This window comes from Gastrolobium bilobum, unplaced genomic scaffold (assembly GCF_033153095.1).
Source record: "Gastrolobium bilobum isolate Gb01-03AN ecotype WA unplaced genomic scaffold, APGP_CSIRO_Gbil_v1 utg6012, whole genome shotgun sequence".
Taxonomy (NCBI): domain Eukaryota; kingdom Viridiplantae; phylum Streptophyta; class Magnoliopsida; order Fabales; family Fabaceae; genus Gastrolobium; species Gastrolobium bilobum.
Window position 1 is genome coordinate 294,812 of NW_026898430.1, and position 56,003 is coordinate 350,814.

Consider the following 56,003-nt stretch of genomic DNA (forward strand, 5'->3'; position numbering starts at 1 on the left):
TTGATACTCTTATTAAATTGCTTTATTTTAATATATAGAATGGTTTCAAACTCATTATACTATCACACGTTTTGATAACAATATTTGTATTTAAAAAAACATTCATTTACAAAAATTTAAGTAACTTACAATTTTATTTTATTTTGAACGACAAGTAACTTACAATTTGACTTCTGAGTGGTTAATATTTTTGTACCTTTTTTCATTTAATGGTGGAGTCAAAAGATTAAGGGACGAGAAATTCAAGATTCATACCAATTTATATAGGATAATATAGTAGTGGGTTGGTTCTTCGACGAGTTCTCTTAGGTAGTGTTTGGTAGGTGAATATATTTTATTTTTGTAGGAAAGTGGTAGTGGCAATATAATATTCTCATGTTTGATACATAGATATCTAAAATTATCTTGGAAAAGTTTTATTTCCAAAATGTCACGTAACACATAAAAATGTTAACAAAGATGGCCATCGAAAATGTGGTATTTTAGGAATCCTTGTTGGTGGAAAAATGTTCACTAGAATTTCAGACAAATCAATATCGTGACCTAGCTGGTCGACTGAAATATAACCCATTTGTTTCAACAGGAAGCCTTCGCTTAATATCTAAGACACAAAATCGATTGACTGAATATGTTATTATATTTGTTGGTTGGCATTGTTCTCATTAAGATAGTTGCATGGTGGGGCATAGGAGAAACAAAAATATGAAAATAAAAATAAAAATTAGAACTCACAGAGAGAAAGACAGATCACAGTACAGAGAGCATTTTTTTGCTTTAGAGATATATATATACATACATATATATATATATATATATATATATATATAGAGAGAGAGAGAGAGAGAGAGAGAGGGTGTTTGAGTTTGAACTTTGAAGTTGAAGTGAGAGAGAGAACTCAGAGAAAATGCAGATGTTGAATATCAGATACAGAGAGAGAGAGAGGAGACAGAGGTGAGGGGGAAATGAACATTGCAATAAGAGAGAAAGAGCCTGGATATTTCAAATCGAGGGTAGTTTTGTAAATTTCGTCTATATTCCCAGCAATATTTTACAATCAACCAAACATAGCATTAGGAAAATTCACCTAATATTCCCGATAATATTTTTGCCTACCAAACAGCATTTTGGTAACATTCCTGGAATAGTTAATTTCCCATGATATTCCTGAAAATCATGATTCCCGGAAAAACAAAATTTCTCTTCTACCAAACGTCCCCTTGTTTATTTTGAGGGGGTAACCTGTGTTGCACCGACACTGAACACCGAACGAGACACGAGACAAGACACTAAACTCTCATACGTTAATTTAAAAAAATGTTAGATTTTGACATGTTATGACATATTTTGATATTAAATATTATTTTTAATTTATGTAGTGTATATTATATTTAATAATTTATAAAAAAAAAAGAATGAAGCTACAATTTTGCAAAGAAACGTAAGATATCACAAATATTTATATCAAACTCAATAAAATGGTAATCGTAATCCAACGAATCTAATAGTTGAAACTAAAAACGCAGCACAATCCCTGCAACGCGTATTGGAGTGTCGGAATGTCAGAAAATGTCGGACACAACACGTCAGATTTTTTGAAGTGTCGGTGCATCATTGGGGATAACCGCCTCTACCTAGCTCGATCACTGCTTGCATTGATTTGGCCAAACTTGAACAATTTGCTTAGCTGGACCCGCCCCGAATCGGACTAATCGCGAAGCGATGAACCGATGGAATATTTCCAAAAAAAAAGAAATCTATTAGAGAGCAAGAGATCCCTCTTGCTAAGGGAATGAATATGTGTATGATTGGATTGTAGTTACTCACTTTTTTTATGACTAATGCTCAATAAAATTAACAAAGTTTGATGAACGGTCCAATGCTCTCCCGTTCTTTTTAGTCAATTTTTAATAATACTCTATTGACCAAGGTATCATATTCAACCCTTTAAGAATCTGTAAATATTTATCGTCGCACTTAGTTATATGAATGAGTAATGTGCTTCATGGGCAGTTTTGGAAATGTTCTATGAATTTTTGTGTACATGATTGGAGCTCATCAATCCATTGGGCAAATTAATTTTAGTAATCTAAAAAATAATTAATTAATAATCACTTTTTTGATAAATAAAAAAGTTTTTGAAAAATGAAATATAATTTTTTAAAATTATTATTAATTTACATTATTAGCTTACGATAATAATTTGAAAACGAAAATATTAAGAGTATTGTAAAGTTTAGGTCTTATTTTAGTATTATTAAGAACAATTTTTTTTAAAGTAGAAAACTGAAGGGGAAGATCATTGGGAGAGAAGAGGAGAGGAGAAAGGAATGGAGAAAAGAGAGAGAATTTGTGAATTATTTTACCTAATAATTGTTGGGACGTCGGTCCCTCAAATTAGCATGGAAGTGATTCACATGTCGACACGTCGAGCGTGAAGCTCGGTACTTAGAGGTCGATCGACACACATTGAAATTAAAAATGCATAAGTGAGAGAGACAGAGAGACACGATCAAATTTTTAATGTGGAAAACCTTATCTAATGTAGAGAAGTAAAAACCACGGAAAACTAGTCCAGAAAATATTTCACTATGAAAAGAAAAATTACAAAATTACACTAGAAATACACTCAAACTTCACCAATGATGATTGTATTCTCAAACTTCTCTAAAGAGGTCACTCTTCAAACTTCTCTCTAAGGTACTCTCAAATTGTTCTTAAGCTAAAAACATCATCCTCATATTACAAATGATTTCATGTATATAGAGGTGAGGAGAATCCTCTACCTTCTTCCAGAATCTTCTACAATGATTAATGGGTAGCATTTATTGGTTGGACAGTCATTGAGCCATGCACCCATTAATGAGGTGCATGCCAGCATAAAGGAAAGAGTCACCCCAACAAGGCAACAATAACAAAATAATGCGCAAATGATTGCTAACTAACAAATGATAACAGAATGATAAATCTAACTAACATAAAGATAAATTGCAATTGAAATTAAACTAAAGAATCTTATCCTAGTATGTAGAAATATCCTAATAAAGCATCATAAAACAAATTTAACCATTGGGCTAGTTATGTCTCATAATCCTTGAAATGGGCTGGTAGCTTTGTAGTTCTTTTGGGCCTACTTGTAATTGGGCTTGTTATATTCCCCTTCCCATCAGGACAGACCTTGTCGTCAAGTTCCAGAACTGCTGGAGTGGATTACAAAAAAGGTTATGCTTCAACGGTTTGGATGGCATCATCAACATGCCGATGGAATGTTGAATTTACAACCAATGAGTTATTAAGAGGACGCTAACATGGTGAGTTCTCGCTGGATTGAAATTCGAAAACTGTAAGCTGATTGGGCAATACGCTATCATCCTTATCACTTGGTAGCAGCATCGTAAAAGACTTCTCAAGCAGTACATATTGAAAATATGTGTCTTGTGCAATGTGTATAATGTTGCCATTAATGAACCTTGAGATAACAAAAGTTCCTTTGAAGTAGCCTTGAATGTATTCCGCTTATTTCCTTTATTTGTAATTGCCATTTTGCATCCTCCTCACTAGAAACCATACTCTCATTCCCCTTGTCACTCATGATGTTTCTATTGCCCATCAATGATTCATGCATGTACCATTTTTTTACAATGTCTTTGCTTATAGTGTCTTATTATGTGCATTCCAAGAGAACAGTTTTGCGCACTATCTGCAGACTTTAAGTCGTATTATCATGGACCCTTGCATATTCTTCTTCACCTGACTGTGCATCGATGTTGACCAAAACGGGTATCTTGCCTTGTAGACTGTCATTTGGTGTGGGTAAAAAATTCGGACACAATGTGTGACCTTTAGGTTGTAGTGATGTAGCTTCTGTGAGGGGTTCATCATTATTTCAGTTTTCTAAATCCACCTCGTCTTCCCATGTAGCCGCTTTCGAATGGAGGTTGGACCATTGGATTAGCAATTATCTGAGTAAGAGACCTTGACGCCAAATGTTTATGGTTGCAAGGATTACGTTTGGTGTATGTTCGAGGTCTGACTGCGCTATTAAGGAGGGGTAGTTGGGTGGTGGTCTGTCAGCATGGTTATGAAATAGTCACAATAAGGAAATGTGAAAGACGTGGTGGAGCTAGGCCTCCGGTGGTAGCTGAAGATGGTAAGAAACAACACCAACCTTAGCTATTACTTGGTATGGCCCAAAGAATTTGGGTGAAAGTTTCTGCAAGGACATACGATGAAGAGAAAACTGATGATATGGTTATAAAAGAAGAAGGACCAAGTCTCCGGCTTTAAAGGTAAAATCACATATTTTTTCGTCAACTTGTGTCTTTATTATATGTTGTGCCTTTTTCAAGTGCTCACGAAGATTTTTCATGACCGAGAGGCGGTGGCTAAGGGTGGAGACAATGGCTTTTAGTTACGAAAGTATAGGCCCTGAGGTACTGTTCTAATGTCTTGTTCATTTGTTCTGTTTGGCCATCGGTCTGTGGATGACCGTTGGACATCCAAGGAAGAGTGTTATAAATAATATTGATTGTTGGCTGTTCATGATCATTATGACCGTTGAATGTTCTGTAACCACTAAATAAGTAATTAGGGTCATTTATCATATTATAACCGTCCTTGTCTTATGAGCCTATAAATAGAGACATCAAAGGACATGATAATGCAATAAGAATAGATTTTTCCCAAAAAAATTAAAAAATAAAAATATTTTCTCCCAATTATCTATATTTATTTTACAACAAGAATACTTTGTAATTTTTTTATATTATATATTTTATTAAAAAAGAATTTCCTAAATTTCTTTATGAAAGATATGGTTTTGATATTATAAGAAGAAGAAACGTAACTCCCAAAAAATTATTAATAAAAAAAGTAAACAATGGAGGAAGTGATTCGGAACAGTGACCATTGTGCCACTGTTCCAAGACTTTTTTACTTAAATTCCACGCCTGCGGACTTTTTTCCCAAACTGCCACGCAGGCAAGTTCGCTGGGAGTTGTAGCGAACTAGGCATGCTAATGTGTCAGCTTTTTGATGGTCCTGAAGTTCGCTACTGACACAGGCGAATTCTGCAGCATTTAATGCTCTACACCTTCCCACCAGTCAAGCTACGTGTCATGCACGCAACAGAGGTTGCTGGCCACATCAGCGAACTCTGGCTAACGACATAATGACATCATAAATTTTACATTTTTTTCGCAACACGGAGTGATCGCATCAAGATTGTTGTTCATATGGCATCAGACGAGGCGCAGGGAGCATTCACTTACCGCCAGAAATATGACGAGGCCCTTCAGGCTATGTCTGCATTTGCTGAGTTTGGTAGACTGACAGACCCTAGAGAGCCTGCATCTCCGCCGACAGTGGAGCCGCTTCGTCCTGAGCGTCGTAGGCAGCGTGCATGCCACGAGGGATTGCCACTAAATCATCAGACTCCCGCAGCGGCTGATCGGCCTGTGCTTGTGCAGTCTCTTCCACCGCGTCCAGTCGGGCAGTTTTACGCACCTTCAGGTGGTCTGTCGCAGCCGTACTGGTGGCCTCCGCAGTTTTTCCCTCCCACGGGCGGTTCTGGGCAGCCTAGTGTCCCATCGTCGCAGTACGAGTACCCATGGTTTTCAGCACCGTCGCAATCGTATCCGAGATATCAGCAACATTTCAGTCAGTCGTTCCCAGGTCAGACCAGTGGACCATCCTATTCGCATGTTGAGCCTCATGCGCATGAGCATAACCACTTTCTAGGGTAGTCTAGTTCGCAGCCTGAGCCCGGTCTGGATGAGTTTACAGAGGATTACAGACCGACATTCGATTCACCTGCCGTCATGGCCACACCGCAGGCATATTCGACTGACTATCTTCAGTCACCTTTATCTGGTCCTACAGGTGTGGTTTCACAGGAGGATATTGCGGGGGTTTTGGACGATGTTGATGGGGACGAAGGATCCGAAGCAGCCATTGCAGTCGGAGGAGACGGTGGAGACGGCATCAAGCGTAACCCTGATAGACAGGCCAGGGAACGGTGTTTCTTGTCACCGTATGAGCATGACCAGGCACGTTGTGCCAAGTATCATGTGAGGAGGCGACAACAGTGACTTGCTGATTTATCATATGACTTTATATGTATTTACTGTTTTTATTTGGGTACTCATTCTATGTTTATGCATGTCAAATGTTTTTCCATTTATTACTGTTTCCTGGCTTTGATGTTATTCAAGCATCATGTGGCGGTATATGCAATGCAAGGGTCAATACGAAACAAGGATTAATTACCAACACGCACACGATAATATTCTTACTAAACAAGTTACAATCACTAAATTGGATAACAATGTACGATAATGAAATCAAATAAAAACATGCATAATTAAATACATTACAAAAAACACGTGACAACACGCAGGATGACAAGGTAACAACATTTCAACAAGTTTGTATCACACGATCACCTGACATTTATGTGCCTTGCAGGCGAGATGGACAACGACGTCTGTCATGGCCAACAACCCTACAATAACCACATCTTGCCTGCGTAGTCGCACCTTCGCGCTGATCCATTTCATTACGGATGCGGGTACTTTGCGGCCTACCTTTTTGACGTCTAAGTGAAACATCCGGGAGAATGGTTGGGCCTTGGCCGGGTGGGATGAAGTCTTCATTACCAATTGGGTACCATTGCTCGGAATATACCTGGCATTGATATGATGCACTATATGCATGATCAATGTATTGTAAGGGGTCATGGTTTCCTGATTTGCATGTTGCAATCACATGACTACATGGGTACCAAAAAGCAGTAAACTCACCACACTGACATACTCGATCAGCTAATGAAACCCACCATTTATTTCTGCCTCTATGAGTTCTTTGATTGTAAGACTCTTGAACTTCAAATCGTGTTTTATGTCTGTCATATGATGTAACAAAGTGTGCTGCAACATTTTGTTGGTTTTTAACGTATGAAACCCAGAACACTTTGGCGTAACGATTACCTTTGTCCATCTCTTCCCGAGCCTCCTGCCCGTGTGCCAAAAAGTATTGATTTAGCCTAGCGTATGTGATGCGCATCAAAGACGTGATTGGTAAGTTTCTGGCACCTTTAAGAATCTTGTTAACACACTCGGGCAAGTTTGTAGTCATGTGGCCAAATCGTCTTCCTTCAGCATCGTACAATATACTCCATTTTTCCTTCGAAATTCGATTAATCCATGTTGCAATTTGTGGGCTTGATTCTTTAAATTTTTCCAAACCAGCGTCAAAATCCAATCGCGATGTAGTGTAACCTGTGCATGACAACACATATTTGAAAATCAATTACATTAGTAATATACATACAATTGCTAACGATACAGGAAACATAGAGCAAGAACCATACCTAACTTCTCTAACTGCTTCTTCAACATGATATTTTTGAACTTATGATTGAAATTACTTGCCAAATGTCTTAGGCAAAAAACATGGTACACTTTGGGTGGTTGCCACCCTAAGTCAACATTATTGACGGCCATCAATATACCGATATGTCGATAAAAAAACAAGACATATTCCATCTTTCTGAGTCACATGGATCCGTAACATAGCCAAAATCTAGGACCAATTTTCAATATTCTCACAATTAACAACAACAAAAGCAACAGGCAGGACATAATTGTTACCGTCAATAGCTGTAGCAATCAATAACATTCTGCGGTATTTTCCATACAAATGTGTCCCATCGATCTGGAGCATAGGCTTGCAATAATTAAATGCATCACAATATTGTTTGAATGTCCAAAAAACCCTTTTGAACACCTTGTGCGATCCATCGAGACGACCATCAATCCTATGTTCACGTCCAGTTTATAAGAAGACCCTGGAGAAAACAATAACATATAATCCAACCATCTCGGCAGAAACGCGTACGACTTATCCCAATCCCCAAAGACCCTCACAATTGCCTTTTGCTTTGCTTTCCAGGCCTTTCTGTATGATATATGAAATCCTAAATTAGATGCAATCCTCTCCTGGATTAAGCCAATTTTTACGCTAGGCTCCTCACGTATCATTTATGCGATTTGACAAACAACAGCATATTAGCGTTACAAATACAATATTTATTTAAACATAGAGTTGTTGGTTGACTTACCGATGATCAATGAACAAATGGAACTAAAGTTAAGTTGTTTGTGATCATGTGAAAGTGTTTGACTAACACATGTATGGATGTTGTTCCGTATGCCTATTTCCATTCATGACCGCCTTTTTTAAGATATGCCCGCATCCTCCATGGACAACCATCATTGTGATTTTGACAAATCATGATCAGCCTTTTCGTATCACTTTTTAGCACGACAGTTGTGCGATTATTTGCCATACAATATTGTTTGATGGCCATTTGTACATCCTGCTTGCTTTCAAACTGCTGGTCCTTATAGAGCTCTTGACCCATTTGCTAGTTTGGTACTTAAGCCCCTTGCATGTCATCACACTCTTGATCGGGGTGTGCCCAGTTAATGTTCGTATAATGTGGTATTTGCGACCAAAATGGTACATTATCCTCTCCTGTTTGACACAAGTTCGCATGTCATTAGTAATACCATTTTAAAATAAAATAAAACTCAAACGGTAAATTACCTTACCTGCAGTAGGTGGTGGGTCATGCGTACCAACAATGCCCGGTGATGGAATCAGTTCAACTAATGCAGTAGACGGCTCCATTTCAAAATCACCATCAACGTCTGTATTCGACGAGTCACTGTCAGGGACTAGACCTTCATCAACCTCTTCCTCGGAACTATCAGTACACCACGACGGATCATACATGTCATTGGCAGGAATCACATCTAAAGGTTGTGTTATTGGGGGTGATGGTGGTGGAGGTGACACATGCATATCATCCAGATTTACTTGCGGCTCCCTGTTAATGTCTATGGAGTAACTGGTAGGGATGGAACTTTGAGTGGTTGCCTTTACACCGGTGTTTAGTTTCGCATACAACTCAATGTATTAGGACTATCCATGCTGTCGAAATGCATCAACTACTAGTGACACATCTTCATCCTCAACCACCTCCACAACAACCCATTGCACCGGGTTACCAGAAGCACATCTAGCAATCAGTCGGGACAGGGATTGACCTCATTGTAATCTCAACTTCTTGTATATGATTTTTTTCAGCTCGGTATATTTGCAACGCGGACTCATGCGGAACATCTTCGTATCTCCCTCAAACACTTTACCGTTCGGTCCAAAATATCTCCTCCCATTGTAATATAAAATACATATTACATCATTGTTACTCTCACTCATTTTATGTACTGAAATAGCAAAAAATAACAAACAAGTATGGATCCTTTAAAGGAAAACGCACGAGGATGACAAAGTGGGTTTGGAAGGGGATGGGGTGGGGTTTAAATAGCACTGAGTTCGTTACCTAGGCCAGCGAACTGTAACTGTCGGCAGATAGTTCACTTACCCATGCAGCGAACTTCTGGGGAGCTGCCACGTGGCACAGAGTTCGCTGCTGGGTCCAGCGAACTGTGTCAGTTGCTGCCACTTGGCACCTAGTTCGCTGGCCCAGTCAGCGAACTGTGTGCCAATTGACACATGACAATGAGTTCGCCTTGACCCCCAGCGAACTAGGTTCATGTCAGACACGTGGTACACTTAATTCGCTTTGGGTGACAACGAACTTGACATACGTTTCAGCATTTATTGCACCCAAGTTTGCCTGTGTTAGTAGCGAACTCATGAACCATCAGAGGCTGACACATCAGCATATATAGTTCGCTACAATGCCTAACGAACTTGCCTGTATGACAATTTGAAAAAAATGACTATTGACATGATATTTAGATAAATAAAATTGTGAAAAGTGACAAAATGGTCACTCTTTCAAGTGATTCAACGTATAATAGGATGGGCTGCAACATGTAGCATATCATGATTATGGATAATAATCTTCCGTCATGCCATGTGGCATTTTTCAGGGCCTAAAAATGCGGACACTTGAAACTTGTTTCGTGACAGAAGCTATTGGGCGACGGCCCACGAAGAATTCAAGCGTGTTTAATTATGGTTTGGCGTCCGCTTCTCCAGAAACTTCTCATAGAGGAATCACAACCTCACACTTCCTCTTCTATATAAACCACTTCTACCTTGGCACGTTCTTGCTTTCGAAACGCTACCCATTACGTGTCGTTTACCGAAACAGTTGTTGCTGATTCTCCATCTTCAAAGAAGGCGAGCCCTCGTGGTTTAACTGCTGCTATGGTAAGCTCGAATCTCATCCTCTCTTGGATATATGGAGAACCATCTCGTTGATTGCTTTTTCTGTTTCGTGAAATTTGTTTTAGAAATTGAAATTGTTCTTCGCACGGTTTTGAATTTTGCTGTTGTATCAGGGATTTCAATTTTTCTCAGAATCTCTTGAAATTGTTTTGCCTCAGTATTGGAGAGGATATATATATATATATATATATATATATATATATATATATATATATATATATATATATATATATATATACTACTTTTAGACAACTACGGTTGATGTTGATAATTCGTGTTTATGTATATATTATTGTTATGGTTAAATTGTAGAAGTTTAGATTACAAATCAATTATTGGAGATGTTATTTTTGATTTTATACACATGCAGGCTCAGCTATTTATGTGGATTGACATTGTCTGTTTATTAATAATTCATCAATGTTTATTATAGATAACTGATTTTTATTTTATTTTTTATTTTTGGGTGTTCGCTGAATTGATGCAGATGTCGTCGTATTCAAGAAGATCAAGGTTAGATGTTTGTTAAATGGTTAAATTTGCTATTCTGTTTGAAGTGGCATGCATTAATACTTATAGATGTTCTTTTTTCATCTGATAGGTATTCTCCTTCTCCTTCTCCATTCAAGCGGTATAGCAGGTCCGTGTCCAGGTCTCTTTCAAGGTCGAGGTCAAGAAGCCGTTCAAGGTAGGAGACTTTTCTTTTTCCCTGAATCTTTATTCTACATTTGTGAAATCTTGCTTCTTTGATATCATTTTTCATTATCTGAAATGCTTTAATGAACACGATTTGTTTTCTTCTCGTGATTTAGGAGCCCATCAAGAGATGTAGAAAATCCAGGAAACAATTTGTATGTGACAGGATTGTCTCCTAGGATCACCAAGAAAGAACTGGAGAGGCATTTTGCTGCTGAGGGAAAGGTATGCCCTTCGACCCATTATATACTTGTTGGTATTTCTAATTTAATAGTTGAAGTAGCTTAATGTTCGATAGAGATTTAAATATGTTGCCTCTCAACTTTTTCTTACTTGTGAGTTGCTTGTCTTAGGTGAAGGATGTACATCTGGTAGTTGATCCATGGACAAGGGAATCCCGTGGGTTTGGGTTTGTGACAATGGAGACACTTGAGGAAGCTGAACGATGCTTAAAGTATCTGAATCGGTCTGTACTTGAAGGGCGTGTCATCACTGTAGAGAAGGTATACTTTATGAGCAATATCTTATTTTTGGGCTCGGATAATGAAATGCTTTGGTTTTAGTTCAACTCCAATGCGTGGAAGATATATGATTAATTTACTCTTTAAGTTCTTCATAAGTTTTGAAAGTGTTGTGCTTCTTTCCATTTGAAGTTTCTGTGGCAGCCAGCAGGTTAGCTGTGTGAAGCAGCTCTTCATCAAACTCTCAAATCACAACTAAACAAACAAATCAAATACATCAACAAGTATCAGATCATTGGGGTTGTATGCCCTGCATTTCTCTCTCTCTCCTTGCATTTATATCTTGTTATTTCATCTTCACCTAATTTTTATGGTTCGTAATAGCCTTCTCTGACAATTGCATTGTTTTGATTTACTTTTTTGGGGTAAATATGTAATATTTTGATTTTATGTTACTTGTCATTACTTGCCTCATCCCGCATAGTACTACTGCCTTGTCCTCATGCTGTTTTTTTTTCCATTTACTGCAGGCTAGAAGACGACGTGGTCGAACCCCAACACCTGGGAAGTATCTAGGGCTGAGGACTATTCGCGGTGTGTATTGTTCTTTCCTGTGATATTATTATTTGTTGTTGACAAATATTCTCTATACTTATGTTTAATCCCTATTATCCTATTTCATATAGCACGTAGACGCTCCCCAAGCTACTCTCCTCGTCGGTCTCCCGGTTATTCTCCATACAGAAGAAGCTATAGTCGTTCACCATATTCTTCAGATCGTAGTAGGAGTCGTTCTTATTCTCCTGACTACCGACGGAGGAGGTCTTATTCTCCTGAATACCGGCGAAGGAGCTCATACTCTCCATACCACAGCCAGCACAGGTCATATTACGAGAGACGCAGGTCATATTACGATAGACGCAGGTCATATTCTAGGTCTCGCTCCCCTTATAGCAGGTCACCTGTAAGCATGCGTGACAGATCATACTCTCCCTATGACTCGAGATATGACTCACCTGATGATCACTACTACAGAAGGCACCGTTACAGGTCAGTCTCTCAAAGTGTCTCACCCAGGCCAAGGAGAAGGTCAAGAAGGAGCTATTCAAGAAGTGCCTCTCCTGTTCGAAGGAGGAGCTATTCACCTAGTGTTTCCCCCATGCCAAGGAAGAGTTATTCGAGAAGCTCTAAAAGAAGTGCTGGTTATTCGAAACGTAGGCATTCAAGAAGCCCAAGTGTGAGTGTGAGTGCAAGTTCAAGATCAGTATCAAGATCGAATACTCCTAGATCTGCCTCTCCTTCAACTTGAAATTTGTTGGACCGAGATCCGGCTTGACATCTTAGGGTTATAGTTGGTATTGGTGTGAAGAGGATATATGTAGTTATAGATTAGATGTGAGTATTTCGTTTTAGTTTTGTTCAGGACTAGTATCGAGAGGCCTTAATGCATGCTATTTCGTTGTTAGCTTTAGCGCTCAGGACTTGCATCAAGACACCTAATGCATGCTACTTTATTTTACTATCATCTCTATAATATCATGGGTGCTGTGTTGCGCTGTTGCTGTTAGTATAGATGATACGATCATGCGTTTCTATTGGTTTGGTTGCATTTTACTTTATTTTTGCTTGTGCTTTTTACAATCATCTCGTTTTTTTCTTTCTTTCCTGATTTCAGATTTTAATAAAAATATAGTGGATTACTTCATAATGTTGGTATGGTCACTCAAATATTTTTCCTGGTTTTAAGAGCTTAAATCCTTTATTCTAGATCGCTAATCGGACTATGTCCACTGAGTGGTGGGTTGAGTGTCCCTTCACGATATATTCTAACAAAAATTTCATACTGTTTGCTCTTATTCAAACGAATTGGAGGACTGAGAACGTTTTAAATTTGGGAATTGTTTTTCTTATTTTATATAAGATAAAACAATTTTCTTACAAAGTCAAATTTTATGTGGGATTCATTTTAATTTTTTTAATTTTTCCTATTCTCTCTTTTTTCTCTTCTTTTTGTGAGTGTAGGAATATTGTTCTTATTTTTGTAAAATAAAAAAATATCCCTCTAAATTTTCAGCATCAAAATGTCGGTTGCAATTACACTGTTTTGAATTGTGAATTGATGAGTTTATTTTATTATTTGAATATTTTATATTAAGAGAAAGTAAATTTTTTTTATCTATTATTTAGGATGTGGAAAGAACAATAAGACAAATTAATGAACGAGAAATTAGTTTTATTTTTATGCTTTTCAATTAAAAAGGATGAAAGATAATACTGGGTAGAAAAGAGAATGAATTTTGCTAAATTTTATTTCATATTATCTTGTTTTGAACAATACGAGGGGTAACTAATATTGAGCTGCTGCTGCTTTTTTTTTTTTTTTTTTTATCGATATGAATATGCCCCAAACCATCGGATTTTTAACTAATTTTAATCCATTTTGGTTACAAAAATTAATGAACAAGGAAAGGAATAAATAAGAAATTATTTTTATTTTATTTTTTCCGAATTAAAAAGAAAAATAATAGTAGATAGAAAAGAGAATAAATTTCATTAAATCTTATTTCATTATATCTTATCTTGAACAATATAAAGCGTAAGTGATATTAAGCTTTGATTTTTCTTTTTAAAAAATATATGCCCTAAAGCAACGAATTTTTAATTTAGCATAAACGTTCAAAAAAATGAGTTCGGTTTTGTTATCACAGACCAAAGCTAATGGTTGGGCTTAGATTTTAATAAAATTATTTTTAAAAGAATTTATGCTAAAAGAACTAATTTTTATTGTAGCTTAAATTTAATGAAGTATTTTTAAAATATTTAATTTGTATTTTGAAAGTTAGTTTAAAAGAATTTTTTATTTAGATAAGACAAAACAATTACTTTTAAAGATAAAATTAAATAAAAAGGTCTTCCACAACTCCATGAACTGATAAAATGATATTAAAATCAAAGTCAGTTTAATGATTAAATACTCGCTCTCGCCACTAATGAGATAAGTCCCGTCCAAATTGGTGAGCAAGATCTTGGCAACTTGGTTCCCTCAAATTCGGTTAAGCAGTCTTTGTGCGGGAGTCAATCAACAAGATCCTGATCTCGGATCTCGGCAATACCTCGGCCTGAACATCACCAGGTCGGGCAGCGCAGCGGAAAAATCAAAACAAAAACAGGAGAGAGAGAGAAGAAGAACACAACCAGATTTAACGTGGGAAAACCTTCTCCAATGAAGAAGTAAAAACCCACGGGACCTAGTCCAGATCAAAAAATCCACTATGAAAATAATGGTTACAAATAATCAAATACACCAATGTGGTGGTTAACTCAACCTCTCCAACAATGGTGATAATCAAACTACTCTAGAGATGTTTCACTCAAACTCTCTCTAGAGATCTCTCAAATGCAAAGCATAAAACTTTGCTCAAACAATCAAATAATTTTTCTCTCAAATCTGACCTATCCTCCACCCACAACTAATGAGTATATATAGAGGAGGTGGAAATTAGGGTTAGGGTTTTTAGGGAACCCCTCAAATGGGCTTGGCTTAGCATTGAAGAAGGAAGCCCAACAAATCTCCCCCTCCGACTTCAATGCGTCGGCTTCAGTATCAACCCGGCTCCTTCACAGCAGTCTTCAAATTTTCTTGCTGGAACTGGCTTTGTCATCATGTCGGACCAATTTTGGTCAGTGAGAACCTTGACGAGTTCGAGCTCACCACCTTCCACCACATCCCGGATCCAGTGATACCTCACATGAATATGCTTAGTGCGGGAGTGATAGGTTGAATTCTTCGCAAGATGGATTGTGCTTTGATTGTCACAACCCAGCTCGTACTTGTCTTGATCATGGCCGAGTTCCATGAGGAACTTCTTCATCCACAACATCTCTTTGCTTGCCTCAGTAGCGTCAATGTACTCAGCCTCAGTTGTAGATAGTGCAACACATTTCTGAAGTCTTTATTGCCAAGAGACAGCACCTCCGGCAAATCTCATCAAATATCCCGTCGTCGATTTTCTCGAGTCAGCGTCTCTCCCTAAATCAGAATTCGAGTAGCCTTGCAACTCGGCTTTGCCTTCTCCAAATCGGAGACATAAGTCGGTTGTACCTCGGAGGTACTTGAAGATCCACTTCACTGCTTCCCAGTGTTCTTTGCCGGGGTTTGACAAATACCGGCTTACCATTCCAACAGCATACGCCAAGTCGGGTCTAGTGCAAACCATTGCATACATCAAGCTTCCGACAGCGGATTGGTACGAGACTCATCATTTCATCTTTGTCTTCATCAGATCTCGGACATTGCTTCTGGTTCAGCTTTATGTGTCCGGCTAGGGGGGTGCTCACTGTTTTGGCTTTGTCCATGCTAAATCTCTTCAAAATCTTCTCAATATATTTCTCTTGACTCAGCCACAGTAGCTTCTTCTGTCTATCTCGGATGATCTTGATTCCGAGAATCTGCTTTGCAGGGCTGAGGTCCTTCATTGCGAAGGACGAGCTCAACGCCTTTTTCAGAGCGGCTATCCTCGATTTATCTTTCCCTACAATAAGCATGTCGTCAACATATAACAACAAAATCAGAAAATCTCCAGCCTCATACCTCTTCACAAATACGCAGTGGTCAGCTTCAGTCTTCTCAAACTTATGATCAATCATGAATTATTCAAATTTCTTGTACCACTGCCGATGTGCTTGCTTCAAGCCATAGAGGCTCTTCTTCAACCGACATACCAAATCTTCTTGGTCTGGAGCTTGGAATCCTTCAGGTTGCTCCATATATATTTCTTCTTCTAAGTCACCGTAAAGAAATACCGTCTTCACGTACATTTGTTCTACCTCGAGGTCCATCGAAGCCGCCATGGCTAACACGGTTCGGACCGAGGTCATTTTCACAACAGGAGAAAAATTCTCCTCAAAATCAACTCCTTTCTTCTGATTGCAGCCTTTCACTACAATCCCACGGGACCTATTTGTTCTTCAGAGCTCGTCTTCCTTCTGGCAACTCGGTCAGCTCATAAGCCTGATTCTCGTGCAGAGACTTCATCTCGTCTTGCATTTCCTTTTTCCATTCTTCTTTCTCTGAGCTCGTCACAGCCTCATCATAACTCTGAGGCTCACCGTCTTCAGCAACAACGGTGTATTCATCAGATGGGTATCTTGTAGAGGGTCTTCTTTCTCGAGTTGGATATCTCGGCTGTTCTTCAGCTTGAGAACCCGGTTCATCATTCACATCCCGGATCTCATCATCAACACGGACCTCAGTGTCTTGGTCATCTTCAGCTTGTTGCTGATCATCAATTTCTTCATTCTCTTGATTTTCTCCCCCTGCTTCAGCTCAGACAGGAGGGATGGGTTCTTCACGTCTGACAGTAACCCGGACTTTGGGCTTCGAGATGTCATGAATGTTCTCATGCTCATGAAAGATCACATCTCGGCTTCTCACGATCTTCTTATTGATTGGATCCCAAAGTTGGAACCCGAACTCACATCTCGGCGAACCAAGATAGATGCATTCTTTTGTCTTTGCATCAAGTTTGGCCCTTTCATCTTTAAGGATATGCACGAAAGCTCGGCATCCAAACACTTTCAGTTGATTATAGGCCGCTTTCCGACCTGTCCAGACTTCTTCTGGAATTTCTCCTTCAAGTGGCCGTGATGGTGAGAGGTTGATCAAGTCAACAACAGTTTTGACGGCTTCTCCCCAGAATGATTTCGGTAACCCGGCATTGGATAACATGCTTCGTACCTTCTCTTTAATAGTTCTATTCATCCGCTCAGCCAGTCCATTCAGCTGAGGTGTCTTGGGGGGCGTCTTCTCAAGTCGAATCCCGGCCGCTCTTGCAGTATGCATCAAATGGGCCGCAATACTCACCACCATTATCAGATCGGACCACCTTCAATTTCTTGCGAGTCTCCCTTTCAACCATTGCATGAAATTCTTCAAAGGATTGGAGTACCTGGTCTTTAGACTTCAACAAATATACCCACACTTTGCGGGAATGGTCATCAATAAATGAAACAAAGTACTGAGCTCCTCCAAGGGATCTTTCCGACATGGAGCAGACATCAGTATGGATGAGGTCAAGAATATACCTGCGTCGTCTAGGTTGATCCGGTCTCACAAAAGAAACCTGGTGCTGCTTTCCAGCTAGGCAGTGCGTGCAACTCTCCAACGCTTGGCCTTTCAACCCGGTCAGTAATCCCTTTTTGTTCAGGATCTATAGCCCTTTCTCGCTCATGTGGCCGAGGTGCTTGTGCCATAGCTCCAAGCTAGGTTCATCTCGGACAGAATTGGCTTCTCCGCCATTGATCTTTCCTTGCATCACGTACAAGGAGCCTTCCTTCTTACCTCGAGCCACGACCAAGTTTCCCTTGGCCAGCTTCCATCTCACACTACCGAAGTAGTTCACTAACCCGACATCATCAAGTTTTCCTACCGAGATTAGGTTCAAACGCATGTCAGGAACATGCCTTACATCTTTCAACACAAGTCGACATCCGACATCCATGGTCAGAGTTACATCACCGACACCAACAATCTTGCTGGTCACTTGATTTCCCATCTTCACGACTCCAAAATCACCACCTCGGTAAGAGGAGAAAAAACCTTTGTGTGGAGTAATGCGGAAGGAGGCACCAGAGTCAACAATCCAAGTGCAGTCATTATATGCAACATTCAAATAATTATCCTCACCAAGGAGGAATATCTCGGCATCAGGGTTGGCAGCCACCGCAGTGGTGCTCTTGTCTTCCCTCTTTTTGGGAATAATCTGATCCGGCTTCACAGAGCCGTTCTTCTCATCATTCTGCAGGGTCCAGCAGTCTGGCTTCTTGTGACTTGTCTTTCCACAGTAAAAGCACTTCAACTCATATTTCGGCTTTAACCGACCTCTGGACTTGTCTCGTCTGTCACGACCTCTACCTCGGCTTTTGCTTCTACCGCGGGAGTCGGATTTCCCTTTGTTCTCAGCAACGTTGGCCTCAGACGTACTCGAAGTACCTCGTTCTCTTCTCCTGGATTCTTCGCCCAGGAGGCTGTCTGTCATGACATCCATCTTCAATTTTCCATCCGGAGTCGAGTTATTCAGGGTCACCACCAGAGTATCCCAGCTTTCTGGCAGCGAGCTCAACAGCAGCAATGCCTGCAATTCTTCATCAATTTTCATATCAGCCTTTGACAGCTGATTCACAATACCTTTGTAGGTGTTCAGGTGTTCAATCATGCTCATGCCGTCTTTGTATTCAAGCTTAACAAGTCGGCGAACCAGGTGTTCTTTATTCCTGGGAGTCTTCTTCTGAATCATGGACTCTAGCTTCGTCCACAACTCATACGCGTTCGTGAATTCGGACACGTGCTCAAAGAGGCTTTTATCAATATATTTCCTGATCGTGGCTACCTCCTTCCGACTCAGGATCTCCCACTCCTTATCAGTTTTGCCTGCCGGTCTCTCATCAAGGATAATGGGCTCATGCAGATCTTTGTAGTAGAGATGATCTTCCATCATCGGTCTCCAATAAGTGAAGTTGTCTGCGGTCAACTTGAACATATCTCCATAATGAGTTATGCCACTGGTCTCCATCTCGTCTCCCTCATAACCCGTCGAACTCGGGCTCTGATACCACTGTTGGCAACTCGGTTCCCTCAAACTCGGTTAAGCAGTCTTTGTGCGGAAGTCAATCAACAAGATCCTGATCTCGGATCTCGGCAATACCTCGGCCTGAACTTCACCAGGTCGGGCAGCGCAGTGGAAAAATCAAAACAAAAACAGGGGAGAGAGAGAAGAAGAACACAACCAGATTTAACGTGGGAAAACCTTCTCCAATGAAGAAGTAAAAACCCACGGGACCTAGTCCAGATCAAAAAATCCACTATGAAAATAATGGTTACAAATAATCAAATACACCAATGTGGTGATTAACTCAACCTCTCCAACAATGGTGATAATCAAACTACCCTAGAGATGTTTCACTCAAACTCTTTCTAGAGATCTCTCAAATGCAAAGCATAAAGCTTTGCTCAAACAATCAAATAATTTTTCTCCCAAATTTGTTCTCTCAAATCTGACCTAGCCTCCACCCACAACTAATGAGTATATATAGAGGAGGTGGAAATTAGGGTTAGGATTTTTAGGGAACCCCTCAAATGGGCTTGGGCTTAGCATTGAAGGAGGAAGCCCAACACAAGAAACCCAAAAAAAAAAAAAAAATTGCTAGAAAAAGAACGGCGCCATGTGAAGGATGTTCACTTTCAGTAGGTGAGTAACCAAACTCGTTCAATTATGGTACATTAATTCTTGCAGAAGCAAACAAACACATCAAAGGGTCAAAATCTAAAACATGTTTTGTATAGACAGATATAAAGTGAAGAGAGAAATTCCTGTTAGGCAGTTTTACCTAAAAATTTATTTAGTATAAAAATTCTTTTTACTTTGTATAGATTTCTATCACTTCTAAAAGTTACATTTGTCACCATTTCATGAATTGATTAGAAGCATTTGGAAAGTTATTTTTCTATATATTAGGTTAAGACTAATAATTAACTAAGTCCGCTAATATGTTTACTTTATTAGTTTATTAACAACTTGATGATTTGATTTAAATTTGAGTATTTATTAAAATTTTCTCCTTAGGCTAAACTAAAAAACAATAGCATTTAAACTTTCAAGGACAGGATATCATTCAAGAGAACCAGAGCAGTCCATTATAAAGATGAACAATAATACTCAATTTGGAAGGCTAAGCAAATTTCAGACATTAATTGAAAAATAAAATATTAAACTATAGATTTGCATATAGAAAGCTCTAGCTGTCAGAAGCAGATGGGTTGAGGGCACTTACTATAAGAACAAGGTTGAAACCAGATATGGCATACTTAACAGGAAGCTAAAAATCTTTCTCATTCACTCTTTATACAGTGAATTCTTTTTATTCATTTCTTTTTACTTATCATTATTTGTGCTATACAGAGACTTGAATGCAAGGGATATCCCAGCTGAAATTTATGGTACACGGCACTCTTGTATATTCCAAATTTCCTTGGCATACTGAGCAATTGTCCTGTCACTGCTGAACTTTCCACTCCCAGCAGTGCTTAAGATAGACATTTTTAGCCACCTTTTCCTATCACTGCATGCAAAACACACACATAAAAGATATAAAAATCAAACCACTCCCCATTAAATTAAACCCTGACTAGCGAGGACAGGAGTGACGACAATCCTTGTACGCAACTTTATTCTCGCATATTTACAAAGAGGTTGTTTCCAGAATTCAAACCCACGATTTATACTTAGAACAACTTAAAAGTTTTAGGGCTACCAATCCATTCATGACTACACAATACTTTTTTTTTTCCTATAACTATCCTGGCAGGGGTAGCAACCTATTAATATTGGGCTATGTGGTTCTGTCACCATTAAAACCTCATAATTAATGGATGAAAATTGTCAAAGTCAACTTTAAAGTAAGCTTCCCCTATGAAAATTTGCGGATAAGGCTAACCTAGTAGGGATGAATGAGGTTAAGATCAAGCACTAACAGTTTGACTAAACCACTTTATAAGCATGCTGTAAGTTCAAACATTAATTTTTGAAATGTTGTTTAGAAATTTTGCTTTAACAAAGTAACATGTTGAATTATGCAACTTTGCAAAAAAGGTTTTATTTCAACCACAAAGGTAGAGGAAACTAAGACGTGAAATGTAGAGAAATTGGATCTTACCGATATGCTTCGTCTACTCTTGCCTGAGCATCCATGTAGCTTGGGAAGTCATAACCAACAAGAAAGTAATCACCACGGCCGTAACCAGAATTTCCTTCCAAAGACTCAAGCATGGTGCTATAGTCATAGCTTCCGAACACCCCACTTCGAATAAACTTTTTTGCCTCTTCAAACCGAGGATCAGGTTTGAACTATAAATCAAAAAAGTGGTAATGTTAGGAAACCTTTTTGTGGAAAATTTGAAAATTTAAAGTTCACAACTTAGAATGAATGTATCTGCATACCAGTCCCTTCTCCCTTTCCTTCCTCAGTCTAGGGACATCTTCTGCTGTTGCACCAAAGAGGAAAAAATTCTCCTCACCAATCTCCTCCCTGATTTCTACATTAGCTCCATCCAAGGTACCTATTATAAGGCACCCATTCAAAGCAAATTTCATGTTGCTTGTGCCACTTGCTTCCATGCCTGCAGTGCTAATATGCTGGGATAGCTCACTCCCTGGAATCAGCACCTCTGCAACAGACACATTGTAATTTGGGACAAACACAACCTGAAAAAAGTGTTAAGTAAGAAGATATTAGATTTTGTTCTTCAATAAGCATAATATTCAGTAATTTATCTCTATTACACATTACTATACAATGTAAGTATTCCCATAGACATGTATGTATGTGCCCATGATTAGTCAAGTAATCAAGCATAAATAATATTAAGAATCCAGGTCTAGTTCCACAGACCCCAAGGTTTCCCTCATTCGATTCCTCTTCTACCAAATAACTTATCAGATTGTAGGAAACTAATGAAAAACGTTCCTACTGTGGCCTATAAATTGCTTCCAGTAGCAAGCAAGTTAAAAAAAATAAGATAATCATAAACATTTATTGCAATTGATTGTGAAAATATACATATATGTCTTCCCCAAGCACTGGGACAGAAAAGTGGAGCTTTGGCGAATTATGCCGCTGCTAAATAAAGGAATCATAAACTGACAGGAGATATGGTATAACATTAAATTTCTTTTGCTTTTGGTACACATAATCAATTTTAAGGGCCTGACATGAAACCATTAGCAATAACTTTAATGCTCTCCATCATTATAAGCAGATAGGTACGATACTTTATGAACAAAGCACTTGGTATCTTAAGTTTTTCAACTTTTAAAAACAAAGGCACTAATGTTATCTAGAAAGTTAATACAAAATTTAAGTTACCTTCAAGTAGCTATTGATCTCAGGATCACTGTTGACAACAGCACCAACATCATTCACCAGCCTGACTATTATTTTAGCATTTGTGTATGTTGCAAATGCCTTTCCTCCAAACATCACAGTGCGCGGAGTTGTATTTTTTCGCTCTTCAGGGCTCATCTCCTATTACAGATTAGTTATAAGGGCTATATTCAGTACAGACCATATCTTTTGTATAATCCTATGATCTTTTAGAAAATACAGTGACAGTATCTCCTAGATGAAAGCAGATGAAATATCATTAGAGACAGTGTTGAGATGAATTAGCATGAGACATCAAGCCAGACTAAGCATAGTGTCTAAATATTAATGTATAGAAAAAAAGAAAGAAAAAGAAAGAAAGAAGAAGCTAAAATAGCTGCTTAGGTGCAAGATACAGACATAGTTAACCATGACTCACTATGAACACAGGTTAAAAGTGTTAACAAAAAATATTCGTAAATTGGAACAATGAGCATTTCACAAATTTACTTTGTCAAACAGTGGGCTGAGTTTATACCTTTAACTTCTTGTATCTATAAATCACACCAAGAATATTTAGTAGCTGCCTCTTGTATTCATGGATACGCTTGACTTGAATGTCAAATAGACTATCTGGGTCAATGCTCTCCCCTGTCACCTGCAGAACATACTGTGCTAAGCGCTGCTTATTAGCCATCTTTGCAGACAGCCATTCTTCTTGTAGATCTTCATTGTCAGCAAACTATAGGGGAAAAACACCAAGAATTGAATGTGAGAATGCTGCAATAATTGGAATCAGTTAGTTACAGAGAAGAAGCATCCAGGCACTCACCTTTCGAAGACCCGTTAATAAGTCAAGATTGGTTACCCATTGATCAGTTTTTAACCACTTAGTGATTATGCTGCTTAGCTCGGGACTGCAAAAACGGAGCCATCTTCGAGGTGTAATGCCATTGGTTTTATTTTGGAACTTTGTTGGCCATATTGAAACATAATTTGCAAATAATTCTGACTTCAATATATCACTATGTAACTGGGCAACACCATTCACCTACAAAGAGATATAAACTTCAATTGAACTCAATTGCACAAATATAAAAAAAAACAGGGTTACAGAAAAAAATAATAATAATAAAAATATAGGATATCAAGGAAATGGTCATCTAGACCCATAAATGACTGTTTTTTTATATTCCTTATTTTAGACAACATAATTTATTTATAATTTTTAGACAACTGCACTGACAATCATTAATTCTTGGATTACAACTTTTACCTTGCAAGAGCTTTTCTGTTAGATGAATGGTTGGAAGAGATAATAGAGGATAAACAAGTCACATTTTAACATATCTTTTTCTATAAAACATAACATTTGAATAGAGCATTACGGTATTCATTTAACCGAGATTCTTTGCTTCCAAGAACAAAGATGCCTTCATAAGATTAATATACATTAACATAATGTGCTTGCCAGAGTAAAACCTTAATAAGATTCTGATTTATATTGGTTTCAAATGTTCAGTTTAACCTTTATTCCAATACCACTATTGGAATACAAAGTGAGTTTGGAGAAACAAGTGAACTGGAAAGGTATAACATTCGATTTAACCTAGCAGAGGTTCTTGCCTGTCAAGAAATTTTTAAGAAATTATATAACATGCGGTAAACGTAGTTGCTATAGTAACACTGTAACTGGAATTTGATTTACAGTTGTTCAAAAACATTCAGTTGGATGTTTTTCCTAAAACAGTATTGGAACAAGAATATGGTAAGATGGATGAGACCGTTCTTTTGTTGAGTTCAAATCAGTGCACCACTTACCGCATGAGAAGCAACCACGCACAAATTTGCCATCCGAACTACTGGCTTTTGGGGATTATTATCCAAGATACATATGGTGGAAAGCTCACTCTCAAGGTCCAATCGGGTTGTATTTATCATTGCAGTGAACTGCAAGAATTTTATTATTTCCACATTGAAATATATCAGTACACCTTTCATGGAGTTTATCGAAGAGAAACAAGGAAGGTGAACAACTTACTCTCTTGTCTATTTCTTCTATGATTTCCATATGGCGAGGAAGCAATTTCCACATAACAGATTGAGACCATTTCTCCAGCGCTTCAGGGAGGACAGTATGATTAGTGTAAGCAATTGTCCTGGACGAGATATAGATCGCATTTTAGCAGGAAGATAACAGTAATTCACTATAAACATTGATGGGCCATGGAAGAACGAAAAATGGAAAATAACCATTTATTGCAACAATTTCTACAATTTACCGACCTTGTTGTCACATCCCATGCTTCATCCCATCCAAGCCCTTCATCATCCATAAGTAAACGCATTAACTCTGGTATTGCAAGGGTTGGGTGAGTATCATTCAATTGTACAGCAACTTTTGTCGGGAACTCAGACCAGTTCCAAGGTCCCTTCCCTTGTCTCCTCTCCTTAAATCGGGCAATTATGTCCTGTAATTTTTATCCGAGATAGGAGTGGACAATAGCAAGAATAACATGTCAAAAAAAGGAGGTAACGAAATTTCTCATTGGTATTTGGCAACAACAAATGATGTAACTATGGTCCCGATCGATTATCATGTTAAAATTATCCATAGCATTGAAACCAGAATACATTCTTTTTTACATAAAAAAAATATGGGTTGTCAGCTAAGGCATTCATTAAGAGAAGTTCCAATAGAAACTAAAACATGTTTATTACATCAATTGACTTAGGGAGGATAGAGAATTGGTGATAATATCTCTCAAACTTAAAAATGAAGGTGACCTAGACTTTGAATTAAGAAGACAACACCAAACCAGCATAATATGATCATTTACCTTCCACTACTGCTAAATGTTTCAATCCAAACTTCCTATTAGGAAGGAGCACAAACAACTATAACATAAAGAACACTTAAAATGAAAAGGAAATTTATGAGGTGGGTTTAACTTACTTGGAGTGATGCACTGCAGAGAAAGAATTGCTGCTTCAGCCGTAGAAGTTTTCCACCTTCTGTAGCATCCCCAGGGTATAAAACTGCACAAATCTAAACATACAAAATTAATATATAACTGCTTCACAAAATGTTTGATTTATTTTTACAAGGACCAAGGGCAATGGGGAGGGGATAATGGGGGTCGGAGAGATAAAAATAAAAATTCAGTGATACCAACCTGTTGAGATCGTGCATGAAGCACTGAAGCAGATTCATGTTGGCCATCATTAAACAAAAACAAATCAAAATCCACAGCACAGGCCTTTGCTTCCCAGAGGCGAAGACTGATGGTGTTCTTGGTTTGGTATCCTGGAATTGGCACATCATAAGCCAGCGCATGCACAACCTCTCCTCCAACCCATTTTCGGCTGGCATACACAACAAACCATAAGTACTTTTATATCATTGTATCTGAATAAAGTAAAGCTTGTTTTACATTTCAATTAAGGTCAAAGGGAAAAAGACATTGACTCTAACTATCATAGATAGTCATATATCAAAGCAGCCTAAAACTGATTTTATAAAGGTAACTCAGCAGATTTACACTTACCTTCCATTAGGATTAACTTCAACTTGACCAAAGAATCTGATGGGGTACAAAATGTCATGCCTCACAACTTCCCAGGGGCTAAACTTCTGTTTAGTTTTCATTTGATTTTATAAATTAGTATCCCATAAAATACGTGATAAAGTGCCCAAGATCTAAAAGAAAGGAAATAAGTCAAACCTCAAGCCAGTCCTCCGCAACTTCCCCCTGCCCTTCTCTGGTGATTCTCTGCTTAAATAGCCCATATCTATACCTCAAACCATACCCCCAAGCAGGCAAATTTAGTGTTGCCATGGAATCCAGAAAGCAAGAAGCAAGCCTACCAAGACCACCATTTCCTAGTGCTGCATCTTTCTCCTGCAAAGGTTCAAGTTGAAGGGTCCAGCAATTTTTATATACTAGATATCAAAATCAATCATAGAGATAAAGCAATGTAGACTTTTTAGGAGAAGCTTTCTTTCTGAAAAATGAAAGTTGAATTTATTACAATTATTCCATGGTGATTAAAACACAAATAGAAATCATTTGAATCATGTAAAATATTTGGAAGAATTCCCTCACAGTTTATATATGAGTTACATAATTTGACAACACAAAAATAGCATAAGGTAACTGATTACTTATATTAGACTATTTACCCATCTATATATATATTTTTTCTTTTCGAACTTTTCAACACGTAATGTTTGCTTCAAATTTGCATGATTTTACATTGTTGAGACATTTCCTGAAAAAAAAAGCACAAACAAACCACTCTTTCCCATAAATCATGTTTTATTTCTTTTGATTAATAAATGCTTGTTGTTGGAGATATATGTGCCACCAGCTAATAACTTAAGATATTAGGTGACTTGGCATGGTATTGAAGTCTCTATGTGTGATGAAGTTGTTAAGAGTACAACGCTTGTTGCCCCATTCTTCATAATAAAATAGAACTATAGCACAAGGTAAAGTGAGCCTGTGTGCTTTCAGGAGAGTTGACCCTTGACATTTGGTTTGAAATTCAATGATTTTATATGGATTGGGGTAATTTCATGACAATAGGCTCTAGAGAAAAATGTATTTCACATAAAGGTTGCAATTTTTTAATTACCTGCTCCGCTATTTCTTCAAGTTCAAGCCCAAATTTGCGTAAAGCATCGGCATATGCATCTTGGATATTCAAATTTCCAATAGCATTAGTCAAAGCACGACCTTGAAGGAACTCCATTGATAAGTAGTAAGTTTGCTTCGGATCAACTTTGTGAAAATGAAGGTATGTTTCATTCCATTGCTGAAATAGTTATTGTCAATGTACAATAACAGCATTAGTCCTATCCAAACAAACAATACAAGTATACTAACTAGGACTTGAATCAGTAGTGAGGAAAGAACAAACTCTTTATGAAATTTCAAAAACATTTAATTTATGTAACACAATTTAAATCCCCTTTATTTATGTAGGTTTTATCTTAAATAAATTCCGAAGAAATGATTCACTACTTGCTCCTTATTAATAACAAATAGCAACCAACATTCATTAATGTGTCTGAAATCCAGGTCAACTCAAGTTACTGAATTGAGCTGTCCCATGAAGAAGTATAAAAAAGGTTCACAACTTCACACACACACACACACACACACACACACTACCATACACTGAAACACTGGAATTGGTAGCATGGCCAATTTGTTGTCCTAGATCTATCTGTCACAAAAGACGCTTATTTTGATGAAAGTTGACCCTCAATTGCTATTAAGATATAAACATCAACAATTACCATAATACCTATAACAATACCATGAAAGTTAAATGCATGCATATTGCTATAGGAAGAGTAAAGCTAACTGTATATGAATTAAACACTATTAACTCAAAAATGATTATTCAAAACTAAATCACGGGCATAGACATCCCAATTCCAAGAAGCATATCATCAAACCTTAATGAGACGATCACGAACACTCTCTGCAGTAGCATAGTAAGCTTGTTCCAGCTCAAACTTGAAAGGGGAAAAATGAGGACTGAACTGAGCATGATAACTGATATTGGACGCAATCTCATCAGGCTTTTCAGCCAATGGATGTGCCACTGCTGGAACTTTGGCAGAAACACCACCATCTCCTCCATTAGCCTCTAATGTAGCAGCCATTTCCAACTCCTTATCTTACTCCTGTTAGGAAAAAAGAAGAAGAAAAAAAAACAAATTTTTCCACCACCCACTTAATCAAATTGTCACAAAAATAGAAACTTTATGGAGTAACAATCAAAATAATAAAAAACAAAAGCACCCCAAGTGAGAGAAAACTACCACTTCCAACTTCAAAATGTAATCTCTCTATGAAGCTCAGGAATTTAAGAAATGGGCAAGTGGGAAAAATAAGATATTAATAAGCAGAAAGAAAAAAAATCTGGGTGGGGAAGCAATGGTGAAGATATTTGAAGGAATGCTATTGCTAAGCCACAAAAGAGAATAAGATGATATGATGCCAAATGATGCCTCAAGGGAGAGCCATAAAGTGCAAAGAGACAGAGAGATAGAAAAAGAGAGGGTTTTTTTTGGAGTGAGTGAATGGTAAGTGAACGATGGAAAGAAAAGAAGAAAAATATCAATGAAGATGGGATTTTTTTGTCTTTGCAACTTGGGAAGTTGACATAAAGAGAGTGAAGGAAGCAAGAGTCACATGAATGAATATGGGTTAGATTTAACGTTGGGATGGCAAAGCATTGGGAACAGATAGTTTTGGAACGGTGAGAAGAATGACACGTGCTCGCTTTCATTGGAAGCGGTAACAACATGCACATGTTGCTGATTTGCTCTTTAATAATAAGCTACCAATCTTAGGTTAAAATATAATTTTAATCATAAACTAATATTATTTTTAATTTGATTTTTTCATATGTTTTGATTATAATATTCAGGAGCAGGTTATATTTACAAATTTTTTTATTTACTATCTTCTCCCGAGAGAACACTAGGTTTCACTATGTTCTCACATGAGAAGATAGTATAATTTGTAAAAATTTGTCAAAAAAATTTGTATACGTATCCTTCCTCTAATAATTATTATTTTTACAATATTCTGTATCAAAGTTATAATATAATAAAATATAAAAATTAAATTGAAAATAAATATAATATATCAGAAATAAAAATATTGTATTTTTTAATTTCTATAGGAAAAAATATTTATCATTTTTTTGGTAAAAAAATATTTATCATTTTAAAGACACAAAATTATGTAATTTTAAATGAAATAACTGTATTTTTACGCATATTTATTAAATTTTTACATTCTCTTACCTTCATACTACTTTCTCTTTTTATCTTCTTCTTAATTTTGTATACAAGAGAGAATGTAAAATCAATAAATATATATCAAAATACAATTGTTACTCATTTCACTCAAATTAACATAATATCATGTTCTTTGAAACGATAAATATTTTTCTATTTTTGTATGTCACAACTATTATCAATTTTATTTTTATATTTCAAGTAATTTTGTTCATTTCATAGCGTTATCATAATAACAGAGGGTAGAAATGACATTAAAAGTGATTGTAAATAAAACAATTAAATCAATTTTTTTAAAGAGAATAAATTAAAAATAAATGTAACGTATGTTACCAAAAATCTATTAACCTAATATTTAGGTAATATGTTATTTTAGCAGAAAAATAGGATTATTATTGTTCTGTCATATTCTGTTTTTTTAATTGTAAATTTGTACAAAAAGAAATGAAAATGTGATTTCAAGAAATAATAATTAAGATTAAAATGAGATTACATAATATTTAATTAGAAAATCAAAGTATTAAATCAAGTTGTTTTAGCAATTTTCTAATTTGCTGTCCTTTTATGAGAAGGGTGCTGTTTTTATTTATTATGCAAACTCCCAAGTCAGGAAAAATTTGATACTTTATGTTTGGTATAAGATTAAGGCAAAATTCAGAGTTTACTAAAATTAAAATTTCATTTCATCATTAGGATAAAAAAATGTTTATAAAAAAGTAATTATTTTTAAAAATAAATTAATTCAGACACATGAAGGAGGATATTCTTACTACCAAAATTTTCTACTACTAACTTACTACCTATGTAATCACCATTGAATCAAAGAGAGAGAATGCTAAAAAATTTTTGAAAAAAGAGAAAATATTGATCCAATGGTGATTAGATAGGTAGTGAGTTGATAGTAGAAAATTTTGGTAGTAAGAATATCCATCCTCCACACACATACTTAATATTTACCTTTCAATGCTGGGCTTGCATATCAGTTGCACCTTTAGGGTTCATTTGGTGGACATGATAGGATAATGGTAGGATATGATATGGGCTGATAAGGGTAGGATATGATATGAGGCTGATAAGCCTATATCATATCCTGTGTTTGATGAGCAATTGATAGCAATCTGATAAAATTATGTAAAAGGAGAAAGGAGAAAGAAAAATCAAAATATAATGCAATAAATACAAATATATTGGGTAACGTGAGGATATATTGGGTAGCGTGGGGATAAATTGAGTATCCAATATTATTATCCTATCATGTTGAATCTTAACCTAACTCCCTCCATAGGATAAGAAATCATGTATTAGATAGGATAAAATGAGACAATAGGATAAGCTAATAATATCCTATTGACCCACCTAACAAGAGATAAAAATAGGATATGATAAGTTATCCTATCCTATTTTCTTTATCAGGTGCTCCAAACAGGCCCTTTAACATCAAAGACCATATACTAAACATTTTTTATTTTTATTTTTAAATTTCTCCACCTCCACTTGAGTCGGTAGGATTACAAAGGCGATAAATCTCTCTCTATCAAATTTTTAATATAATTGTATACCTAGGATTCAAACTCAAGATCACAATTAAGCAGGGGTATGCATGGAGCTGTTTATAACCGGTTTTGACAAAAACCAAACCGAACTGGTTTTAAACGGTTTGATTTTCAAACCGAACCGATTTTATTTTAAATCGGTTTCAAACTGGTTCCAAAACCGGTTTATGGTTCATAACCGATTTTGATTTTTAAAACCGGTTATGAACCATAAATCGGTTATCAAGTTCAAAATCGGTTTTTGATGAATTGTGCTATTTTTATAAGTAGTCGTTTGTTTCTCCCGGTTATAGGTAGTTGGCCAACTATTTCTTACAAGAATCTTCATTGTTTTGGAACTCTATGGACGAAATGATTCTTATAGAAATTGTTTCCCTTTGTTTTGAGAGTGGTTGGTAGAAGAACATTTGAATTATTTTAAATTATAAAAAAAATTGCTCTTCGTTCTCTCAAGATTCATGTTACTAAGAGTCTTATTTGAACTGGTGGAGGAAAGTATAAGAGCTGCGTATGGCACTGCAAAGAATGGCATGGGTGTGGCTTCAGATCAGTGGAGAAAGGCAACTGAAGCAGCTGCATCTATGATTTATGTAGGAAACAATAGGAAATTTGTAGGGAGAAACAGTTCACATGACAACAGCTTCAATTCTATCACCGGCAAGGTGATGAATTCACCTTATTTAGAAGACACAGATGATGACTCACCAAAAAAGAAAAATACAAACACGTTGAAGAAGATTGAAGTTTTATGGAAAAAGAACCATCAATAAGCACATATGGCCCAAGTATTCTATCACTGCATAAACCTTTTAGCCAAAATGGATTTACTTATTTATTCTTTAATTGTAGAGCAGTTTGGTTATGGATAACCATGAATAACTAATTATTTTTATGGTTTGGTAAAATAACCAGTTTATAAAATAAAATGCAGTTTCATATGAAACCGGTTTTAAAATATGGATCAGTTTGGTTATAGATTGGTTTGGTTCTTTTGAACACTTTTATCACCCCGAAAAAACTCCGTACCAATAAATCCTTTAATGGTATATGCCAAACAATTATATATAACCATAACTGCCTCAAAATTACAATCATATTAATTGAAGCAAAATAGATTCTCACTGTTTACACTAGCCATTACAGCACCCCAAGTCACAACACAAAGGATGCTATAATCAAATGCAAAAGACCAAACTGGTATACAATGAGATCCAAGCTGAAGACTTTCTCTTTAGAATTTCTCAACAATCTAAAACCTTGAGAATTTCAAAATGGAAGAGGGAAAAACCTCATGAAAACTAACAGCTTCATGTAATGCACATGATACAAGCTAAGAGCTGTAGCAGAACAATCAGAACAAATCTCAGAAATGAATAATGATTATGCAGAATCAAATTTATGGCCCTTGTTATCTTCAATACCAAATGTCATATGTCTATTTTTCCTAGCATCTTTCTCTGGAAAATTTGCAGAATGGTGAGCACCATGTGGGGAATGAGAAAAGGCTTTATCTTTAAAATCTTTACGGATTCCCCACAAAACCTCTCCACAATTCTTCATGGATGGCCGTGATCTTCTCACAGGTGCAAGGCATTGGTAAGCTAGCTTGAAAACTTTATGAACTGCCTTGTTTGAGGCTGGACTTCTCCGCAACCTTGGATCCATGGCAATCACAACTTCTCCTTGTTTCAACATCTGCATTGCCTGCATACAAGCAAATTATAACCGGTAAGTGAAGTCCACATAAATAGTTTTGTAAGAACCAATTCAACCCAAAAGCTTAAGCTGTTAGGTGAGACTACATTAATAGTTTTATATATCTATAATAGGTTTTATATTATATTTTTCTAACACGTTTTTTATAAAAGAATCCATTAGTCCACTCACAACTTAATGTTATTAACTTCTTTCTATCTCTAATTTCATCATTCTCTGATTAAGGAATTTGCTGTGAACAGATATACTATGTTGAATATCAAGAACAAGAAGATTTATAAGTAATCCGTGTGTCTTAACTACACAGTGGAGAGTCTATTTTATAACTCAAAAGAAAGAAAATACAAAGAGATATACATGATGTGGGACTTCTATACTACTATACTAAACTATTATTTACAACACTTCCCCTCAAGCTGGAGCATATAGATCATATGCACCAAGCTTGTTACATAAGTGATCTATCCTAGGCCCTCTCAAAGACTTAGTGAAAACATCAGCTAATTGATCAGTTGAGTTAACAAAACTAGTGACTATATCTCCAGAGAGAACTTTTTCTCTAACAAAATGACAGTCTATCTCAATGTGTTTGGTCCTTTCATGAAACACTGGATTGGAAGCAATATGTAAAGCAACTTGATTATCGCAAATGAGAGATGTTATGCCAATGTCTCCAAATTTGAGTTCCTTCAATAGTTGTTTTAACCATATAAGTTCACAGGTGGTTGTGGCCATGGAGCGATATTCTGCTTCAGCACTTGATCTGGCAACTACACTTTGTTTCTTGCTTTTCCAAGAAACCAAGTTACCTCCAAGGAATACACAATACCCAGATGTGGATCTTCTATCACTGGGGGAACCTGCCCAATCAGCATCTGAGTATCCCTCAACTCTGGTATGACCTTTGTTTTTATAGAGGAGACCTTTACCTGGAGCATTCTTGATGTACTTAAGGATACGGATCACTGCATTCCAATGATCTTCACAAGGAGAATTCAAGAACTGACTTACTACACTGACTGCAAATGAGATGTCTGGTCGAGTAACTGTCAGATAGTTCAGCTTCCCAACCAATCTTCTATACCTTTCTGGATCTGAAAATAGCTCCCCCTGATTTGGCATAAGCTTGACATTTGGATCCATGGGGGTATCGACGGGCTTAGCATTCAACAAAGTTGTCTCCTCTAGAATGTCCATAGCATATTTCCTCTGGGATATCACAATACCATCCTTGGATTGAGCCACTTCAATTCCCAAGAAATATCGTAGTCTTCCGAGATCCTTTGTCTGAAAATGATGACTGAGATGTTGTTTTAACTGAGTAATGCCTTGATGGTCATCACCTGTAATGACAATGTCATCAACATATACTACCAAATAAATAGATCCAGAGTCTGAGTGGCAATAAAAGACTGAGTGATCAGCCGCACTCCGAGTCATACCAAACTGCTGGACAATGGTGCTAAACCTCTCAAACCAAGCTCGTGGAGACTGTTTGAGACCATACAAAGATTTGCGGAGTCGACAAACTAGACTGGACTCCCCCTGAGCAACAAATCCAGGAGGTTGCTCCATATAAACTTCTTCTGCAAGATCACCATTGAGGAAAGCATTTTTGACATCCAATTGATAAAGCGGACAGTGACGAATAGCAGCCATAGTAATAAAGAGGCGAACAAACGCCATTTTTGCCACAGGGGAAAATGTATCCCTATAATCTTCACCAAACACCTGAGTATATCCCTTGACCACCAAACGTGCTTTGAGACGATCCACCTGTCCATCAGGACCAACCTTGACAGTAAATATCCATCTACATCCAACAACAGATTTTTCAGAGGGAAGAGGAACCAGATCCCAAGTACCACTTCCATGAAGTGCACACATCTCGTCAATCATAGCCTGTCACCATCTTGGATGGGATAATGCCTCACCTGTAGTCTTAGGAACAGATACAGAAGACAAAGAAGAAAGACAAGCAAAATGTGATGGAGAAAGGCGATGATAACTCATATTTATTGAATACCTGGGTGGAGGACGAATATTACGAGTACCTTATCGGAGAGCAATTGGTAGGTCAATGTCGGAGGGCGGGACCGAAACCGCAGGAGTTGATGACGGCAGATCTGAGTCCATAGGAACCTCATCAATGTCTTGGGGTATGGGTGGATATGACCGTCGGTGATAAACTTGGAGAGGAGGATCTGGTGCTGGGACATATGGAGAAGTGACACTAGGCGCTGGTGGTGTGGAATCTGGTGCAGGCGGTGGTGGTGCGGAATCTGGTGCCGGAACATATTGAATTGGAACAGAGGGTATAGGTAACTGAGTATCAAAAGAGCGATGGAGACTGGGAGAGTAACATCGATAACCTTTTTGTGTCCGGGTGTAACCGAGGAACACACATTTGTGGGATTTGGCAGACAACTTGTCACGATTGGGACCGAGTTCATGGACAAAACAAGTAGAACAAAAAATACGAAGGGGTAAGGAATGTAAAGGCTGATGAGGAAACAAGATAGAGTACGGTACCTGGTTACCAAGGACAGAGGAAGGCATGCGATTAATGAGATAGCATGCGGTGAGAACAGCATCACCCCAAAAACTGGTAGGAACATTCCCATGAATTAAGAGTGTCCGAACTGTTTCAATAAGATGACGATTTTTTCTTTCAGCAACCCTGTTTTGTTGGGGGGTATGTGCACATGATGTGTGGTGAAGAATACCGTGAGATGCCATGAATGATTGAAATGGTTGAGACAGATACTCACGAGCATTATCACTACGAAAAGTGCGGATAGGAATACCAAATTGAGTAAGAATTTCATGATAAAACTTCTGAAATATGGAGAACAACTCAGAGCGGTTTTTCAGTAAAAATAACCAAGTGTTTCGAGAATAATCGTCAATAAAGGTAACAAAATATCTATAACCCTGAGTTGATTCAGTACGACTGGGTCCCCAAACATCAGAGTGAACCAAACTAAAAGGAGAGGAGGCACGACGATTGACTCTATTAGGAAAAGAACTGCGAGTATGTTTCCAGAATTGACATGATTCACATTGCAAAGTAGACAGCTTGGACAAACGTGGTACCATCTTCTGGAGCTTTGTAAGACTAGGATGACCCAACTGAGCGTGAATAGTGAGTGGAGAATCTAATACACAATGAGCATGAGAGGAGCTGGAGAGCAGGTAAAGGCCATTGGACTCAAATCCGCCGCCAATTGTCCTCCCCGAATTTCGGTCCTGTAAAACAACAGAATTTTGGGTAAAAGAAATGAGACAATCAAGAGAACGTATTAAACGGCTAATGGAAAGGAGATTAAAGGGTGAACCAGGGACATAAAGCACATTATCAATAGTAATGGAGGGAAAGCTATGTACTGTTCCAATCCCATGAGACTGAACCTGGGAACCATTAGCCATAGTGACAACAGGCAAATAACCAGAGGTAGAAAGAGAGGAAAACAAAGATTTATTACCAGAAATACGATCAGAGGCACCAGAATCAAAAACCCAATGACTAAATGATGAACTTTGAGTGAAACCAACAACGTTATTACCTGTATGCACAACAGTAGCAGTGGAACCAGTGATCGTGAGCCGAGAAATATCTTGAGGAAGGATAAATGAGCTAGAATCAGCCATGGATCAAGAACAATTCGCTGAAACAAAGATGTCGTGAACAGTAATGGAAAGAGGAGAAATGCTTCAGTGGGAATTTAGGAGCGGGCCTTGGACGGAAAGAACCGCCTCTTTGTGACGATCACAACTGTGGGTGGCTCGCCGGAAAAAGTGCCTAAAAAGTGATCAGGTGGTGGCGGTCAACGACGGTCAAATGGTAGTCCACGACGCTGGCAACCTCTGATGACTGTGGGTCTTGCGGCGTTGGGTAGATCGGCTTCTTTTGAGTCCGTTGATGTACTTTTTGATCAAAACAGGCGCCAAGAAATTTTTCCGGTGGAGGACGGTGGTGGCAGACGGTGGCCGGAAACTGACGATGGTGACAGTTTCCAGGAAGATTTTTACTCGGTAAACAGTGGGTCTACCGGAAAGATGCGGATCTTGTTAGGCTCTAGATACCATGTTGAATATCAAGAACAAGATTTATAAGTAATCCGTGTGTCTTAACTACACAGCGGAGAGTCTAATATATAACTCAAAAGAAAGAAAATACAAAGAGATATACATGATGTGGGACTTCTATACTACTATTCTAAACTATTATTTACAACATACTAAATTCAACCTCTTTTGGCAGTAGATTTGTTTATATATGATCTTTAAATTGATGAATTGTACACTTATAAACAGAAGTAGAAAAGCTTTTAATAGTTCAAAACAATTCCTGGGACAGTTTAGCTACTTACTACAACTTTCAAAACATTGAGGAAACCAAATGTCATTCAAAACTTGAGATATCCTTTTTCTGGAATGATCCACTAACCACAATGTGCATGCTTAGAAGTTAGAATAACTTGGATGCAGCACAAAATTCATTTTATGTTTTCTAAAATTTGGCTGGGATATAGTTGAACCAATCACAACTTATTCTAAAGTGATGCATGACTTCATAAAGTAAAAATAGTATTTTAGTTATTTTGCTATGTATTTGGTATATTTGACATACTTACCCATCTAATTGTAACTCTCTCACTGAGGGGTCTCTTTGGTTCAACTGGATGTCTTCCTGTCATCATTTCAACAAGCAACACTCCAAAGGAATAAACATCACTCTTTTCAGAGAGATGGTGTGTTCTCATGTAATCAGGATCCACGTAGCCAGCTGTTCCTTTAATTTGAGTTGAAATATGGGTTGCATCTGGGTCTTCTGCAGCCAGCCTAGCAAAACCAAAGTCTGCCACTTTGGCCTTTAGTTTGTCAGTGATTAGTATATTTGATGCTTTGATGTCTCTATGAATAATTGGATGATCTGTCAATCAAACATCACAAAGTTTCAGGCATTCAAATGCTTTCACTTGTACATTGGAGTTAGGAGAACAAACAAGATTAAATGATTAGTTGTAACATAACATGAGCAGATCTTGCAAATAGCATGCCCTTACACATGGATAAGGGTAATAATTACATACAGCCTTATCTTTGTATATTTGCAAAGAGACTATTTTCTGAGTTTGAACCCCTAATCTTTTAGTCACAAAAGAGCAGCTTTAACACTATTCCAGACTCGCCTTCTTACACTACAATAATTAAGAAACTTAAATTTGTTGTTACATATTTCTTCCTTTCTAAGGACACATACCTGTGTACATATGAAGGTAAGTAACTGCATGAGCTACATCAATTGCTATGTCTAGACGCTCACCGATTTCTAGTTCTTTCCCCCGCATACCTGCATCAATAATTGACAACTTCCATGTCATTATAGGCCATAGCAATTGATTATAGAGATAATGCATTTCATTATTGCATTATAAACCAATATATACTCTGCACAAGTCTAGATTTGGTACATGAGGAATTGCTAAGTCCTTTACCCCAAACATCCACTTCGCCCAGGACAGCTTATTTATTCACAGGAAAATTCATTGCAAAGAGAGAAGTTTGGTAATGCTATTGAAGTGCATTTCAAGGGATGAAATGTGCAGGTAAAACATTCTGAGAAGTTCCAGATGAAAAGATTGATACCATTATTTATGCAAGAATAATGGAGAAAAGTTAGACCTTATATAATTGCTTTAATCTTCAAAGGATGCAAAAAGCTGAATTTTATAAAATCTGAAAAGATCAAATTGAATAGTGAAAATAGATATTCTAAACAGTGCATGTCCTTCCCAGTTTCATCTATTTAATTCTTTATGCTTTGTGAGTTTGCAGAAAAATTCAAGTCACTTCTTGATGTTTCTTCTTCTTTTCCAACAAGAAACATCTTCATTAAGTAAGATTGGTTATTGTATCTAAAATTAGAAGATACCAGGTTATGATCATAAATTTCCATCTGCTGTGTATAAAACCAGATAATTTCCTTCTTTGTTTTTTCCTCATGTGATGAATGACTAACAGTAAGGGCACTTACCATCAAGATGTTCCCGAAGAGTTCCATTGTTAACATATTCAACAACAATAATCTTTTCATCTCCATGCTCCAAATATCCATACCACCTCACAAGATTCATATGCTCAATTTTTGACAAGGTGTTTATTTCATTCTTGAACTCAGCTAAGTTCTTGTTATGTACATCCTGTCAAGAAAGTTCACTAGATCAGGCTCTTTCATCAACTTCAATCACAATTGAATTGAACAAATTCTAGAGAAGGAAAAGTCAAAAGATGAAAATTATGCCATACCTTGTTGGCACGCTTTACAGCCACAAGGGATCCATCATTAAGCTTTCCCTTATATACTGTTCCAAACCCACCTTCTCCAATCTTATTATCTATAGAGAATTTTGCTGTTGCCTTGTAAATTTCCTCAAAGGTGAAGTTTCCCATTCCAAGTTGACTACTTGAAGCACTAGATGATGCTGCTGAAGAATGAGAAAACTTCCATTTTGATGAACTCCTCGAACTATTAGATGATACATCTGTTGAAGCTGCAAATTCAAACAAATCTTAATTTTGGAAAACCCAAGACTATGCACTAAGATGAAATCATTCCTTCAATAACAGCATACATAAAGGGTTGACCATGAACAAGCACAAAGAAAAAAAACAGTTCACATAATCAAATGGCAAAAGAAAACACATATTATTCATCAGACTTACATGATCCACCTCTGACTTTGTGTGTATTCTTTCTGTCATCACTTTCAACAGCATCTGAGGATGTTTTTCCTTTCCCAGAGAAGAGAAAAAAAGTAAAAACACCCCCACATGAATATTTCATGCCACTTTGATCTTTATGATTGTGCCTTCGTGTGCCATTGTTGTTATTGCCTGCACCACTCTCTTGGATACTGGGGCCTATTGGTTTCTTCATTTGCAGAAGCTAAGGCTAATTTTCCATATCATCTTCAGTAACCAAAAATTAAAAGGAAGTTGGTTTAAGTTGCTTTCAAAAATTTATTTATATATTTTTTTTCTTCCACATGTTATTTGATTCATACCTGTTTTTCAAAACAGATTTTGTTCCAGCCTTTTGACAATTAAAAGCCTAACAAGTACTTTTTTTTCTTTTTTTTTTTAAAGTTAAGAATTTATAAGTAAAAGTCGTACAATTTACATGCTAACAAGTCAAAGCATGAGCAGCCAAGAAAAAAAATAAAAGTTTGAAAACACTTCCAGGTCAATGGGTGCCACCAGCCTTAGTCACTACGCGGTTTCATGGTCCTGTCCTGGGGTTTGCTTTTAGAGGCCATTTAGATGAATTATTGAAAAAAAAAAATTACTTTTTATGTATTGTATTTAATTTTTGGAAAAAATGTCTCTCTCTTTTTCTTTTTTTTTTGAATATAATGGAATTGAAAAAATGTATCTTTTAAGAAAAAAATAGACACAAAGAAAAAAGATCTATATTTTTATTTTTTTTAGTGAGATCCACGTCTCTTTGTATCTATCCATTTTAAAAGAATTTAAAGTTATGTCCTTTAAAACAATTCATATTTTTTCATTTAATTTTTTTTTTAAGTTAGAAGTTATTTTGTACTTGGATACAGTATATAAAAATACAGAAAAATATTTCTGTAGTTAATGCAGATAAGTTATCTGCATTTACTTTCAAAACGATGTCGTTTTGGAATTGAAAGATTAAAAATTATAATTATAAAAATTATAATAACCCTAAAATAAATTAAGATTACAAAAATATATGATTTTTGCCCGACATCATATTAGATTTACTGCAAATAACTTATATGTAGTAATGCAGAAAAAATAAATCCATAAAAATATTAAAAATGACATGTAATGATAGCGATGGCTGTGGGTGGAAGTAGTGGGATGTGATTGGAACAAACTTAAATTTTAAGAAAAATATTTAATTTATGGCTTCATATTTTTTTAGAGTATTACACTTATGTAAAGATGAGTTGGTTTTATAAAAAAAATTTCTCTCTTCTGTTTGTAATAGGACCCACTTACTTTTATGTAATTGTGACAAAAAAAAATTTATAACAAAAATGGAAACATTAAACTCCTAAAAATTGTATTCAAATGTACATATTAAATAGAAAGCACTTTGTTTTTAAAAAAGCTACTTTTTGAAGGAAGAAAATTTCGTACAAAAGAACTTTTAGTGATAATTAGTTTAAGCAATTTTTTAATTTTTTTAATAATTACTAAAATATCATTTTTTTATTTTGTTTCTTATTTTTAAACATTTGTAAAAAAAATAGAGAGGATAATAATAAAGGAATATCATTTTACGTGGGTCTAATAACTATTTGATAATTTTGTTTATTTTATTAATGAAAAGATAGGTGAGGACTATGAAAAAAAAATTTCAAAAAGAAAAATGTGTATTTATTAACGAAATTGTGACCCAAGAAAATATAGATAGACCAAAGGTGTTTGCTAGCTGTCAGCACGTTCCTTCGTTATCAATTTCTTCTGTCTCTGGTAGTAGAAGAAAGACCCGTTTGACAATTCCAGGAAATTGATACACTTTCGACGTACAAGGTAGTGTTTGGTAGAAGATTTATTTTGGGATTGAGGGAAAAGTGTAAGTGGATATTAGAAAATACCACGTTTGATTCAGGTTTTTGAAAAAAATACTAGGCAAATAGGATAGATGGAAAAATGACTTTTGTGTTGATTTTTGGATGAAATTCACTGTTATGGAATACCAGTTGAGATGTGATATCTTGAGATAACTGGGGAAGTGAAAAAACAGGTGCCAAGTTTCTTCCGAACATAGATTTTGCAAATTTAAATAAATTTTTCTGGTAATATTTCGATCAACCAAACAACATTTTTTATATTTTCCTACCAAATTCATTTTCCTAGTAATTATATTTCCCTAGTATTCAAAAAATTTATGCTCAATCAAACCCCCCAAGAGAAAACATTAAACAAGACCTATGAATCTGAAGACCCACAAAATGTAGGGCAAAAAAATTTAATTATTGCATTTTAATTAAATAATTACGTATTTATTGTAATTTTGAAAATAATTACGGATCCATTGCACAATGTGACGCCTTTTATAGGCGTTACATGTGACGCCTCATTTAGGCGTCTCTCACCAAAGGGAAGACGCCCCAATGGGGTGTCTCTCATGAGGTGTTGACATGTGTCATATTTTTTTCTAAAAAAAATAATAATTTAATTATAAAACTTCTGAAAGCCATAACTTTTGACTCGTGTATCTAAATCAGGTAATTCTTTTTTTGATTCCACATAACTTTTCGATATCTACACAATGACATCTTATTTGACATATTTTATTTCTCACAAACACAATTTTAATTTGCAAGAATGGTATTATAAGAGCTGTTAAACCAAGAAGCCTCTCAGTTCTGGGTTTGTGATTTAATATAAAAAATAAATAAAATTTTGATTTGTAATTTATTTATTTTTTGTAATATTTTTTTTAATTTTAAAAAATTTTGGTTTGTGATTTAAATTAAAATAAAAATAAAAATTATTATTAATAAGGAAAACAAAATAAAGATTTGAAATCTGTAGAAATAAAGAAAATAATTAAATAAATATTTAAAATCACTAAAGAAGAAGATATTATTTTTGAAATTAATGATTAATGCTATAAGTTTCTGGGTTATTATTCGTGGTCTGAAATTAATGATGGCTTATGAATGTTTTTCAAAAATAAAATCACCTAAATTAGGCGTGATTGCCTCTTGATTGAAATCCAATTTAGACGTGATTGATGACGTGTCAGGTGTTGACACGTGTCACATTTTGAAACTATAAGCCTCTGAGTTCTGCATTTGTGATTTAATATAAAAAATAAATCAAGATTTGATGTGTGATTTAATTTAAAAAATAAATTTTTTTATTTTTATTATAAAAAAATTTGGTTTGTGATTTAAATTAAAAGTAACAATTATTATTACTAAGGAAAACAAAATAAAGATTTGATTTGTCATTTAAACTCAAAAATCAATTTGAAAAATATGTATTAATAAAGAAAATAATTAAATAAATATTTTAAATATCTAAAGAAGAAGTATTACCTGATTTAAATTTAAATTATGTTTGTGAGAAATAAAATATATCAAATGAGATGTCCTTGCGTAGATCTTGAAAAGTAATGTGGAATTAAAAAAAGAATTACCTGAATTGGATACCCGAGTCAAAAGTTATGGCCTTCATAAGTTTTCTGATTAAATTATTATTATTTTTGAAAAAAAAAATGACACGTGTCAACACCTCATGAGAGACGGCCCATTCAGGTGAGAGACGCCTAAAAGAGGCGTCACATGTGACGCCCAAAAAAGGGGTCACATTGTGCAATAGATCCGTAATTATTTCCAAAACTGAATAAATGTGTAATTATTTAATTAAAATGCAATAATTAATTTTTTTTTGTGCCTAAAATGTAGTGTATTTCATAATATTCAACAGAGGTTAGAAAATCACTTACGTTTTTTTTTTTTTAATCTAAATTCTTCGAAGTAGAATATATACGACTATTAAAAGAATGAAATCTTGTTAACGTTTCATTTTTTTTATATACTCGTAACAATGTTTTTCTATAAATATAATAGGGGTAAGTTAGATTGAATAGGGTAAGTTATATTTATAATCTAATTTTTATAAATTATATTATATACTAGGGATAATACATACTCAAATAATATACACATAAAAATTTATAAATGTAATCCTGCCCATTATAATTGTAATGATCATTTGGTTGTTAGGCTGAAAGCTAGGAAGAACCGTAAATAATGTTTCAATTGTTTCTCGTAAAAGGAGGCTATTCGATCATTCACGAGTGCCTCAATCATATTTTTGTCTATTTGATAAGCCTTAAAAGTTATTTTTCGATGGAAGATATTTAATTTAATTTTTTTGATAGCAGAAATATTTAATTTTATGGACTGGCAAAACAGCTTTTATAATTTTTTAATGAGAAGAGAATTCATTACTATTATTTTAAGGGTTGAGACCTTTCAATAGCTCAAATGGCATAACGTAAAGACATCTGCGTAAACTAGAAACGAGAAATAGAAAATAATGAGCTCTCCAAAATAAATACGCAAATCTCATTAAAAAAAATTTGAAAAAAAAAAATCCACATAACTAAACACTCTACATCTACATACACCGAAAAATAATTTGAGAGCATAAAAATGCATACAAAAATATAAGTATTATGTTATAGGAATAAATTTTTTATTCTGCAATTATTTTTTAACTATATATAATATACAATTAAAATAGAGAAAGATTCACTAATGCTCTTGTAGTTTCCTCAGGGAGCGTTGATGAACTTTTTTCATTAAAATATTCAAGTTATTGAAGTGCAGGAAAAAAATAATAATTTTAATATTATAATTATATATTACCTTAATAGATAGTTAAGAACAGTTATAAAATAATATGCAACAAAATATCCTATAAACCCTAATACATATCATAACATTCCAAAAATTCAAATAGCGAAAAAAAAAAATCACGAATAATGAGTTTGAAATTAAATTGATTTTTTCTATAGAACAAGGGTCTCTTCCAATTCTTTAAGAACACATGATTATTTTTTTTTTGAACCTTTCATATAAAGATTCTCATTTACTAGTCAAGTCATTAATAATGAATAAAAAGATAATCTACCTTTGAATTTATTTTATATGTAATAGTGTTGACGTTATGTATTGCATAATTTTTTATGCTTACCAATCAAATCAAATGCGTTTGTTTTAAGACAAATGGGTAGAAAAATTACTTTATACTAACAAATTTACCAATATGAGTGATTTTTAATATCATTTTAACAAATTTACTTTTTACTTTATTAAAGATAACATAAATAATGTTATCAAAAAAAAAAAAAGATAACATAAATAACAAGTAAATTAGCTCACAACTTGAGAAGCACTTAATATTTCATGAGATAGGATATTCTCAGACTCAAGTTATGTTACATCCATGTGACACCTAATCAATCTCATTGTTAGATCGCTTATGTTGATCCAATACTTATATTTATTTCCATTTTTGTATGTCATGATTTCCCAAATTTAAGGTAAAAATATTAAATATAAAAAATCATAACTATACAAAGATAGAAATAAATATAAAATATTAAATTTAAGAAATCATGAACATACAAAGATGAAAATAAATATAACCATTAAATCAATATAAGGTGAGATTAACTGAGTGTCACATGGATGTAACATAACTTGAATGTCACAATATCCTATCACATATTTCATAGAATTCACATGTTACAAGCTAAAACGCATAAATTGTAGTAATACATTATTTTAAAATTAAAAATAGAAAAAGTGCTTTCTTCAACCTCCAAACCCATAGAGGGTCCTTCCCTGTCTCTTGAGAGCATATACCACGTCCATGGCGGTCACCGTCTTCCTCCTCGCGTGCTCCGTGTACGTCACAGCATCGCGAATCACGTTCTCCAAGAAAATCTTCAAAACACCTCTGGTTTCTTCATAGATCAACCCGCTTATCCTTTTCACGCCACCTCTCCGAGCCAATCTCCGAATCGCAGGCTTCGTGATTCCCTGGATGTTGTCGCGCAGCACTTTCCTGTGCCTCTTCGCGCCTCCTTTCCCCAAACCCTTACCGCCTTTCCCGCGACCAGACATTTTCCCGAGAAAATTGAAATTGAAGATTTTGGGTGTTGATTTTGACTCGAATGGTTAATGACGAAGGTGACTGGGATATTTATATTGAAGCGGGAAGAGGAGGCATGTGAGTTTTGAATTTTGATCTCGGTCGTTGGATTCGGATTAATCGACGGCTTAAGTTTATGATCCGTGGTTTGTTACATGGAAAACTAATGGGCGTCGATAGAAAAATTTTAATGGTCAGATTTCGTTTTGGAGGGCATGTGCGGATCACGACTTTGTTAAAATTTTGTAAGATAAATCTTAATTTCTTTATCGGATATGTGTAAGAAAAAAGTTTGCATAAGAAGGGCATTGCAAACCACAAAATATAAGGTAATGACATTAAAATGAAGGGAAAAATGATTATTCTTTTAAATGACATAATTTATATCTTTTCACTCTTACAAAGAAGTGAGACCCACACCTTTATTTTTTTTGTCAATTCTCTCTCCTTCTTTATCTATCTTTTTCTCTCTCTTAAAATGACACAACTTTACATCCTTTAAAATGATACACGTTGTTATCAAAAAAAAAAAAATGATACATATTTTACCCTAAAATGAAATACTCTTATTCTTAAAAATATATAATTAAAACAAAATGCAATAAGGCAGCAATAAAGTATAAATGACAAAATGTAGCAAACTAGCAAGAATATATAGCACATTTCTCCTAAGAAATTTTAGAGATAAACAAAATTCTATACATATAATTAGATTATAACATCAACTTAACTTTAATTTTTTGTATCTCCTCCTACTTTTGGTTAAAATTGTGATCTGATCAGAGAAATTCGAGAAAAATGAGTGAAAGAGAAAGAAAGATAATAGAGAAATGAGGAGAGAGACAAATCTGAATATCTGAATAGTTTTTATCTTTGATAAGTGATTAGAAACGATACACATATGCTCTTTATAGAGCTTATTTACATTGGTGACACGACAGCTAGTAGCTACTCTGTTATAATAGTAATCAGTTTGCTGAAATTGAACTGAGGTAGGAATCAAGTACAACTCAGACTATAGTATAAGACTAGACTAGTTACAAAAATATCTCTACTACTCAATAGACATTACAAAAGTTGTACTTTCATATTTACATTAATAAGCCCCCTCAAACTCAAGGTGGATAAAGCAAAACGTGAGTCCACCACAGTTAGTTTGTCCCTTAATGTAGCAAAACAAGAAACAGAGAGACTCTTGGTGAGAGTGTCAGCAATTTGATCCAATGCTAGCACATGATAGATACGAATTTCCTTAGCAAGAACACACTATTTGACCAAAAAGATATATAACTCTATACGAATTATTTTGGCATGGAGCACAGATTATGGGAAAGAGACATTGTGCTTAAGTTGTCACAGAAAATATGGGGAGTAGTGAACTAAATATGGAGCTCTTGAAGAAGCAATTTGAGCCAAAGTACTTCAGCAGTAGCTAGAGCTAGACTGCGATACTTTGCTTCATTACTAGAGCGTGCAATTAGATTTTGTTTCTTGGATCACCAAAAGACTAAGTTTAAGCCAAAAAATACACAAGCGCGTCAGGTGGATTTGCGATCATCTGGGTCACTGGCCCAATCAACATCACAAAAAGCTATGATAGAGAAAATATGATTGGGATTGCAAGGTTTAAGCAACATTCCATGATGCAAAGTCCTTCTAAGATACTGCAAAATCTGTTTGACAACAGTCTAATGCTATTCAAGTGGCTGAGCCATGAATGTCACGCTTTATTCACAACATAATTGATTTTTGACAGAGTAAGAGTTGCATATTTCAGAACCCTACCTATGGAGCGATAAAAGGAATAATATGAATAAGAATTGGATCTATATTTGAAGAGTTCGCAGCCTGATGGAAGAGGGGTAAAGAAATCGAAAAAAAAAATCTTTATTGGTTCTACCTCCTATTTTTTATGAAGAGAATGAATCTTTTTATCAAAGATTTATAAAAAATATGTCCAGACTGTTGGACAAGTGGCCTCAAACTCAAGAGGGGGGTGAATTGAGTTTTAAAAATATTTTCACAATATGCCTCACTTCCTTTCTTGAAATCGATTTTCTTGAGTTAATATAATTTGACACAAGTAAAGCTTAGAGAATAGAAATTAACACAAGCAAGTGGTATATAAAGTGAAGAGATAAATAAGCTCAAGTAATCAAATAATGCTAATATAAAGAGATAGAGAGTTAGAGAGTTTGCAAACACTATATATCCTGGTTCGGTCACCACCACCGTGACCTACGTCCAGATTGAAACCGCCCGTTCAACTTTCCATTAATTATCAAGCTTCAAGGGTGCTTGACAAACCACTACAACCTTCAAGAATATTGATTCGTGAAACCTTTACACTTCCACTCACTTACTTAGGTTATGAGCAACCTCTTTCACTAGGGTCTCAATACCCTCAACACAAATGAACAGATTGAGAGTATTTAGAAAAGGATTTGTACTCTTGAAGTACAGATTATACAAGTTGAAGCTAGGTATTGATCAATGACACAATATTAAAGCTCAAAGGTGATTTATGATCAAGATGATGGAAAGTAAGCAAATGATGTGAAATAAAGCAAGAATAATGATTAAGAAAGGTGTCCCATCAATGTGAATAGTGATCATTATTTATAGAGGGCCCCCCATGACCCTTTGAACACTCATTTTCGCAAAACTAGCCGTTAATAGCCATTTATAGCCGTTATACTGCTTACTGTCCAGTAAGTATTCGAATATTATTCGTGAGGTATTCGAATACTTCAACTGGTATTTGAATACTTTTATCAAGGTATTCGAATACTTTGTTCTCAGCACAAGTATTCGAATACAGCCAATGGAGTATTCGAATACTTTCTTAGACAGATCATCAATTATGCAGTTTTATGAGTTGTAAAGCTTCTCTTTTAGTCTCTAATCACTTTTAATGTATTTCCTTGACTTGTACAGAATGTTTTGAGGTTATAAAACATATCAAGGGTCTTTTTCATAATAATCAAAGCTTTCAAGTGATTGATGACATGGATAATGCATGCATAGAGTTAAATGCCCTTTGAGCTCATTTATGCATCATTAATCAATTACCTTTACATTTAGATCTAAGCTCTCAAGAGCATGTTTCAATATTGATCTTGTGTGTTGAATGATTTTCTCTTGTTGTCTTGTTTGAATTGCTTCCTAGGACTTTTGATTGTTGCGAGTTGTATTATCCTTAATGTCGCTTCTATGCTTGTTTGTTATCATCAAAACTTTTGCATGATTGAACTCTTCATTTTAAGCGCATTGGTTTCACACAGACCTCTTGCGGGAATGATTTGGAAGATCCAAAGCCAAAAATAGTGGTCTTTGCTAGCAAGAACATAATGGAGGCAGTCAATCAATATAGATTGATCCGCTGAAATCTAATTCAAATCCAATATAGCAACCCTTTAGCTTACGCCATGTTGCCTTTGATGAGTAAGTCCTTGATGTATTTGGATTGGGAGAGAACTAGGGTCTATTTGATTGTGTTTTTTTGTTCCTTAAAATTGTTTTGTAGAATAGTTAATGAAATAAATGTTTTATGTGTTTTTTTTAAGTTAAAGCCAAAACGAAAAACATAAATTACTCTGATATGTTTTCTAAATTTGATTCTAAAAACTAAAAAATAGTTATAATTTTTAAAACTATTTTTAAAAAACAAGCCTTGGAGCCCGTTTGGATGGGCTTTTTCTTCTTCAAAAGCTACTTTTTTCAAGAAAAAAAAAGCACTTTTCGAAAAAAGTCTGTTTGGATGCCTGCTTTTAAAAAAAGCACAAGTCATAAAAAAGCCAAAAATCTACTTTTTTCGGAAGCTAAAAATTTTAGCTTTTTAAAAAAGCAGAAGTCAAAAGTCAAATATTTTTTTAAAAATCTAAGTAGCTATAACTTTTATAGAAAGTACTTTTAAAATAAGGAAGTGATAAAAAAGACTTTCTTGAAAAGGCAATACAAATGAGCCCTTAACAAACGAGTTTTTTTTTTTTTGTTCTGAAAATTAAATACTTGTTTTTGAAAACAGATTCAAACAAACCCCTAGTTCTCTGGAAGTTGTTCTCTGAACCTCTATTCCAAGAAAAAATCCAAATCACCTGTAGCAAGAGTTATGATCAAAATATTGGAGTAAAGTAAATTTGGAAATTTATGATAAAAACAAATTAAATTAAATTAAGAGCCCAACTAGTTAATTTAGCTCAAAAGTCCTTTATTTTCACAATAAACAATCTTAAAACTATTAATTAAGAGCACAAATAAGTGTAATAAATATTAATTGTCAAATTCTTCGCACTTATTCTTTTGTACTTCTGGATTAAACCAAAAACTTAAAGCAAAACTAAAGAAATGACAGAACAAAAATAAAGACTAAAAGTTAAACTTATCATTTCTAACAATTGCAAAGAATACAAAAGATGAGCAAGGATCTCAAAGCTTCATTAGATCAACCAATCAAGATAGAAATTCATTTATCTCAAATCACAAAACCTGATAATCTCAATTGATAATGCTAATTATGTAAATTGGTCTATCAAAGGATGTTCTCAATTACTCTTTCAGGTGTATAGGGTAAATAAGTGTATCACTCTATTTACAAAAATAAAATAAAATAAGTGTATCACTCAAATTCTACTAAAGAAAATTTTTATACCATAAGTTTGCTCATGTTCTATTCTACTTCTCCACTACTAATAACAAATGGATTCACATATCAAAAGGACTTTATTTAAAGTTGTAACAGGGCTGAGATGAAAGTATGGATAAGAATGAAAATGAGAGGCTAAATACCCAAAAAATTTAAAGAGCGTTGATTAAGAATTAAACTAAAGGAACAAAATTAAAACCAAAATAAAGAATACAAAATCACTTAAATATACATATTATTTTTTTCATATATTTTTTCTTTTTATTTATTTATTTATTTTCTTTTCTTCTATTCTTCTTCTAATTTTTTTCTGTTTTCTTTTTACATAACAATTTAAAAATGAAGAATGGTAGAAAATAAAATGAAATAAAATGCCTCCCTCTACACTTAAAAAGTTGCACATGCCGAGCAAACCCCCACACTTAAACACAAAACAAAAGTGAAATCAGTAATTTTCTAGGTGTGGAATCATATTGTTTTTCACTTAGGTTAGTAATGTGGCTAAGAAAAGAAGGATACAAAAAAGCACAAAAGGGCTAACCAATGTAAGGGTGGCTATCTGGTCAAAGTGAAAAAAAAAAACAAAAGAAAGAATGACTCTATCATATTTATGCATATAGGTGAAAAATACAATTTTAAAAAGAAAAAGAGCAAGTTCTAGAAAAATAAAATCGTGAAGAGAAGCACACAATAAAGAGAGAATGGAAGAAGATGAAAAGCATTCATACAAGCCCAAAAATCTCATAAGGGATAAAACCAAGTCACGCAATCTGCATCACAAAATCAACCACAAAGTCAGATAATATAAGAATAAAAGACTTAGCCCAACTAGAATGATCCATCAAAAGTAATATGTCCAAGTTTACACCATGTATAGCTCAACAATTATAAAAAAGACAAGGAAAATCTACTTTCACTCACCAAGAGATCATCAATGTTCTATTACTTCTATGAGTTGTTACTCTGTTCACTGGAAAAATCACTATAACCGCTAAACACCCCTACTGTTATACAGCACTTGAAAAACCCCATAAGAGCTTTGGTCTATACCATTGCCACTAAGAGTACTCCGAGATAAATATATTACACTCCTTGAGGGATACATACTCGGTTCTCTTGACCACATGACAATTCAATAACTAATATTATTTATTATCCTTATCTTATTCATGAAAATCGGTGTGGCAAGCTTTTAAGAAATGGAAGACTTGGGTTTAACAAGTTTTACTCGGGATACCATGATTCAAAATATTAGATGCTGAATTTTGAGGATCCTTATAACATAACATTCGATGTGTGAGCTTTTGGTAGCTATTTCTTCTTATTCAAGTAATGTGAAATTTTAATATGAGAGGATTCATTTCCAATACATACTCCTATCATGTTTCTCGAACAACAAAGGAAATAAAAAAGGAAAGGAAAAGGAAATCTTAATCTTCAACAACTAATTTTATCTGAGAAATCTTAATCTTCTCCCTTTCTCTCTTCTAAAAATAAAAAAGGAGAAGAATTAAAAGAAAATTAATTTTTTTAAATAGAATCATTTTTTTCATTATTAAAAAAAAGGAAATATGATTAAAAAAAGAAGAAGGAAATACACACCTCAGTCAGTACTTGTGAAGAAGGAAAAAAAAATCCACAAACAAAAAAGTGTAAGTGTTGCGACTCACTTGGATGGACTGAATGAGAACAGACCCATTAGAGTTAGAAAGAAGCCCAATTACTTAGCAGACTATTTTCAATAGTCGGTCCACTTTATAGTGTTAACAGATGTTGTAATGAAAACCCAGACAAATAGAAACAGGAATAATGCAAGTGATACGAGTATCTAGTCAAAGAAGGGCTGGAATAGAAAAGAGGGAAAAGTTGGACAATCCTCTCTCTAATTTATCTCTCTCTCTACTCTTATCTCACCAATTCTCCATTCTCCTTCTTTTGTTACAGATCCAGGTATGAAAAAAAAAATATAATATCATATTTCATATTTATTTAATGCGCATTAAATAAATAATAGAAAATGTAGTGTCAGTTATCATTTCTTATTATCTGTGTTCCATCCTATCCGTCCTTATCCAACAAACGGACCCTTGAATGATCATGTGACCGGGTAAGTGATACAACAACTGAGCTTGGGGTGTTATCCACCTTCCACCGTTTTAATCTGTACTCTGTAGACTTAAAATACCCATATCGTGGGAAATATCTTCGGTACTATAGTAATACTGCATTATTTATTTAATTTAAAAAATATAATATATATTTTTTATTATTTTACCCTTGTTTGTATGATTATTTTTCTCAAAACCATCATTATTTTTTCTTTTTAGTAAAGGAGTACATATTATACTATCACAAAAGATGTGCTCCATATTGTGTGGGTTAGTGGGGATCGCGTACGAATCACGTTTGCTGATCTCTCTAACTTCTTCTTCACTCGCCTCTCTCTCTCTATATATATTTCCCACTCTTCTCCTTCTTCCCTAAGATTTCTGTTGTGCTACAGCACACACCTGAAACCCTAAAACAGATTTCACACTCCTTTGATCCTAACATATCTTCTAAAAACGAAATCAGCAGATAGAAATTAGTCACATATAAAGTGATGAAAAGAAAGGAGAAAGCAGCCATTGGGAGTTCTGGCACTTTCCATGATCCTCTCAAGCACGTGACGAAGAAGAGAGTATCATGTAAAGATCCAGAACTCCCAAACTCATCAGCAGGTCAAATAAACCACCAAAGTGTGCTAAACAAACAATTCCAGCAGACGAAAATATCTCTCGTTCTTGAAGGAAAGACGAAACCAGCCACGAAAGATCCTCTCATGCACGTGCCGAAGAAGAGAGTATCATGGAAAGATCAAGAACACCCAAACTCATCAGCAGGTCAAATAAACCACCAAAGTGTGCTCAACAAACAATTCCAGCAGACGAAAATAACTCTCGTTCCTGAAGGAAAGAAGAAACCAGCCACTGGTCAAACCTCAAAACTCCATTGTTGTGGTGTATGTTTTGATTTCAAACCAGACTCTCATATGTTCAGAAGATGTCAATGCAACCACCCCTTTTGCACTGATTGCATATCCAAGTATGTTGCCAATCAAATACAGCAAAATATTCTCAAGGTGAATTGTCCAAATCCAAAATGTTCTGTGGAATTGAAGCCAAAACATTTGCAAATCATTTTGCCTAAACAAGTTATTGATCGTTGGGAATCTGCTAGATGCGAGTCTTCAATTGCTGTGTCGGAAAAGACTTATTGCCCCTTTAAGAATTGCTCTGTTTTGTTGGTGAATGATGGAGGAAAAGTTGTTACCAGTTCTGAGTGCCCCTCCTGTCATAGACTATTTTGTGCGCAGTGTAAGGTTCCATGGCATGCAGAAATGAATTGCAACGAATTCCGAAAGTTGAAAAGGAGTAAAATTGAAAAGGACTTGGATACGAAGTTTTTGGAGTTAGCCAAAGGGAAAATGTGGCAGAAATGTCCCAAATGCTATATGTATGTTCAAAGACGTAGTGGATGTGAACACATGCTATGCAGGTTAATTGTATTTTTGTATCCCCACCTTAACCATTTTCACATCTTTTTTAAGTATCAATCAATCTATGTATTTCATTATTATATCATTATAATGAAAGCTTGGGGAAATCATTATAATAACTACATTTTCTCTTTCCAGGTGTGGATGCCAATTCTGCTACCACTGTGGGGAGAATTGGAATCAGTTTGGGCATCTATGCAATAGTCGTCGTTCAACATGATCTTTCACAGGTATCTTTGGAAATCATAGCATGTAGAATTAAATTTTATTTTTGGTAATCAATGGCCAGAAATTAAAGATTTTGAATTTTACAATTATCAATTCTAGGATACCTGGTTTTATCTTTCTATACCCCAAATCAGTCTCAACTCCCAAATAATTTTTTTCTGAGATATGTAGGTTTTCCAAATTAGACATTTTTGGACTTATCAAATGCTTACTTCTCTGTTAGGTGACTGCATTTTTCATGTGATTGTCATGTTTGACAATGGGGTGATGAGATTTTAAGTTTTATATTTTCTATAAAGTTGCAATTTTTATTCAAATCTTCTGTTATGCAATTTTTAAGATGTTGGTATTTGAACTGGGTCGGCCCTTTTGTGTATGGAATTAGACATTGATAAGCTATATAGAGCATAAAGTTTTTGAGTGCCTTAGATAACTGTCAATTTTCAAGTACTCTACAAAGTATAGGAGACTTTGGTTTCTAACAATTTTTTCAATATAATGTTTGAGCATATTAGCATGTGATATTTATGTCTTAAAAAATGGTATAATTTGTTAAAGTTGCATAACTAGTTTTTTTTTTAGTACAAGGTTGCATAACAAGTTGTGTAACTGGATTTTATTGATTGGCTAAATAAAAACTGTTTTATTTTATTATTATTCTTATTAATTAATTTCAGCTTCTTAAGCTTTTGAAAACAAAAATCCTATACTTTGAAGAAAACAGAACCTGGGTACAGAGCCTTTGAAGAAAACAAAATTCTTATTCTGTAAATCAAATCAACGACATATAATTATTATGGACCGGCCTCACAGTTTAAAGTTATGGGCAGGCTCTTAGAGGTTCAATTAAGGGGTCATTTTCGTGCCTCATTATAGTGAGAATCGTAGAACTCATGCCAGAGGATTTCTCACTCCACAATACATCTCACCATCATACATTTGTTGGTATGTTACCTCACTCACATAAATGAGATAATAGTAACTCACCCCTTTCTCTTATCATATCATTTGAAAATATGTCCCACCTATATATATGTCTATTATCTCATTCTCTCATTGAAGAGTATCTTGCATCCATTGTATTTATGAGGTGTGTTACTCTGCAAAAAAAATATAATCATATCGCCATCACACAATCCCTCCTCTCAACCTCACTGAGATACTCACATGGTAACTCCTTCAACAGCTTTGATATATATCATCGCCTCTAAGAGCACTTCCACAGTGACATACTACTCCCTTTAAGGATACATACCTAACTCTCTACACAAACTGCTCAAATACATTAATGATTGCGTATTGGCCTTATAACAAAGGGTTTGATGTATGCTTCCTTGTTATGCATTTAACTTTTTTAAAGTTTAAACTGACTCAAAATTAAATGTGTAATGTTTATATCAGATGGCAGAATTGTTGGAAGCTCAAATGACAAATGCAGGAAGTTCTAGTAGTATTACTCATCAGAATGAAAGTAAATCTGATAGCTAATATTCTAGCTAAAAGAACAGCCAGCAATGTAGTGTTTAGGAATCCTCTTAAAGTTCTAGATGATTTGTATTTGTATTTTATTTTGGAAGTTAGTTGTAGATACGTGTTTTAAGTACGTTCATCACAAAATATTTCTAGATCCCAATAGACCCAATGCCAGATAGCTGCCAAAAAGCACAAATCTGAAAAGACAATATGTGCTCCGGCCACACCTTCATACAAGGGCATGTTTGGTAAATAATATAGGATAAGGAATGATAGTATAAGACCTGATTAAATTTTAATATTATCCAGCATTTGGTATGATATTGTATAAGATAATATATTATATAAGATAATATCATCCAATGTTTGGTAATACAGTGTATAATACTAGATAGGTTAAAAATAAATATTTTTGTCAAAAATACCTTTTAATAATGAATTTACATAATTTTTCCAAATATATCAGATTGTATTATTTTTTTATAGAAATATGCTGATCAATGTGTTCAAAAAATATATTAATTTTTACAAAAATAAAAATCTTCAATATTTTAAAAAATTATATATTAAAAATTTATTTTTTATTTTAATATACTAATATTAAAATAATATATTAATTCTTGAGAATTGTATTGATTAATACATCAACTCCTTATCAGGCTTAATCCGATCCTCTTAGGCCTGATTAATAGATCTTGCTGTACAAGCTTATACTATACAATTACACCAAATAGGTTTTAGAGGTCTTAGATTGAATAATAAAAAATATATGATAATTCATTCACAATATTTATCGTGTGCGAGTGCAATCTCGTCATTTAGTACGCTTGAAGAATTTTGATCCCTTGTCCACAATGTTGCTTGCTTCTGCTGTCTCTTTTCATTTAGGGCATGTTTGGTGTATAGTATAAGATAAGGCCTGATAGTATAAGATTTGATAGTATAAGACTTGATTGTATAAGACCTG

At 35.2% G+C, this 56,003-nt stretch overlaps 5 protein-coding genes across 8 annotated transcripts; 2 read left to right on the forward strand and 3 right to left on the reverse strand.

Annotated features, from left to right (window-relative positions):
* Nucleotides 1-10,112: 10,112 nt before the first annotated feature.
* Nucleotides 10,113-12,987, forward strand: LOC133316284 (serine/arginine-rich splicing factor SR45a-like). 2 transcript variants are annotated; one of them, XM_061518019.1, is made up of 7 exons: nt 10,113-10,242; nt 10,748-10,773; nt 10,862-10,948; nt 11,085-11,181; nt 11,310-11,459; nt 11,948-12,011; nt 12,104-12,987. In XM_061518019.1, the coding sequence occupies exons 1-7, from the start codon at nt 10,240-10,242 to the stop codon at nt 12,724-12,726; spliced, it is 1,050 nt and encodes a 349-aa protein (XP_061374003.1). In that variant the 5' UTR covers nt 10,113-10,239; the 3' UTR covers nt 12,727-12,987. The 2 variants fall into 2 exon arrangements, with proteins under 2 accessions (XP_061374003.1, XP_061374002.1); XM_061518018.1 differs by having other exon boundaries at nt 10,114-10,242; nt 11,073-11,181.
* Nucleotides 12,988-20,129: 7,142 nt separating this feature from the next.
* LOC133316273 (alpha-glucan phosphorylase, H isozyme) lies at nt 20,130-28,368 on the reverse strand. Its single transcript, XM_061518006.1, has 16 exons — nt 28,171-28,368; nt 27,802-28,032; nt 26,973-27,152; nt 26,060-26,236; nt 25,883-25,968; nt 25,511-25,700; nt 25,291-25,383; nt 24,621-24,805; nt 24,376-24,493; nt 24,156-24,284; nt 23,167-23,385; nt 22,873-23,076; nt 22,338-22,496; nt 21,413-21,676; nt 21,129-21,319; nt 20,130-20,534 (listed from the first exon to the last, which is right to left on the reverse strand). The coding sequence occupies exons 2-16, from the start codon at nt 28,009-28,011 to the stop codon at nt 20,408-20,410; spliced, it is 2,532 nt and encodes an 843-aa protein (XP_061373990.1). The 5' UTR covers nt 28,012-28,032; nt 28,171-28,368; the 3' UTR covers nt 20,130-20,407.
* A 3,535-nt stretch (nt 28,369-31,903) lies between these two features.
* On the reverse strand, nt 31,904-39,400 carry LOC133316292 (calmodulin-binding receptor-like cytoplasmic kinase 2). The gene is made up of 6 exons (XM_061518030.1): nt 39,156-39,400; nt 38,739-38,983; nt 38,467-38,632; nt 37,693-37,782; nt 37,064-37,362; nt 31,904-32,414 (listed from the first exon to the last, which is right to left on the reverse strand). The coding sequence occupies exons 1-6, from the start codon at nt 39,367-39,369 to the stop codon at nt 32,091-32,093; spliced, it is 1,338 nt and encodes a 445-aa protein (XP_061374014.1). The 5' UTR covers nt 39,370-39,400; the 3' UTR covers nt 31,904-32,090.
* A 5,246-nt stretch (nt 39,401-44,646) lies between these two features.
* On the reverse strand, nt 44,647-45,162 carry LOC133316286 (histone H4). 2 transcript variants are annotated; one of them, XM_061518023.1, is made up of 2 exons: nt 45,080-45,124; nt 44,647-45,028 (listed from the first exon to the last, which is right to left on the reverse strand). In XM_061518023.1, the coding sequence occupies exons 1-2, from the start codon at nt 45,122-45,124 to the stop codon at nt 44,813-44,815; spliced, it is 261 nt and encodes an 86-aa protein (XP_061374007.1). In that variant the 3' UTR covers nt 44,647-44,812. The 2 variants fall into 2 exon arrangements, with proteins under 2 accessions (XP_061374007.1, XP_061374006.1); XM_061518022.1 differs by having other exon boundaries at nt 44,647-45,162.
* A 7,032-nt stretch (nt 45,163-52,194) lies between these two features.
* On the forward strand, nt 52,195-55,320 carry LOC133316287 (uncharacterized). 2 transcript variants are annotated; one of them, XR_009752181.1, is made up of 4 exons: nt 52,195-53,334; nt 53,474-53,565; nt 54,394-54,508; nt 54,965-55,320. XR_009752181.1 is itself a non-coding variant. In XM_061518024.1 (3 exons), the coding sequence occupies exons 1-2, from the start codon at nt 52,400-52,402 to the stop codon at nt 53,553-53,555; spliced, it is 1,017 nt and encodes a 338-aa protein (XP_061374008.1). In that variant the 5' UTR covers nt 52,195-52,399; the 3' UTR covers nt 53,556-53,565; nt 54,965-55,320. The 2 variants fall into 2 exon arrangements, 1 of the variants encoding a protein (XP_061374008.1); XM_061518024.1 differs by lacking the exon at nt 54,394-54,508.
* The last annotated feature ends 683 nt before the right edge of the window (nt 55,321-56,003 follow it).

Coding starts and splice junctions, on each gene's coding strand:
- LOC133316284 (XM_061518018.1), top strand. Junction 11,182..11,309: donor ATTTTGCTGCTGAGGGAAAG/GTATGCCCTTCG, acceptor TGCTTGTCTTAG/GTGAAGGATGTACATCTGGT. Junction 11,460..11,947: donor GTGTCATCACTGTAGAGAAG/GTATACTTTATG, acceptor CATTTACTGCAG/GCTAGAAGACGACGTGGTCG.
- LOC133316292 (XM_061518030.1), bottom strand. CDS start 39,369: ATGAAGAAACCAATAGGCCCCAGTATCCAAGAGAGTGGTGCAGGCAAT. Junction 38,984..39,155: donor CAAAGTCAGAGGTGGATCAT/GTAAGTCTGATG, acceptor TTGAATTTGCAG/CTTCAACAGATGTATCATCT. Junction 37,783..38,466: donor TCTTCGGGAACATCTTGATG/GTAAGTGCCCTT, acceptor TTATTGATGCAG/GTATGCGGGGGAAAGAACTA.
- LOC133316287 (XM_061518024.1), top strand. CDS start 52,400: ATGAAAAGAAAGGAGAAAGCAGCCATTGGGAGTTCTGGCACTTTCCAT. Junction 53,335..53,473: donor TGTGAACACATGCTATGCAG/GTTAATTGTATT, acceptor TTCTCTTTCCAG/GTGTGGATGCCAATTCTGCT.
- LOC133316286 (XM_061518022.1), bottom strand. CDS start 45,124: ATGTCTGGTCGCGGGAAAGGCGGTAAGGGTTTGGGGAAAGGAGGCGCG.
- LOC133316273 (XM_061518006.1), bottom strand. CDS start 28,011: ATGGCTGCTACATTAGAGGCTAATGGAGGAGATGGTGGTGTTTCTGCC. Junction 22,497..22,872: donor ATAGATACAAGAAGTTAAAG/GTATAAACTCAG, acceptor AATCTGTAATAG/GAGATGAGCCCTGAAGAGCG. Junction 21,677..22,337: donor AGATCAATAGCTACTTGAAG/GTAACTTAAATT, acceptor CACTTTTTTCAG/GTTGTGTTTGTCCCAAATTA.